We start from the raw sequence: 72,089 nt of genomic DNA, 5'->3' as shown, positions 1-72,089 counted from the left end.
TTAAAGTATGGTAATTATTACCTCAATGATGATTTTATATTGCAGCGTAACATTTCATTGGTTTTTTCAAGTCTTTGACTGCAATCTCTAACCTAAACCTTGGCATGATAAAGTGCTTCAGTCATCAAACAACTCCACTGACTTTGCACTTTAGGGGGAAATCTGTTACACGTGATTTTGTCACATTATGCAAATGACCATTGGTTTCCCAAGGATGGTCACAATCAGGCTCCCAAGGATTCATACTCATTCTTTCAGTTCAATGTGTATGGCTGGAAACATGGCATGATCCTTTACTAGATATCATGAATTCTTTGGGAAAGGGAATGAAGATGTCGAACAACATTGGTACATGTGCGAGGCCATATGGAGAGCTCACTAGACCCCAAATTCCATGAAACTTATTGTATTCCATACCATCCTTCGAGACAGATCCTTGATATGGTCCATCAAGTGGTTTGTACTGCAAAATAATCTGACGATAGATGAGTTCCAATAGGAGTTCTTCCAAGAGTTTAAACTCCCTTAGACTAACCAATAAGGGTTATCAAAACTATGGGAAATTAAGCAGAGGGAGGGTGAAACCACCTGGGAGATGATGCAAATATTTAAGGATTCCATTGGTAAGATAAGCTACCCTATTGACCCCAACCATCTACGGGATTGGTTTATCAAAGTGCTATTACCCCTCACCCGCACGTCGTTGAATCAATAGAAGATTGATACTCTGCAGGATGTCCTAGAATAGGAAACATGAATCGAGACCATGGCAAGATACCCACATGAAAATTGAGGGGGAATGGTCTCCCACGACCCCACCCTCATAGGACTGCAACATCAAATTTCTAATCTCACGTAGAAACTAAGCGACATGCAACCAATGGGACTGTCACAACTGCGCATATGGTATACCAACTGCCATGTTGATGGGAATCACACCATGGAGTTCCCAAGACCGATAGCCCTAAGCACTCCCTCTATATCGATGTGTCCCTCCACATATTTACTCACCACTTGAGTTATGTAGGTTGGTATGCAAGGGTTATATGCAGGCGGCATGCAACTCAACAATTTTCCTAACTAGTAGGGTGAAACTCCAACTAAATATTGTGAAATATAAAAGACCTATGGGAATCTCCCTCGCCTTTCTCCAATTTTACATAAGTATTAAAATGTCCCAAATAATGTTTTTTGTGAGTATTGTGGTTCACCTACTCACTACACTAATCCGTGTAGGCAATTAGATGCCCTAGCTGACTGAATGAATCATTTTGCTTATAGGATCAATGAATCTCCTCATGGAAGAGGAGGTGGAAGAATAAGGGGGGGAAGAAAAGGAGGCAGAGGTTTGATCCATTACTAAAATTGTGTTCAAGAGGGGCATGTTGCAAGAGATTGTCTGCTACCTAGAAGAAACTGTTGCTCTCAGTGCAACGTCAACACGCATGCAACTAAAGAATGTCCAAAGCTAATTTCCACATGGAAAGAGTGCAACCACCAAAGGGGATCAAATATAATTAATTCTGAACCAAGGGAACCTAAGAGAAATATCCTTTCAAACATTAATATAGTCACCCGGGAGGGAAGAAGAATAGAGCTGACTTGGGAGTAGTTGAATAGCCAAAAATTATAAATTCAGCCTCACTAAAGTGCTCATATGATTCCTACTAGCGGAAGCAATATTAAAAAGAGGCCACATTTTTTTTTAACAAATTGAATCCAACTATTGAGCTCTAAGGAGAGCAACGAGAACCTTCAAAAGAAAAAATCCCGAACCTCTAACAACATAGTTCCCAACCAATAGTAGAATGGTTCAAGTTGTTTATGTAGATTGTGAATGATGAAAAAATGCTCGGACAATTGTGTGAAAATCTTAAAGTTGTTGCTATGGATGGGGCGGCTGGGGAAGGACTCATTTACACCAATTTACCCAAAATAAACTATAAATGGGTGTGAAATAACATGAAAATAATAGGGAGGGAATTCCATATTGATGCCTAAAATATAGGCTTTCAGATAAAGGATACAATGCTAGACTTGGGTTCAAATGCGAATATTTTGCTAAGGAAAACCTGGGAAGCTGTGGGAAGGCCTAAGCTAGAATTCTCTCCGATTCAGTTATGCATGGCGAACCAATATTGTATCCTACTTGTTGGATGTCTGAAGGATGTATAGGTCGACATATCAGGGGTAAAGACTTACGCTGACTTTGAGGTGATATATATTATGGGAGATAAAGACCCCTATCCAACATTGCTAGGAATAGACTAGGCCTTTGAAAATTTAGTAAATGATTTGAAGAGGGAGATGATGACCTTTGAAGTGGAGGGAGTTAGGATGATCCAACCCCTAGACCCCTATCAATGGTTGAGGTTCACCAAGCCAGTAGATGACAAAGAAGAACTTGAGTTGTTGGACCAGTTATACCGACTAGCGGTGGGAAAAAGGGAAGACTATATTAATCCTTCAACAAGAGGATCAATCAACTGGAGAAGTGTTTAGAGCTCAAAATTTGGATCCAAGGCTGCATGAGATGACTAGTAGTAGAGTGGACATGAGATCAATGGTAGGCATTGTGCCACGATCCATCGTATCAACTAGGTTGGTACTAAGGTACAAGAATTTCCTATTTTTAATGGCATGGGTTTTGTTACTTATTTTGTTAATGAAGTTGATTCAACCATCTCAAAAATACAGAAATTACCCTTACTAGACGTCGCCCTACAAGCGGCAGCGACAAGGTTGTGGGGCTCTCACTGCAACCATATCAGAGAGTGGAAAGAAGTTAAGACATCATTAGTGGCCAGATTTTGGTATTCAAAGGAATACCCAACCAATTTTTCTAAGTATCAAGGGAGCACTGATCCTTAACAAAACCTGTAAGACTAAAAGGCTAGATGGAACAGAGAAGGACTTCCAGAAAATTTATGGGTGCAAAACTTTGTCCACACTCTAGGGACATTTATGAAGGTGTAGTACATGAAGGAAGAGATAAGAAGACAAACCAGTGAGTGGGACCGTATGGAAACTCAGTTTGTCAATGATTTTTCTTTCACCGATAATGGAGAGAGGATATCAACTACTTTGCAAGATCTCAAAAGCATCTTGATCTTTGTAGAACAATTGACTAAGGGATACCTAGACTAGAACATGTTTGATCACATATATGAATCCAGATTCCAGGATGCCATGGATTGCAGAAAGATAGACCTGAAGCATGATGGAGATGATTTAGAGGAATTAAGGCATTTTCCATTTAAGGAATTTGAAGGGGAGCATAGCATTGAAGATGGGCCTATAACCACTAGTCCACAACTACTACCTCTGAAGTTTCGGAAATGCAATATCAACACTAACGACAAGCTGAAATTAACTTTAACTGGGGACTATTAGGATGAACATAGTACCAAGGAAATCTTTAATATCCTAAGAGAATACGAAGACCAGTTCCCTTCATCCGTTGTGGAGCTTAAGGGGATTAAGGGGGATCTAGGGGAGATGAATATTGTGTTTAAACCTGATGCAAATCTAGTGAAACATCTACCATATAGATTGAACCTAAGGGTCAAAGAGAAGGTGAAGAGGGAAATAAACAAAATGTTGGCAATAAGGCTCATCTTCCTAGTTGACGAGGCTGAGTGGGCGAGACTAATTTTTATACATAAAAAAAATACTAAATAAATATGGGTTTGTGTGGACTATAAGATTCTAAACAATGCCTGTGTCCATGACCCTTTCCCCACCCCTTTCAGTGAAAAAGTCCTAGACAATGTGGTAGGAAATGAAGCTTACTCTTTCATAGATAGATTCTCCGGTTACCACCAAGTTCGTATTGCAGAGGAGGATAAGCATAAAACCACATTCACGACTGAATGGGAATCCTATGCCTACCATGTCATGCCTTTTGGGCTCAAGAATGCGCTGATGGTGTTATCGAGGATTGTAATTGATGCCTTTTGGGACTTGTTGAGGCCTCGAAAATCATTGCAACAACATTGGGGATAACCACCCATTCTAGACCTTAAAACAACTCCTTTTCCATTTGGGATAGTGGCTCCAACTCATACAATTAGGTCCACTTACCTTCTCCCAACCACTATGAGCTTTAAAAATGTCTTTAATTGCTAATAACTAGGGACATCAGATTAATTCTTCAAGCTAATCAGGCAAGAAGAATGAACCTGAAGTTGTTTTTTGTGGAACAACCAAAACAATATAAAGTTTTTCCTCAAAAGAGGACTTCTAGGAATATAGAATTAATCTAAATGAACCCTATAAGTTTGTACGAACCCTGGGTTGATAACTAAAGTTGGTAGCCTTGGGAGTTGCAACATTATTGTTGCAATACTGAGGCTTATCACATGGTAGAGCATGTGGTTCTTTGTTGTCGTGGCATGGGTTTTTCCAGGTGTGAAATTGTTTTTAGCCTAGCCTTTCCATTTCCAAATAGCCATGGTGTGATGGGGTTCTCATGTTTTGGTTGAGTTGGATTGTCGGATGGATTCGAATCTTAGTGAGGTGGATCTTTGAATGATATAAAATATGGTCTAGTGGTCCCTGAACTAGACTTTGGATCATGGTAAAGCCACTGACCTAGTGACCCCTGAGCCAAACTGTGAGTTACAGTAAAGCCAGAATTATGTTGCCTCAGTGGGCCTATGAATCCTTGTCGGTGAATGACAGGATTTACCGTAAAGCCAAGAGGTGGTTTGATCTCCTTTGGGCCTATCAATCCCGAGTTTGGGATATGTGGTAAATCCTAGAGAGCGAGTCTCGATTTAGGGCCTAGTGATCCAGTGTGGATTGTGGTGAAGACTAAGAGACTAGAAGCAAGAAAATTCCTCACGGTGTAGGTGGAGAAATCTGATGGCATCCATACTTTTTGGCCTAGTGATCGAGTGGAGATCATGGAAACTCCTATTGTGACATGTTTATTGTGTTGGCCTAGTGATCTGGGATAGATTACGGTAAAGCCTATTTTCTATTGATGAGAGTGAGGTGGTTTAGCCTTAGAATGCTTTGGTTGGTTCTTTTGGTTTGAGTCTCACATTAATGCTTGGAATATGGAACGGGGGTGAATGGCTGAAGTGAGATTTGGCTCAACCATTCTATGATCAGCTGGAACGTGGTAGTCCCGTCCCTGGTTTGGATTTTGCATCATTAATGAAAGGTTATTTCTCATTGTATTTCTATGAGTATTATACTGATTTATATGTGGATCATATGGCTACGATTTCATTGGTATTTCTACTACTAATATGTTGATTATGTATGTGTTTTATGATAGTGGCTATTTATGTCCCTCATCATGTTTTTACTTGTAAATGAATGGACAATGTATCTATCACCTTATAGATGATAATGTAGCAAAGATATGAGGGAACAATGGTTCATAGCGATTCTCAGATAAGTATGATATCCCTACGCTTAAATATGTTATTTACACATGTATATTACATATTTGTGATATGTTTGATGAAATGTCTGTCTTGGCCAGTAAGGGTCTAGTTAAGGTCTTGTTCAACTATTTTCTTTTGCATCATTGTTTCCCTGTTATTTTATTATTCTAGAGACGTCATTCAATTCTAGGTAGTGACTTGGGCTCTGAGCTTGAAAAGGTAGATCAAAACACGGGGATGTTGGCACGACATTGGAAAAACAGTTCCTGGACATTGGCATGCCTATAGCATGAGAGAGTCCAAAGCCTCCTAGACATTGGCAAGCCTATAACATGAGAGCGTCCTGAGGTTAAGTGGTAAAAAACATCAGTGGGACCCAAGGGCTAGCCACTTGAGGAGTTGGGATGATTCTCAAGGGTCCTATAGCCGATGTGGAAGGTCTGTATATTTTGTTTCCATTGATTCCATTTCCTTAAGGTCACATAGGAGGTTAAATCTAATCATAGTAGCCTCTCGTCACATGTTTACCCTAATTGGTCAGTTACCTGGGTAGATGTGGGAGGAGGGTGTTACAACTCAAAACCCTGACTATCTATATTGCATTAACCAAAATATATGAGAAGAAAATACAATGCTTGTTCAACCCAAACAATCTCTGCACAAGTACAATCTATCTCACTGCTTCACAAACCAGCTCAAGTCAACACTTAGCCAAATATGTTGGCTTCCAAGCCCTACTTCTTTGCACAGTTTACAAGGGAATTAGACCATATTTAATTGGGAAAATCCCTCACCACAATTCTGCAATCCATCCATAGGCCTTCTACTGATTGCATGCACCATCTCTACAACTCAGAAAATTATACAATTGATAGTACACTGTCCCCGAACTCTAACCTCAACTGGGTCTTTCTCAGAACTAACATGCATGAGCTACTTATGAGTGAATTATCACTTAACTGGTTGAGGACTGAAGTTGATCCCCATTGCTAGACCTCCTACTAGTTCCTCCAATAGTTAGAACTAGTTCAACTCGAATTTACTAAGCCAACTAAGTAAACTTAGTTAACTGCTACAAGTTGATATGAGAATAGAATTACAATTTAATTCCCAATTTAATTCAAAGATGAATTAAATTAAAATTTTCTTGTTGCTATTTTTAACATTTTTTGTTGCAAATTTAAACAACTTATTCTTAAAAAAAATACAAATCTCACTATCCCAATACTTTACCATCTTTCAAATAGCCATTAAAAGTTTGATCAATATAAGATTAAAAAATAAAAATAAAATACAACATAAAAATTAAATATGCTACCCCATCAAATTTAAACCTTACTCAAATAAACTAAATTAACCTAACTATTTAATTTCATAGTTATATTTCCATTAACTCATTTTAAGAAAAATACAAATAAAATAATTGTTTAAGTCATATCATCTTGGCTATCCTTTCTTTCCACTTACTATATATCTTTAATAACCCTAAAACCATGCAATTTCATATAATTTTACTAAATAGACCAACAATGAGTACAAATGAAGCATCAACCATGATACTCTAAAGCTATATGTGTGTGAGAGAGAGAACAACTTGTTCAATATTATTTTTAAATTAAAATATATATTTTCTAAGAGATTTAAGTGTTATAAGTTAAGATGAGGATAAATAATTATATTTTATGTTTTTAACTTAGATGCTCATTTTATAACCTGGGATAAGGGTGATGTGCAAGTATGTTCATCTTCAATGTGGAGTTGACATGTGTCCCTTTTAAAATAAAAATAAAATATTCTCTAAATAAAAAAACAATATATACTATAATAAAATAAAATAAAATAACAAAAATGGATATGCTATATATTTAGTTAATTTTCCATATGATGTTCATGTAAAGTAATTAGAAATAAAAATATTTTAATGTTGCATATAATAAAACATTTAAATGTTTGAATTTAGGCTTCTGTGAATCCATAAATATAAATGTAAGAACATTTTTTGGTATTAATCACATAAGAGCTTTGTGAGCTTTGTTTTTATCGAGGTGTTTCAATGTCTGTGATTAATAAAATATTTTAATACGAATTAATATTGATGTATACTGAAAAATATACTAATAACAAAAATTTTAATTTGTATGAATAAAATGTGTAGATGATACTATGTAAAATATTTGAAAATCAATTATGTATTGAATTTTTTTATGTAGAGAGAAAGACTTAGCGGCTAAAAGAAAATTAAGTTATTATAAGAAGGTCATCAACCCCACCCTAGAAGATCAAAAGTATCTCTCTATTTTAATTAGCTCAAAGAAGAAAATTAATATAGCAAAGATTAGAACGAATTCTCATGAGCTCCATAGTGAAACAGGTCGTTGGGCAGTTCCTAAAACGCCATGGACGGAAAGGATCTGCCATATATGTGAGAATAGGAACATCGAGGATGAAAACCACTTCCTCTTAGAGTGACGGGCGTATAACCACATTCGATCTCAGTTTCACAACCTTGGTTACAATACTGACCTTCCTAGCCTTTTACAATGTCAAAATTATAGTGAGCTCGGGAGGCTTCTCTCCAAGCTTTTTGAGCATAGGAATAAAATCTTAAATCAAAATAGATAATTTGTTTCTTTAGGTCCGACCAGCTTTTTGAGGGTAGGAATAAAATCTTAAATCAAAATAGATAATTTGTTTCTTTAGGTCTAATAGACCATTATTTGGTCTCAGTAGACGTTAACCACCATCATCATCATCATAAAACTATTAAAAATTCGATGGTTAAAATGTTTGCAGTGGTATCATTATTTTATAGTTTAGTTTTTTATAAATTTACAAATTTATTTTATATATTCTATATACCATTCAAAAATATAACTTAAATAATAAAAAATTACACATTATATTTTACACTCTTAAAAAATTTAAACATAAAAATAAAAATATGTAATACTATAAACTCAGATTTATACTGATTAATAACTATCATTTAAACCAAGATTATTAACAAAGTTTCCCACTTTACCCAAAACTCAAGGGAATTGGCGTGCGCGCCGATATATTCCATAGCTGTGTTTCTATATGCAATGGAAAACACAGCGGAAACACGATCTCCTCTGCAAAGAAGCCACGTGGCAAAATCAATACATGAGACGGGGAAAGAAGCGACTTCATATTATATTGACGGAGTACAGCCATCCCTGTTTTTTTCCTCTCTGACAAACTACCGTCTTTTTTCAAACGTGTCTCGCACCTTCACGAAAACCCACGTATTTTGCGCTGCGCGACAATTTCTTCGTTGGCTCTGTTTCTATGGCAGGCTGGTTAGCCCGTGTCGTCTCATCAAAGAGGCGGTAGTTTGTCGCTGTTGAAAAAAGAAAACGGTATTTTGTCAAAAAGAAAAAAATTCTGTTGGGTTATTTAGTAATATATGTATATGGTATATTGAACTTTATTTAATAATAATACATTATTGATGAATTTTAGTTGCGATGATTTTTTTTTTGCAGGAATTCAATTGTGATATCAAATTTATATGAAGTTTATGAGAAAAATTTTCCGTGTAAATCACATGATATTAAGGCGAAAATTTTTCTTATAAATAATGCATTATATATTGTTTTTTTGTTATAGGTTATTTAGTAAGATGTATTGTATATTGAACTTTATTTAACAATAATGCATTATATATATATATATATATATATATATATATATATATATATATATATATTGTTATGTTTAAGGTCGGGTATAGAAACAGGGCAAGGGCTAACCAGCGTGCCATAGGGCATTAAATGCCCAGATATATGCATGCTCTATAACAAATAACACACCGTCTTTGTGGCTACATAAATTAAAAGTAAGGGCTATGTATTATTTTGTTATAGAGCATGCATATACCCAGGCATTTAATGCCCTATAGCAGGCTGGTTAGCCGTTGCCTGATGAAACCGGCAAAGAAGCCAATGACTTCATAATATATCCATTGAAGTACTACGATCTTCAACCAACCGTGCTTTTTCTTCTGAGAAAGTCGCATCTTTATTCAAGCATGGCCCCTTTATTAACAAAGCTAGCACCTTCACTACGAAAATTCAGGGAATTGAATTGAGGCCGACAGCACTGAGTAAAAGTGAAATATTTTTATTTAAATGTGGTTTTGGTTGAGTTGAGAAGTTTATTTCACAGTTTAGTATTATGTAATTTTATTTTTTAGTTATTAAAATCAAAGTTGAAAGTTTGTTTATGTTGGTCAAAATAAAAATTTTAAAATTAAATAACTATATAAAATATTTAAATAATATCTATTCATAAAAATATTTGCAAAAGAAGAAATTAGATTCCTCTCCACTCAGTATTTAAGATGGATCTACCCTGATTGAGCTGAGAGAAAATTAAAATTTTGATTGTAACTCTATCATGAAAATCAAAATTGAAATTTTACATGAACTGAAAATAAAATAAAATAAAAAACTAAAAATTAAACAAAAATTAAATAACTATACAAAACATTTAAATAATATCTACTAATAAAAACTTACAATAAAAATATCAAATCTACTCAACTCATATTAAATCTTTAAACTAAATCTCATAATTATTAACAAAAAAAACTCACAACTTGACAACAAAAACACTCAGAGAATTGAGCTGGACGGCTTTATTAGTAATCCATCTTTTAAATACCACGTGGAAAACGTCTTTATTAAAACGCGGGGCCGATTATTAACAAAGTTCCCAGCTTGACGGCGAAAACTCAGGGAATTGAGCAGCACGCCGAGTTATTCGTCACCTTTGTTTTAGATGCCACGTGTAAAACATAGAAAAATTCACGCATAATAAGACATGTCTTTTTCTCTAAAACCACGTGGCAAAGTCTATTCATGAGACGGAGAGAGAAGCAACATCGGAGGGCCAGAACGATTTGAGGAAGACTTAAAATTTGATAACAACAAAATCAAGGTTTAACCCTGCTGTGTTTACAGTTTCGATGCTTCTAGCTTTTTTCACTTTAAAAAGCATTTTGCAGTATCGAATGGTTTTCAAGGTATAAATTTTTTTAGTTTTACATTAAAAATATGTTTATATTTTGAGAAATTTAATCTCTACATTTGATAAATAAAAAATTTAAATAAATTTAAATTGATATTATAGATTTGATAAATAAAAAAAATAAAAAATAAAATAAATGGATTATATATATATTTCTTCTCACTAAATTATTTTATTTATAAAATATTTTAATTTATTATATTAATAAATTAATTTTATTTTTATAATATTTATATATTGATATTTGTAAAATTAAAATATTTTATTTTTTTTAAATATAATATAAAAATTATTAATTTAATTTATCTTATATAAATATATTTAACCATTTTTCTTAAGAAATTTATGCCTTATAAATCATATCAGAAAAATATATTGCTAAAAAAATCATAAAATATTAAAATCTAAAAACCCAAAATTATTATTAATTTACTAAATATTTTATATTACTTCTCTTTCATATTAACCTCTCAACACAATAGTATACCACCAGAGTTAATCATACCACCAATGTTATTCACATTTGGCTGGTTTTAAAAGGTTTAAAATTATACAATTAGAATGAATGGATTAATATATATAAAATAAAATATTTTATACGAACCAAGTTTACAAAGGAAATATAATTATCCGCCCAAAATTTAAACTAAGCAAATTTAAAAAATAATCCGCACCTTTGTAAATTTGGTCTTTTATTCCATTTTTGGCGAACTACAAAGAGAGTTGGAATCAAGGAGGCCAAACTATTAAGACATCTGCGTATTCAATGTGTTAATATTGCACCTACAATTTGTCAGGGATAATTATGCTTTCGACATTTATTTCAATATTATTTTTGTTATTGTGGGTGGTTTATATGATTTAATATTGAGTGAAATTTTAGTATTTAAAATGTAGGTTATTAATTATGGTTAACATAGTAGTTTAGTAATTAATTCGTTTATTAATTACTATTAATTTAATTTAGTATTGTTCAATATTATTTATAATATTTAATTAAAAAAATAAAATAATTTTTCATTATTTGAAAAAAAAAAAATATTTTTCAAACATTTGATTGTAACATAATTTTAAGATATTAGTGCAGCTTTTGCTCAATATAATGTCATGTTGATAATTGGCTCACATATTTTATGCCATAATTAATGGATATTGTTGAAATATTCATGCATGATTTTTAGATGTTTGTGTAGTGATTTTTTATTCTTAACTTTTGTAGGAAAACAATCCAAAAATAACATCCTTAAAAATAGCTTATACTCAGGGAAATAGCATATATTAGTCTGAAGTATGCTTTAAAGCTAAGAGTTATCTACCTTCGACATAATAAAACATGTTAATAGCCCAAGACCCAAGGGCATCTAGTAGGGTGAACGCTTACCCCTATATGGACCACAATCAATCACTGGTTGTCCCCACTATCAGTTTGACAAGTGAGTTATGATACATTTTCCCACTATCTAAAAAGATAAATAACATATTTATCTTGGGTTACTTCCCACCATATTGTAATCAAGTTTTTGCATAAAAATGGATAGGGGTAAAATGTAAATAAATATACCAAAAGTTACTTCCCACCATTATTTATGTTTTCCTCATCACTTATGTAGTAGTAAAATTGTAAATGTGTAGATTTACTAGTGGTTACTACCCACAAAAATTTATGTAAGTCCTTATGCTTGAGCAAGCAATTAATTTATCCATTTCACATTTCAATTTATTAGTTCCTACTAAAAAAGACTCTAAAATTTGATTTTCCTATTAACCAATATAAATTATAATTTTTCCATAATATAATGTCTAATTTAAATGGAAAAAACTAAATTATTTTACAACTATAAAAATTATAATTTTTCCCATAATATAAGTTCTAACTTTAAAAAAAACAAAAAAAAATTATTTACAACCATAATTTTATTTTTATTTTTTTTAATTATACAATTATAATAAAAAAAATTAACCTATTTAATTTTATTATAAATTAAAAATAAATATATAATCCATTTATATAAATAAAAAATTACCAATAAAAACTATCTTTTCACATTAAAAAATACTCACCACCTTTATCATATTGGATCTTGTAGTCAATTTTTGGTGAAGAACAAAGAGAGTTTCCAGAATCAATGTGTACATATCTGGCCTAGTTTGTTTTCATTCTCTTTATTTCCCGCCAGTGACCGAAAGGCTTTACAATTATGTTCCCACAACTATGTCTCTATGCTTATCTTTTTCAATCTTTCCCTTGTTATTATGGGTGGTTCATAAGGTTCAAGGTTGAAAATTTAATATTTAAAATTATATTATTTATTCTAAATATTTAATATTAAATTATGAATAATTATTATTTTAAAATAAAAGCTAAAATGTTTTTTTTTAAATAGTAATTCAAATTAATAAATATATGTAAATTTTAATTTCTTAAAGGTTTTATAATTTTGGTATGTACAATTATATCTTTATGCCCATGTTTTTTCATTTTGCTTTTGTTTTTGTGGGTCGTTTATTGGTTCAATAACCTAAATTTTTTAATTATGTTTCTTAATATGATATTTTGGCTTTTTTCTTTCTCTCTTTTCTAACCCGATCACTTGCCTTTTTCTCATATCATGGAGTATAAATATGGACTAAAAACCAATTGACATGACTAGGAATCGAGAACAAGAAAGAGGAGATATTGTCAATGTATTAGAAGGCCATCTCAAGTAATCATTAAACCTCATCTCTTGGGACCATACCTATGTATGATTAGATTATAAAGATATCGATTACCACTTCAAGCGTGCCTTCTTGAAAGGGCCACCACCTCAAGCTCAAGTGCAATCTCCTCTCCATGCCAAATTGGCAATGAGGCTTGAAAGTGAAGTAACAATATAACTAATGCTTCTACTAATGAAAGTGTGTCCAAGATGGAACATTTAAATTCCAAGTAATTCCACCCAGTGATGCATTCATTGTACTACCTAAAAACATAGGAATCGAGGATTTCATGAGAAAATATAATCATCACTAACAATTTTGACCATTAGTGTAATAAGTAGTGAATGGATATACATTGAATTTTTTTTCATGCCATCCGAGTTACATTAATGCAATACAAATGTCATGTTAGAACTATTAATTAAGTGGGAGCATGAGAATAATAATAAAAATTGGTAATGTTGTTTTTTTATATATATTTTTGCAAATTTGATAAATATTTCAAAAATGTCACCCTCCACTACAAGATATTTAGTCTCATTTATGGGTCAATAAAATTGTTTATAAACTTTGACATTGTATAATAGAAAAATATTAATAAATATTTTTCACCCAATAATGGAAAAGTACACAAAATTAACAAACTAATATAAATTCAACATAATTTAATTTCAAAATGAAAACTATACTCCCTAACATGGAAAGGACTAATAATATATCCATGGAGTGCAACCTAAGAGTAAGAATATATTTTAGTAATACAATCTTACATCCAAATAATGCCATATTCCTTTTGATAAGATTTTATAGTGTTCCTCTTCCTTTAATCTAAGGATTTGATACTAGTGCTTTTCTTTTTCATGGTCTAATAGGAAGCCCATATATATATATATATATATGAAAAATATGCATATTACTCTCCTTTTGAGGGGCACTAGATATTTATAATTTTTTTCTAATGTTTTTTGAACTAGTTAGATTTCAATCACTCACAAAAAATATCAATGACTCTCCACTGAACCTACTAATACATACTAAAAAAACATCACAAGTAATACCAAAAGTGAAAATTCCCTACACAAGTGGGATTTCTACATTGCATCTTTAGACACTTCTACACATCATCATAAAATTTGAAAGGAGAAAGAAAAATCTTGAACTATCTTGTCTTGTAAGAATTCATGAATGATAGGGGACCCATCATGAAGTGGAAATGTTCACTTGGAAAGTTCATTCGATTTGACATTTATCTCTTTAAAGATATGAAAAGTAGAATCCCACTCCAAAATATGTAGAGATTCCCTAATTTGACAGAGCAAAGGTTGTAACCTCACATTTTTCATTTCAACTTTTCTACTTTCCCAATTAATCACCAAATTTGAATCACCAGAATTTGTAACTTAGAGAGACCAATCATTAGTGCATGAAAAAAATGTCCATAGTGCTACAAATTCTACTTTACAATTTGAACAAGGACCAAGAGAATATATAATAAGAAACAAGTGAAAATGAGATAAATCGAGAACCACTCCAATCCCACATCAAGGAGGGACCCATTGTATCCCATATTTTAATATAGTTACAAGTTTTATTTTATTTATTTATTCCAAAGAAAGAAAATTTTACAATATTCAGGGTCATTGGATTATATTTTGTTGATACAATCTCAAGACCCTAACATGTAGCCAACATCATTATCTGCTAACAAAAATGGACCATTAGAAATTGGTGGTGTTGAGGGAGATGGATTCCTAATTCTCAAAAGTAGGGATTAAACTCAAGAAAGAGGCTCAAACATACTCTTCCATGTTTGTTGTGATATAACTCTATGGGTTATTGTTTGGAAACCTTTCAAGGGGCTTTAAAGTGTAGAAAATCTGTGATAGGTTAACCCGATAATGCAATATAAATCAAAGCATAATACTATAACCTACTTCTACTATCAATTTGCAGAAGCTTAAAGATCGATCTGAACAATATAACTAGAAGAAGAAGAATCAATGGCATAATACAGATGAAAATACTTTGGGGAAAGTCTCAGATAAAAACCCCACACTATTGTATTATCATACATGGTGGAAATACATAGGAATTATACAAAGCCTTAGCTCTCATAGGTAGCCAGCTCTTAGTACAATCCTCACAGATGCTCACAGGCAATCTTGGCTTCTCTCCAGCCTTCCTCTCTGCCCTCCAAGTTCCTATTTCTTTGCGTTGTTCCTTATGGATGATTAACCTATTACCAAGTGGAAAAAGAAGCCTTAAAAACTGTGAAATCCTCAAGGATGAACCCTTGACTACATGCATGAGTTTTCTCCATAAGGAAACACATGCAACTGATAGTACACTATCCTTGAACATTAATATCAACTGGGTCTTTCTCAGAATAGACATGCATGAGTTTCTGATGAGGGAATCTTCAATTAACTGGAGTAGCACTAGTTGAGTGCATTAATGCATCAACTAACTGTTAACTCACTATTAGTTCCTCAAATAGTTTGGAACTAATTTAACTGGACTTAACTCACTAAATTGAGTCAGCTAATTACAACTCAAATATAACTCAATCTTATCTCCTTAATTTAAGGGATAACTCTTGCATGACTTCAGAAAGACTTCTAAATTGAATTTCTCCAACTAATTAATTTAAAATTAATTAATTAATTATTTCCAAGTAGCTATTAAGACTAAATTCGATTTTAATTCACAATTTAATTCAAGGACAAATTAAATTGGAATGTTCTTGTTGCCATATTTCAACACTCCCTCTCAACAAGAAATGGATTATTTTCCACCTCGATCCTGTCTCTATGGAACTCAAATTTACACTTTGATAATGCCTTTGTCAAAATATCAACATCTTGCTCCTCTATCGAAATATACTGTAGCAACATGATCCTCCTCGCTACATAGTCTCTGAGATGATGATATCGGATGTCGATGTGTTTGGACCTATCATGAAATATTGGATTCTCAGTGAGTTTGATACAAATCTAATTATCATAATAATGAGTTGGATCCATCCTCTGATCAAACAAACCAACTAGGATTTTCCGCATCCAGATGGCCTCACATGTTGCCTGACTTGCAGCCATGTATTTTGCCTCTGCCGAGCTGAGTGCAACTGACCCCTGTTTCCTGCTATACCAAGAAACTATCGCTGACCCAGGGTTGAAAATACCTCCTAATGTGCTCTTTCGATCTGATGGACTCCCTACCTAATCTGCATCAGTGAAGCCCTGTAGCTTCACTCCCTCTATCCGTCTGTACCATAATCCATACTGAGATGTGCCTCTGAGGTATCTCAATACATGCTTTGTTTCCTTCCAAAACATCTTGGTAGGTTGAACCGTTGCTTGACTTAGCCGGTTCACCACATAGCACAAATCTGGTCGTCTGTTCATTAAGTATAGCAGTGAACCCACAAGCTGCCTGTACACAGTAGCCTCTACCACTTCTCTTGAAGTAACAACATCCTTCCTCTAGTTACCTGCTAGAGGAGTCTGCATGGGCTTGCACTTCTCCATGTGGAATCTCCTAAGTATCTTGTGGCATACTTGCCTTGAGACATAAACAACTCCCAATCCTTCTACCACACTTCCATGCCAAGGAAGAAATGCATGAGACCCATGTCTTTCATCTCGAGTTCTCTTGCAAGGTCCTCCTTGCAAGACATGATCAACTGATCATCACTAATCAATATGAGATCATAAACATAAAGTATGATGATCAACAACTTACCTTTCAGCACGATGTGGTACAGGTTCACATCCGCTTCACTCTTTGTGAAGCCCATCCTAATGAAGTAGTTGTCTATCCTGGTGTACCAAGTAGGAGGTGCTTTCTTCAACCTGTAAAACGCTCTCTTGATTCGGCACACATGCGACTCACAATCGAAGGTCTCAAAACCTTTCGGCTTCTCTATGTACACCTCTTCCTCAATCTGGCCATTGATGAATGAAGTCTTCACATCCATCTGGTGGATCTTCCAACCCATTTGTGATGATAGTGCCAACATAGATATGATAGATGAGTACCTTGTGACAAGAGCAAAATTCTCATCATAGTCGATCCTTTCGACCTGTGAAAAGCCACGGAAAACAAATCTTGCCTTATGCTTCTCCACACTACCATCAATAGCTTTCTTTATGTTGTAAAGCCAATGAGAACTCACTACTGACTTGTTCTCCGGTCTCGGAACCACGTCCCAAACACTGTTGCGAACTATGGAGTCATACTCCTCCATCATAGCATCAACCCAAATCAGCTGCTGCACTGCTTCCTCAAAGGAAGATGGCTCGTTCTCAACACATTCCCCATCAAGGGCCATGTATCCAATGTACCTCTCAGGTGACCTCCTCTATCTACACTGAGAAGATGGTGCTCCCACATTCTCTCTTGCATCCTCCAACAATCTGTCAGCTTCTCTTGTGTGCTTCCATCCATCTCTGGAAGACTTTGCTTGAGTGTATGTCTCCACTCCTGGAACCTTTGCATGCGGCTGCTCCGCATCAGTCTGAGGCTCCTCCTCCTTAGGAACCAATTCCTCCACATCCTATAATTGGAGCTCCCTCTCAAGGGAAACTTGCATGGCCTTCTGCTCATCAAACTTGAGATCTATGCGAACCACTGTCCTCTGACTGGTAGGCAGGTACACCCGATAGTTGTGAGGTGTATCACTGTACCCCACAAATATCCCCAACTCTGCTGTCAGCTCAAGCTTCTTCCGTGGATCCTTTGTCACATGGCAATATACTGATGAGCCAAAGATCTTGAAGTGACCCACATCTAATCTCTTACCGGAGAAAGCTTCCTCTGGTGTCTTCATCCCAAGTATGCGATGCGGGCTTCTATTCTACAAATAGATCGTTGTGTTGCATGCCTCAAGCCAGAAGTGAAGTGGTAAGCCTTGGTCATGCAACATTTCTCGTGCTGACCCTACAACAGTTTTTTTCTTCCTCTCAGCCACCCCATTCTGCTGTGGGTTATGAGGTTCCATCAACTCTTGTTTAATTCGTTTCGCTACACAGAAGTCCTTTAACTCTTGGGATACATATTCGCCATCGTTGTCACTTCTCAAGGCCTTGATCTTCTTCCCTGACTCTTTCTTGACCAAAGCTTTGAACTCACAAAACTTTATGAAGGTTTGGTCCTCCTTTTGGATGAAATAAATCCAACATTTATGAGAATAGTCATCAATGAAAATCACATAATACCTTTGCTTCGCTATGGATGCCGTCAAGAATGGTCCACACAAATTAGTATGAACTCGCTCTAAGATAGCCTCTGCTCGACTGTCTCAATCATGAAAGGAAGACTTTGTGTACTTTCCAAAGGTACAACATTTGCATGTGTCAACATGATCAAGTTTACCTTTCGGAAGTCTTGTAGATATCTGCTGCATTATCTTCAAAGCCCCATAATGCAAATGGCCCAACTGCCTGTGCCACAACTCGCCAATGTCTTGGCTTTGCACCAATTCTGCTTTCGTACTCAATGCTACACAATCATCTACCTCTAGTTTATAGAGATTCTTCACTCGAATCCCTATCCTCTTGCTCTGACCCATGGCTATGTGTCTTAGGAATGCCTTTCCTTTACTAAAGACGACATCGTAGCCTTTATCCTCCAACATCACGACCGATACCAAGTTCTTCTTCAGTCCAAGAAAATACATCACATTTGTCAAGGTGAGAAGAGCTCCATGCTCCCTCTGAAAAGCAACTGTGCCCACTCCTGAAACATTATACCTTCCTTTGTCACCCATCTCTATGCGCATCTTAAGGTCTTTCTCCTCCAAGACACTGAATAAATTTTTATCACCGATCATGTGGAATGAGGCTCCATTGTCAAGATACCAGACACAACCCATCATTGATGATACCATACATGCGATGAGGGTAAAGTCCATTTCGAGCTAAGAGGCTAATGCCTCACCTTCCGATCCTTCCGAGGATCCCTTATTGGACTTCTTTGATGGGTAATTAGTCGCATAATGTCCCATCTTGTGACAATTAAAGCATCTTACTTTAGACATGTCACCCTTCTTCCCTCAATGAGAAGAATTCGATTTGAAATGGGAAGCCTTCCCCTTCCCTTTCCTTGCCTTCCTTGCTATGGCCATATTTTCTTCATCTTCATTCTTGGATGAAGAACCATCTCGTGTGCTCCTCCTTATCTCCTCCTGCATAAGATCTGACCACAGTCATTCCCAATCCAGCAGTTTCTCCCTTCCATTCATAGAGTCCTGGTAGCTATTCCAACTCTTTGGAAGGCCAAGGAGAGCGAGGCTCACCATATCATCATCGACAATAGTTATTCCCACACTACCAAGCTCATCTATGCAGGTGGTGAGCTTGTTCAGATATGTGGAGATAGTATTGCCCTTCTCCATCTTGATTCTTCGAAGCTTATCCTTGAGTGCCAATTTCCTCTGGTCGCTATTGTTCTGGTAGAGGTCCTTCAATGTCTTCCACATTGAAAATGGAGTATCCTTCCCATGGAGACTCGAGACAATATGGTCTCAAACTCCCTCAAGGATGATCTGTCTCACCTTCACCACACACTTCTTCCACTCAGCCAACTCTTGTGCATTAGTTGAAGCTGGCTTTGGAATTTCTTGATCAATGAATTCCTTCAAGCCATTGTCTTCTAATACAACATCCATTCTATCTTTCCATGCTATGTAATTTGAGCTACCTTCTAGGGCATACTCGAGTCTCAAGCCATAGAATGCCATTGGCCAACCTTGAAGTATGATATGAATTCGATTTGCACCTGCAACCCCGAACTTCAAACTTTGAATTCTCTTCTCAATATACTGTTCACAGCTCTGATACCATGTAGAAAATCTGTGATAGGTTAACCCGATAATGCAATATAAATCAAAGTAGAATACTATAACCTACTTCTACTATCAATTTGCGAAAGCTTAAAGATCGAGTTGAACAATATAACTAGAAGAAGAAGAATCAATGGCACAATACACATGAAAATACTTTGGGGAAAGTCTCAGATAAAAACCCCACACAATTATATTATCATACATGGTGGAAATACATAGGAATTATACAAAGCCTTAGCTCTCACAGCTAGCCAACTCTCAGTACAATCCTCACAGATGCTTACATGCAATCTTGGTTTCTCTCCAGCCTTCCTCTTTGCCCTCCAAGCTCCTATTTCTTTGCATTGTTCCTTGTGCATTATTAGCCTATTACCAAGTGTAAAAACAAGCCTTCAAAACTATGCAATCCTCAAGGATGAATCCTTGACTGCATGCATGATTTTTCTCCATGAGAAAACACATACAACTGATAGTACACTTTCCTTGAACGTTAATCTCAATTGGGTCTTCCTCATAATAGACATGCATGAATTTTTGATAAGGGAATCTTTAGTTAACTGGAGTAGCACTAGTTGAGTGCATTAATGCATCAACTGACTGTTAACTCACTATTAGTTCCTCAAATAGTTTGGAACTAATTTAATTGGACTTAACTCAGTAAATTGAGTTAACTAATTACAACTCAAATATAACTCAATCTTATCTCCTTAATTTAAGGGATAACTCTTGCATGACTTCAAAAAGACTTCTAACTTGAATTTCTCCAACTAATTAATTTAAAATAAATTAATTAATTATTTCCAAGTAGCGACTAAATTCGATTTTAATTCACAATTTAATTCAAGGACAAACTAAATTGGAATATTCTTGTTGCCATATTTCAACATAAAGGTGTTTTAATTATATTCTTTCCACTCCTTCTATGAGTTTGCAGTTCTATAATTATCTACTTTATAAAAGAATTAAACTAAAGAGTTTTAAAGAATTTTTTGCCAAGGGTAACCTATGGTAGTAGTAAATAAAATTATCTAAATCTTTTAGATTCTTGAATAAGTAATTCCATTAAGAACATATTGTTTATCATATGATATCCAAGAAACTAACTTAATTAAGAGATAAACCTTAACCATGATACATTCAGAAATAATCCTAGAATATATTTATTCTTTAAGAAAATCTCTATTTAATAAATACATTTAGCAATTCATTCAATATTAAAGATAGTTTTAATCATATTGCAATTTTTACTAGAAAATTATAACAGTAACGTGATTGAAGAATAATTTATGATGAAGTTTTGATGCACATAATTCAGTAATCCAAAACGTGTAGACTCCAAGAGGAGTTTTTGAACTAAGACTTGAATTAATCCTCCACTACAATCCTTAAGAAATCACTCTAGAAACCAAACACCTTTTCTAAGAGGTTGAATCCTCTATTTATTATCAAAATTTGACTAAACATAACATAAAAAACTAACATAAAGCTCACAAGGCTTAAATAAATATTGCATGTTTTCATGACCCATGTGAACTAGATGACTCAGTGTTTGCATGCTTAGCATCATAGGCATCCCATTATGTAAACAATTCCTCACATAAGCAAGCACATGGAAATGTGTGTTGATACATAGAAAAACTCAAGGTTTCCATTATCTCCATTGAAGAGATACCTTTGATGTTAGCTTCATATTTCTGGGAAATTTATGGAAATTATCAATTTACTTCTTACAATTGTTTAAATCCTTTAGGTGGACCAAACCTAGTGCTATAGTCGCTACAATACCACCAAAATTTTTTCCTTTCACCAATTTTTTGTAGGTTTTAACCATGTAGAGAAATTACCTGCAAACAAATTCTTAAAATAGAAAAATATACAATGGCGAGAACATAAAATAAATATACACATATATTTTCCCCTGGATCCCAAAACCGGGAATACCATATTGATGTTCTCCTCACATATTTGATGTTCCTCCCATTTTTTCAGTTTCTACACTTGATCTACATTGATTCATTCATACTTAGTCAAATTTTCACTCAAGCTCACATCATCACTTAGATATGCTCATTTTCCACACTTCCAATGGGTATATATACACTTTACTTGGCCATTTTTCACTTTGCCTAGTTGGGCACTATGCAACCCTAAGGCTCAAGTCGAGAGCTTGGCCTCTGAGACTACACAGTGCACACTACAGGCTCGCCCAACTATGCATTGTGCAATTCCAGGGCTCAATCTGCTTCCTTGGCCACTGATACTGCACAATGCATAGTCTCTGCCAATCAACTACCCAAGATGAATTGCGTATTACGCAGTCTCAAGCCTCAAGTTGCACCCTTGGATATTGGGACTGTGTAGTGCGTAGTTCCCATGACTAGTCTCCCTTGATTGTTGATCAAAACTGCACAATCCCTCTCACTAGTTTCCTGGTTTGCTGCTTGATCATGCTTTCAAGTTAGATTTTCATAAGCCTAATGTTTGATTTCCATGAGTGTCTTTTCTATCCCACAGGTACCACAATTGTTGAGCGCTTATCTCCAGCAGTCAATGTTACCATGGCACCAAAGAGAGCTTCTTCAAAAGAGACCACTGAAAGAAGTATTGGGGAAGCAGTTGAGAAAACAACAATAGACTTGCCAGTAAATGATGACATGGTTGTTTATAGAGAAGGATTCAACACTAAAATGGCAGCAAGTTAATGAAACTCTTTCAACAAAGAACCTCGAGGAAAATCTAGAGAACCGATAAGTTTATCTCAACATCTAGTAGTCAGGACTACATAAGGTTGCATGTTGATATCCAGTCTTCCCATGTGCAGATATCATTAACTAGATTGTTTCACACATTGATGAGAAGACAATGAAATTGAGCAGTGCCAGCAGACAGAAGCTTGCTACCTTTCTAGCAGAAGATTCTCAGCGTATGTATCATCTTCCCGAACCAGTAAAGCTCATGGACTCTTACTTCTATTCCACCAACAACTATGTCAGCACAAGAGATATTGTGAAAAGTTGGGTGAAATATCCATCGAAGTTTTGATAGACACCCACCCATTCATACAAGGCAAAGTCTCTCAAGAAGGCCTACCAGCTCTTAGCTATCTTATCTTGATGAATCTACGGTTAGTAGAGCACGAACTCTGGGGTTGAGATGTAGAGTGTTCACAGTTTCGTGACATTATCTTTTGAGGCAGCTGTCACACAAGAACCAGCTGCCAACACCCAAGGTAATATTGGCCAAGTGACTGCAACACAAGAAACAACCACTACCCCACCAGGTGACACACAAGAACCACCTGTTGGGGGTATAAATGTTCAAATGAATGCTGAAACACAACCTCTGCCTCCACTGGAACCTGCAGTTCCGCAAACTCAGCCTACCATATCTACCCTGCAGGAAGAAATTGAATTTCTGAAATCCCAAATTCAGGATTATCAGGAGGAAATAATAAGGGTCAAAGAAGCTTATCAAAATGAGAGAAACATGCACATTTTAGCATGGGTAGCATCTGCAGCGGAGAGGAGTAAAGAGAGTGAGTATATGTGCGCCGAGTGTGGTGAGCTCTACACTTAAGCAGGATACAAGATAGTTGCAGTACCAGTGACTGGAGTCATTCCAGAACCTTCTGCTGTTGTAGTTGAAATGAAAGAACCTGCTGTTACACAAATGGTAGAAGCAAAAACAAAACCACCACAACCCTCTGCTGATATAGAACAACCTGCTGCAACACAAGAACCAGCAGGCTCTCCAAAAACTGTGCAGGGGAAACAGAGCAACCTGCTGCAACACAAGAACCAGCAGGCTCTCCAAAAACAGTGCAGGTGGAAACAGAGCAACCTGTTGTAACACAAGAACCAGCAGGATCTCCAAAAAGTGTAAAGAAAGAAGAAGAAGAACTTGCTGTAACACAAGAACCAGCAGGATCTCCAAAAAGTGTAAAGAAAGAAGAAGAAGAACTTGCTGTAACACAAGAACTAGCAGGCTCCCCAAAAATTACAGAACAAGAAAAAGAAGAAGCATTGGCTGTTACACAGGAATCAGCAGGAAATGGAGAAGAAGACATAAAATCACCCCGCCATGCCCTAACTGTTATGGATCAAGAAGAAGAAGCATTGGCTGTTACACAGGAATCAATAGGAAATGGAGAAGAAGACATAAAATCACCCTAGCATACCCTAACTATTATGGATCAAGAATAAGAAGCATTGGCTGTTACACAGTAATCAGCTAAAAATGGAGAAGAAGACATCGAACCACCCCGGCCTACTCCAATTATCACAGAACAGAAAATTCTTGTTGATGCCTTTACACAAACTAAATCTCCCTCTGTCAGTGATGCATGCATAGAGACCGCTAGTTTTCAGGAATTAAAGGGAATATGGTGGAAAGAATATGAGCTGTCACAAGGGAAAGCATTCCAACAGCAAAAGGGAATCTGGTTCAATTATGCATATAAGAATTGGGAAGCACTTGAGCAGTCTAGAGCTCAGTACAAAGAAATTAAGGAACTAAAAGCCAGACTGTCCCAGATCTTTGATTTGGTTCAAAGAATACTTGCTACAAGAAAACCTTCCTTCAACTATGCAGCATTTTTGAGGGAACGACTAACATTCTTATAGATAAAGGCAGTTAGAGATGGCAGACCTCATTAGGTGATGACATCAGAACAATTTATTGAAACCTTTGCAGAAGCACCCAAGAATGATCAGAATTTGTTGTGTGAGCTTTATCTCCACATCGAAGCTATGTCTGAAGACAGAAAAATGAATATACTCCCTCTTGTTGGCGACATACAACTCAGAGCTTTCATTTCCTTTCTAGCCAACCAACTCACTTGGCAAAACGCTTTCATCTCAGCACAACACAATGAACAGAACTGCCTCCTTTGGATTAGGGCTTAACCCCAAAATGTAGCTACTTTCATTGCATAGCACCAAAGAGTGTTAAGTGAACCTGGAATGACTGATCACATTAGGCAACTACAAGCAGTGGTCTTGCGAGATTGCCAACACTATGTGAAAACAAAGGCACCTTTGGCTATTAAAGCCCACAACCTATTCTGGGAAAAATGTCCCAAGGAAAGACAGGAGTATCATCCCTACAATCCTCCTAATCTACAGGCAACAATTTCAAGGGTACCTTACTATGTTAGATGTATGGAACAATGTGCTGAGAAATGGATTAGCTACAGATTTAAATTTCCCCTCTTATGGTTTTCTGGTCAGCAATACAAGGGTCAGTTTGGATCATCCAAAAAGGAAGAGGTGGCAGCATGGAGGCAACTAGAGAGTGTCTGTGGGTTCAGAGACAGGTTTGATAACACTTTCCATAGCTACTGTATCAGTAATTTACACTGTTCATCCCAGTACTCCGACTCAGATTCAGAGTAAGCATTGCATGAGGACATGCAACCCTTTCAGTTGGGGGGGATGTTAGGACTCCGAATTGACCAGTTTTGACCTTGTATTTTTGCTATAATATTACCCTCTTCAGTCCATAAGTTGAAAGCTTTTGATTATATAATGACCTAATCATTCCAAGGTATGAAGCAACTCTCCTCATTACTATATGTTTAATCATTCATTACATATTCATGTTATCTTTATAATTAATCTTTGGAAAAGTTAACCAAGTTGCTAAGTAACCGTCGAACTGTCTAAAGTCTGCAGAAATTATAGTTCGTAGTTGCTGCAACACCAGAAACAGCAACTACGCAGTTGCTGCAACACCGACAACAACAACTATCTAAAGCAGGGAAAACATTATTTTGCAACAACTGGAATACCGGAAATGACAAACAACAACTATCAGAAGATCGACAGAGTTCCATGCTGATACAACACGATCAACAACTGTCCAGAAAGGGTAAAACACAGTCACAGTTGCCGAAACACCAGGAACAGCATGAGTTTACTAAATCAGCAACAATGGTGAAGCGGCAAAGGTGGCTGGCAGATAGTACGAGGATTCCAAGAAGACGGTTGAGGATTGTTTACCAGCTGTGTAACAGTAAGAGACCCAGGAAAGAATACACCGTCACATTGTTGTAACGACATCCTATAACAAGGATGGATTTCTTATTTTTGACAAAAAGGTTAAACTAAATGAACCATGACAGTCTATTGTAATAGATGTCTCCTCTATAAAGAGGAGACATCTACATTAGAAGGGGGGCAAAAAAACCAGTTGTAAGGGAAATTTTGAAAAACAAAAGCAAGTTTGAATCTTCATTGTAACTGGACATTTTGGCAGATGAATAAAAAGTTGTTCTGAACATCTAATCCAGCATTTGCGTTCTGGGGAATCTTGTGAGAGGGACAGGGCCCACCTTCTTCACAAGATTCACCCATTTATTTTCTGTTAGTGTGTGAGTGTGTTTGAATTCTGTAGCATTATCTCTTTTGTTGATACTCTGTTTGGATTCTGTAGCACTACCTCTGATAATTTCCTTTTGCTGATACTCTGTTTTGTTAATACTTCACCGGTGATTAGAAATTGCAGTATGTGTTGGAAATTTGGTTACAGGGGCAGGTGTTGAACATCCTTACCCTGAGGATAGGGTCCTGATCCTCTGCTAACAGAGCAGCCATTATTTTTCTTTGCAGATTTGTATTCTTAGTTAACTGCTTTCATTTCATCTCTGCAATATATTTTAATTACTATAACATAGAGTAAGGAGTTGACAGAAGATAGGATTGTGTATGCTACAACTTTTAATGCTTTTAGAATTAAGTACATACAGTACGACGTCACCTTTGAAATAAAAGGACTTTCCCGGGTTGACAAATTAATGTGGTACTCTGACTGTTTAATCAATAAACAGTTCAAGTAGCCAACAATCTATATGCCTGTCAATAGACATAGATCATCAAGCGCTACATTTCAAAGTACAATAGTTCCCGAGATTAGTAGTAATTCTTTTATTTTGCTGATAGATTAAGTTATTCGCCTATCATTAGATTAAAAAATCAATCATTCATACACCCCCTTTTTTTTCATTACTGGGAAACTGGTCCCATTATCCCCAGTCGGAGCCACCATTCCAAACAGAAAAGGAGCTGTATTAAGGTCCGGACCGGGTGGTTATCCCCCAATGTTGATACAACGATTTTCGAGGCATCAACACTTTCCAATAAACCACCCCTCCGTTGTGACCGTTCACCAATCTCGCCACTCCGCGATGCCACTCTGTCCCATCTGCCTATCACCTCCATTCCTGTGCTATACCATTGCACATTGAATTCATTGGACCGTTAGCCAACAGACCCGTGCAACTTCAGGCCACTCCAACGAGGATTCTCCGAAACTACAAATGTGTCATCTCACTCATTTACTGAGTTTTCCATATGTTATATTTTTCTTACAGGAGAAGGTGAAGGCTTGCTCGGGTATACACAATGAAACAATAACAGTTGTAGAAAGTTGCACTTCTCTACATTTAGTAGAGATCCACCTTCTTCCATCCCATTTTCTATTCATCCCCTTTCTATTTTCCCTCTCTGAGTTCCCTATTCTTCTCATTCCTTTTTTATTACAGTTCACTTGCAAATTCAAAAAATAGTCCAGGTTTAAAACTTTGCAGAAGACAGCCATGCCACCGAAGAGGAAAGAACAGGAGTTGTTCAATCCAATGGTGCATCCACCAGTGGACTTGGACCATATCCCACTTGCAGACAAAGATTTTAAGATACATGAAACCATATCCGAATTTGATCTCTTTGACATCTACTGCTGGTGGGAGGACAAATTTGTTGATGAAATGGATGATATAGGACTTTGGGATACAAATTTCCCTTTGTATATTTTTCCTAAAACCCATAGCTACCTAGAATTGATCATAAAATGTTAGTCATGTTATAACCCACATCAAAGGGCAGTAATAGCCCCAGCAGGAGACATACTATTTACCATTGATGCTAAATCTATAGCAGATGATGCAAGATCCTATCATTGAAGGAGCACTTCCTTTTTCCCACGAAATCCTAAGTGAAATGTACCAAATACTAGACTTTGCCAAAAGAGATAAAACCCTAGAACTCTTTATGACTGAACATACTCCACTGCCTAACAAAAATCCTCCATATTCCTCCTCTGCTTTCCCTGATAGAACCAGGCATATAGTCATTGTACTTTCATATTTGCTAGGATATTATTCATATCAGTGGCTTGATGAGGCCATAATAGGTTTCCTGTCCATATTGTCATCTGATGCAAAGCCCTCTATCATGTTTAATTTCAATCAGTTCCTGGCAGATGCCATCCATGAGAAATTCATAAATTTCACCACAGAGGAAGTGTTTCAGTATTCTTCAGTATTAGTGTACATGTTTGTTTATTTTCAGGCAGATAGATTTCAGTTTGCAATGACCAAGTTGAATGAAGAAGGAGAACCCCAATCTGTCATCTTCTGGACAACCTTAGTAATGAAGGATCAAAGGAACTTCACATACAAAAAATTCATAGAGATGTTTGTCCATCCAGCTATGATCCATCAGATGTGAAAGCAACAGAAGAAATTATTAAGAAGAAGGAGATGGATATAGCAGCCTTGAAGAAACAACTCAAAATTCCTGCCACACATGATCCCCTAACCAAAGAAATAGAGGAGACAGAGAGTCAGAAGGAAAAAATGATGAAATTGATTATGGAAAAGTCACTCTAAATAAGAAAATTGGAAACAGAGATGGAGAAGATGGTACAAGAGAAGGAAAAAGAAGCACAATCGACCATCCCTACTATGGAGGCTCCTCCTCTTACAACTGTTCCTAAAGCTACTCCACCAACTACTACTATAGAGATAGGAAGCAGTACAAAACATCTAGCTAGATCCATGGAAAGCATGAATCTTCAAACATAGGAAATCAAGAGATTTGAAACTCAAGTAAACTTTTTGCAAGATCAGATTAAAATAACTGAAAGCGCACATTCAATAGAAATGCATAGGGCAAGAACATTAATTGAAAAATTGCAGAAATCTGAAAAGGAATCATCAATTAGCAACACTCTAGGAAGGGTGAAGGAAATTATCTGGAACAATATCATTAATGGCATGAATGAGATCTAGCCCAGCATCCAAATTATATTTGAACAGAAGGAGCTAGTTGAAAAAGCTAAGGAAGCTATTTCAACTACTAACCTAGAGCTGGGAGACATGCCAACAAAAGCCAACAGAATCATCAAATTTATAAATTCAAAGAACAGGTATGAGCTTGAAGAGCTGGGAGTAGTAGACAGGACAGAGACCATCCTACAAGTGAAAAAGGTATTAACGAAAAATAACTTGACTATACAGCTTGAGGAGAAATGTCAAAATTTGGAGCTGACAGTAATTGGATTTTTTAACAGAATTGAGATTTTAACACAAAAGGGTCTCCCTTCTCTGTTTTTCATTAATGACAAACTCATGACTAGTGTAGATTATGTCAAGTGGCTAAAAGACAAATCAAAGTATGTTGTCAATCTCTCTAATATCAGAGGCAACATAACATGAAAATAAATGTTGGAGGCTATCAAAAATCCAATCTATATTGAACATGAATTGAAACACGTTTTTACAGTAAAGCCCACTTTTTCAAAGTACACTGAAGCAGATGAGGTATATTGCAGGTTGATCAAATTCAAAATCCCAGATGAAGACCAATGGAGCGACTTGTGTAACTACCAAAAGGAATAGTACAATCCGGATTTATGGAACAACGCAGAGCTGAGTCAGAACCCAGACGAGTCATCAAAGCCAACACACCATATTAAAGAGTAGCAAAATCAGCCACTACAGCAGAATTAATTACCCAACAACGACATTCAGAAAAAAGGGACCAGATGTCCAAGTTACCTCATCGTGGCCACTTCGTGGTTACATTAGTCAAATTTTATTTTTGTTGTAATTAATAACAAATTGAAAAGTGTATAGGACAGTCATTGTAGATTTTAGTTAAATACTTCATGCATTGGAAGTATTAGGGGAGGACCCTAGTAATTGAAAGACATTTTCTCAGGAAGCACTGTAATTTTGAGCTGGAGCATGGATAATAAAGACCATTTGCAATACACTTGAGCTATTTTTATTTGGTGATGTTCTTCTTTCTGTGTTAAATGTTTCATTTTTTTATAGTATGGATCATTTAAATCTTGTCGTAAAACAAAAAGTTTAGAGTAAGATATGCTGTTAAAGCACCTTATTTCTATCTGTGTTTACCATATACATGTTTTCCTCTGAAGTCTGGTTAAAAAATACTTAATTTCTTTTTAACCACTACTGATTTCACCATTCTATCATTTCATTCCTTATTGTGCTTTAAAGATCCATTAGAAATAGTTAGCTAACCTTGTGAATGATCTGAAAAATTTGATGCCGCAATCCAGCTGTTGACTCCATAGCCCAATGGAAAAGGTTTAAACAAGATCTACCAGAACCATCCAATCAATCAATTAATCACTCTTTTATTTATATTACTAGCCTAAAATATTAAAATACTAAGAAGAAAAATCAAAATCTCAATTATACAGAGAGATCCCTCTCTGAGTCTAAGATGGCTAGATCCTAGACTCCAAAGTGGTTTGATGTGTCATTTATGATCCTTTTTCTTTCCAACCTTAAAAATCATAAAGCGATAACAGCTACCATAGTCTTGCCTGCTGGCGACTGTGCACCTTTCCAATCAGTTCTATGCCAGGGACCCGAATTATGAGCCACTTTTTGAGGGCTAGGACTCAAGTTTCTGCTTATAACTAGGTGAAATTTCAAAAAATGATGAATGAAATAGAGACAAATATCATAAATGAAAAATTGAACCAAGACTTGAGCTGACTTCTTCCAACCGAGACTGACATTCTATCGAACACTTGGTAAACATGCAACCTATAGGTCATGAATGCATATCTAAACACAAGGATTTGGAAACTTATATGAGGTTTAACAAGAAGGACCAATGGCTTCTCACAATAGTTTTTATAACACCAATTAGGTCATGCATTCATTATTCATTTAGACACAAGTAAAAACATGAAGAGAGCCATGACTAAGATCTGTCAAATAACCATGCTTATAGCCAACATATAACGAGATAAATAAAAATGATAGGAAATCCATTTATGCCACATAATAGAAAGTACATTTACTCATCAAATCCAATAGAAACTTAGTTTTTATTAAACATATGCAAAATCCAACCAGGTGTGGGACTTCCACGTACCACCCAACAATAGATTGGGTTGAATCAAATCTTTATTTCAACGAATCACCCCAGTGCCATATTCCAAGAATGAATGTGGGATCTCATGGGATAAACCAATCAATAAACAACCAAAGGAATCCAAAGGTTAAACCACCTCCACCCTCACCATACCTTGATATCACTTAAACCGGTTCCGAGATCACAAAGCCAAATCAAGCTTGGATGCCTTAGAATTCCTTCACCATCCGTTGAGAAATTTTCCTTTCTCCACCCACCTATTGAGGGTGTCCCAGAGAAAACCATCTCCACCCCCAACCCTTGGGATTTTCCTAAGACCACCTCACCAAGATCCAAAAACTTCCAGCAATCCAAGTCTCAACCATGAATGAATCCCATCACACCATGGCTATCCAGAAATGGCAAAGCAAGGCCAAAACCATTGTCAAATCTTGGCAAAATCCATGCCACCGAAAAAAAATAAACCAAATATACACATGCGTATACCATGCATGCCAAAACAATTTAGGAAATAATACATGTAGCATTTTACCTGCAAGTATTCTCATTGAAGCTACTTGATCCATCTTTTCCTTTCTTGTTTTCTTCCTGTGTCCTTCCTTTTCTTTCCCTGTCCTTCCTTTGCTTTCTTGCTTTCCTTCTCCTCTTAGTGATCTTCTCCTCTCTGACACTAAATAGAAAATGAAACTGACAAAAGGCTACCAATTGTTGCTCTGATATCTTTTTATGCTTAGTGCCTCAAGTTTCTTTATTTTCCTTAATTTTCCTTCAATTTCCTCCTCACATGTAACCCGTTACCTTTCACCTTCCTTTTCTCCTATTTTTCCTTTATCTTCATAAATTAAATGCAAATAATGCCTTTTTTCCTTTCCAAATCCTTTTTCATTGCCTTTTCCAATTTCCCCTTAGCCATAAACACAACAAGTGATGCCCACTAGGATAGTTTTCCCAACATTCAACTTGGAATAACTGTCCCTTGACCTATATCTTATTTTTTCTTTATTATCTTTCTTACATGAACTTTTAGCCTGGGGTTGTTACATAAACCATCATAATTAGTTCAATAGAACGCAAGAACTTGTAGACAACATTCATCAATGTTGTAAATTTATAAACAATCTACCAACAATAAGGTAAACTGAGTAAGCTATATTTACTTTTACCAAGTGTTGACAGACATTAGGACTGGATGCTTCATATGGATGACATGTGGTGTGGTGTAATACCCTATAGATCAAGGTCACATGGAAATGTTCCATAGGGAATTGAAAAATGATGAAAATGTGGAGAGGAATTGCCACTTTAGAAATTAATAAGTCTAAACATTCTACTTTATAAACATTTTCTGGTAATCATCACCAAAATCGGATATAGTTGTTGGTTAAATTGAAATTTTCATTGCTTAAATTACATTTGTTAATGTAGTAAGGGGATTAATAGCCTGAAAAGCCCTTATCATGCCCAAATTGTGCAATCTTGATAACTCATATTTGAAAACCAACAAGCTTCTAAATTTCTAGCTAGATTTTGGGTAAAAGTGATAAGAAAATATTACCTAGGAAAAACTCAAAAAGTAGAATGTTTATTACTACTTTACAAATGCCAAGTTGGAATAAGTAGCATATCCTCAACATGAAAAATGGAGTGCTAAAGTGAATCCAAATGGTTACATTTATCAAACATATAAGCATGTTTTTTGGATAGTCCATGAATAATTGATAAAGGCTTCACTCAATTTTAAAATTGGGAATGAATTGAGGGTCATTCATACATTTTAAGGTTATTTTTGTGGGTTAGAAATAAAACTAAATGAGAAACAAAAATTAATAGATTAGATGAGATCAATATGCCACATGCAATAAAATCAAAGAAGAAACTATCCTTGAGTCCATGCATGGTGATTAATGCTCATTGTTATATATCTTCACCCTTGGGCTTACTTTCCTCTTCCTCGCTAGTGAAACCATAGTCATGCTTAGGTTATCTCCATAGCCATCTTGGACCATTATATTAAATTTTGAAATAATATTTACATATCTTGAGTACACCAGTGGAAGGTGGAAGGTATTACCACATGGTACATATAAAACATGTTTAGCACAATTTGATGCCTAACCACTCACTAGTTAGGCCTTGGCCTTGCACTATACACTAGAAGTTGGCATGAGACATTTACTTGACCTACACATGGGTTCATTTATTTAAGATCATATGGTTTGGCTTCCATCATCATAAAGAATTATTTACAATTTATACATAAATTAATTGAAAAGATGCAACGTCTCAAAAATGGACTACAAAAACTGGCATACTCATGTAGCATTATCAATAAGGTAAAATAAAAACTCCTAAATATGATCATCCAAGGAATAATAAACAATGGAAAATCATAATTTATGAGTTTTATTACTTGCTCAAGCACTCAATGGATGTATACCAATGCTGCTCCTTGCCTTGATAGGAGTTATAGATTTCAACATAGAAGCAACTCTATCTATACTTCCCTTGATATTCATATCATTTACATGGATAACCATTGGAAGTATTCCAAGAAGAAACAAAACATATTCACAATATTTCATTAATGGGATTAACAATGGGAATTTTGTCCAAATTGAGAGCCACTTATGTAAGCCTTTCTCATAAAACATCAATTTCATATTTAGCTGTCACTCTACAAATTTTTCCCTAGACATATGCCAACTACCACCAATTATAGACATACCATAATAATTAGATAAAAGAATGTGAGAATTTGTAGACAATGTTCATCAGTGTTGTAAAATTGCAAACAACCTACCAAAACTAAGGTAAACTAAGCATGCTATCTTTACTCATTCCAAGTGTTAACAAATATTAAGAACACAAATCCAATTAGACAAGATTGAAATTTCCTTAAGTCTAGAGCAAGCACATTCTTGTTAAGAATAAACCAAAAATTATTTATTGAATCAAGATACAAATTTACAATGAATACACAATATTATATTGTTTAATGAATCAAATGCCAATCCAAGAAAGTACTATTGAGTATTTCACATGTGGAGATCTTAAGTATGATGATGACTACCAATTGTAATAATAAATATGTAAGACTATGTGTAATGTTTTCATACAAGTTATGGGCCACTACAAAATTGGTAATTAAATTTTGAGAAAAATCCTCTAAATCATCATCACACATAAATTAGGCCCTTCGAACTTATCACCTCATATGATTACAAACTTTCATGATTATATTAAATCTCCATATAACGAAAAAATATAACATACAATTTCTATCTATAAAATAAGCTAATAAACAAAAATCTTGAATAATTAACTATAAATCAATCCCAAAACTAATACATGGTCTTCATTTTACAATAAATTTTATTTAATAATAATTATTCTTAACAAAAAAAATTAATAAAATAGTGTGATATAAAAATTGAAGGGGTCTTATTCAAACTATTCATAATTTTGTTTTCAACAAAGTCTCTTTCCCCTTAATATTATAGTATTCAAAACTATTAAAAAAATATCTCATTCAATAATCATTATTCTAAATGATTGAGAAACATCTTATTCAATAATCATTATTCTTAATGACTAAGAAAGTATCATAGCTTATAAAGAGATTTTTCAAATGAAACTATGTATATTTCCTTTTTCCTATACTGAAGGGGAATGACATGCAAGAAAAAGTTATTTGAATATAATGATTAACTAAATTATCATATTTTAATTAGAAATTTAGAAAATATATTTACATTATTAAATACTGAAACACACAAATACATATATATTATTTTAAGATAAATAAATTATTTAGATTGCATAATCAACTAATTGAGTAAACTTCTCAATCCCATATCAATATAGAGAATTAATTAACTAAAAAATATCTTTGAACCTAAGTAAGTCTAATCAACACCTAAAAACTAAAAGCATACTCCTCTAACATATAATCACATCTAAAATAAAAATTATATGATATAACCATTCAAATTAATTGGAATAATCTAATAAAATCATTTTCCTCCACAAATATGTGCTAACCATTAAATGGAGTAATGTATTGTAATCATTTTCTTCCACAAACACGTTCTAATCAGAATATGGAATGATTTGGTCAGTCCCCTATCCAAGGCAATTCAATCTGTTTTTGAACTCTTATGGATTTTGGCAACCAATTGCTCTAGCGATGCCTCAACCTCTTGAAGGGTCGATCATTAATGAGGATCCACTTTGGTACACATCATTATTATATTCGCCAACCACACAACAATTCCATGCCCCATAATTTCACTTACATCATGTGATTCTTTTTCTTCATCTTCTTCTTCCTTCCTAATCTCCTCCACCAATTTCTTGTCAATCACCACCAAGAATCTGTTGGGGAATGCATCGGCCACCCAACTTTGAAATGTCAAACATGATTTCCCTTCTTTTGAGAATAATGGATCTATGGGCTTCTTTCCTATCTTAGTTTCCAACATCAATATGTCATAGCTATATATGTTCCCTTTCATGGATGGGTGCCCTCCTATACCATATTTTGCAATCAACATATATAGAACTTTTATCAATGACTCATATATATTCTATATACAATATTTCTCAACCAATCAAGTGTATTTGTGTTTACCTAGTGAAATGTAACCAACAAATCCTCTCACAAGACTAGAGGTGTCCCTTGAGATTACTATTGTTGAATTGGCATGCGCTTATGATGACATCATCAAGCATGAAATATTGAAATCGACAACATGGGCTATCATCGACTCATCCAATAAAACATTGGAAAGTTTTAGATTGCAATGAATAATGGTCAGAGAGAAGTGATTGTGAAGATATGTCATTCCGTGAGCCACATCATTGAGAATGCTCAGTTGTCCTTTTTAGACCCCACCTGCAATTATTTTGACTACAATGCAAATTATTATCTAGGCTCCCCTCTGAGATGAACTCTATAACCAACGATTTTACTTGCAAACTTCAACATATGCCCGACGTTCTCACCATATTCCAATGTTAGACTCTTCCCAACATCTTGCATTCTTTTATAAGCCTTCCCTAATCTCACTGAAATAGTTTCCAACCATGTATATTTTATACTACAAAAATATATCAAAATCATTAAGACTAGACAAGATACCTTTAAAAAAGCTAACCTAATCGAAGTGGCCAAGGTAACTACCTCTAGGCCATTGTTACGACATCTTGGTAGAAATTGGCTGGTTCCAATTTAACTGCCACATCAAATGGAAAATCCACCAAATATGAGCCCATAATATTCTAAGAGAATAAACCATTCTAAACCAAAACTTCCCTTAATGGAGCATCACCCATATACTACCACCTAGAATACCAAAGAGGTAGACTCATAACAGTGTTAATATCAAAAAACCTAGAATAATGATTTTCCAACCCCCCACGACTTCACTAGAAGAGTAAATCCAATTCCTTGGAGACCTGGGCTTTGACCCAACTAGATAACCCAGAGGCCTAATATAAATTATGCACACATAGGGCTCCAATCTAGTCCCTCGTCAACCTAGAAGAAAAAACCACTACATTTACTTGAATATAAAAGACAATAACATAATAAGAATTACATTCCCTCATCATGGGATTGAGAGATTTCCCCTTATTGATACGAGGAAATAAGGATAAAAGTACTAACCCAAATGGACTGACTCCCCCCTTCAATCACAAACAAAAACAACCAATTTTTTTTTTATAGCAAACAACTTCAAACCCAACATGAAGGAATTAAATGGGATGGGAGGATAAGGAACATAATGACTATATTAATGAAAACTATTAATACCAGACACAAACAACTCCACCCAATTCATAATAGTAGACACAAAAATCAAAACCATCCTCCCCTCGACATCCTAATCAAGCCAAATCCCCCCACAATCGTCCCAGAGCACCTAAGCCTTTCCAACGAGCACCAAAAATAACCTTCTTCCCCTAAGAAGAAACAATAATATAGATAAAGATGAAGTGAAATAATGTACCCAGTAATCCTGAAGAAAAATACCCATTTTCCATGCAACAGTCATGCACCCATCATTTTTTCATTCCACTGTGTTGTCACGATACCACGAGCCTACCTGTCACTGAGTTGGACCCAACATTTTTGTTGAAGGGGGGGTGTGTTTCTATAAAACAAGAGTATAGATTCCAAATAATCCCCATTAGCTAGTAAGTTTCCTGAACTCTGAGACAAAAAGTTGCTCTAGAGCTCAAAGAGACCAAGGAAATTATAAATCAACAATTCCCCAATCTCTTCATACAGTTTCCACAAACACTCCCCATTCCAGGTCGAAGATAACAAAATGCCTATGTCTCAAAGACATCCACCCCTGTCCACTCACCCTTCTAAATACTCGATCTTTCTCTCTTGGTCAAATAAACCTACCATACAACCTGTTCTCCACCGCTTGTCATAATTTCAAATGAAAACCTTCCATAATTTCCCCCTATTGCTCCACACTAGTGCATTGGTTTTGAACACCATACACAACTCACACAAATAGCTCCATACCTGATGCTAGTAATCAACACATCACTTATGTCGCAGGCCTGAGATTAGTCTTCATTACACTCTTGCAGGGTTGATGCCATGTTTCCACACATGTTTTCCCGGTGGGGTGGCTAAGTTCTACTCCTCCCATTTGTGAAGCTTGTCACCCCATCCGAGGGGGATCATTTACTATTATTGATATTAATACTATTGATTGTAATAATAATTTACACTTATTGTTTGTAAATTATCGATGGTATTATAATATTTATAAATCAAAATAATTTTGATATTAAATGTCATTCAAATATATATATATATATATATATAGATATAGATATAGATATAGATATAGATATAGATATAGATATAGATATAGATATATATATATCTATATATATATATATATATATATATATATATATATATATATATATATATATATATATATATATATATATATATATATATAGATATAGATATAGATATAGATATAGATATAGATATAGATATAGATATATATATATATATATATAGAGAGAGAGAGAGAGAGAGAGAGAGAGAGAGAGAGAACTAACCTTCAAGTCTAAAGTCATGTGGGAAGTACTAACTTTGATAGGTTGAGTTGACATTGCATCATCAATAGTTGTGACTTGTCTCTTGAGAATATTACAAAACTCTAATTACAAAACTTTATCTTGTGTATGTTTTTTCTTTTGCAATATCAAAATTGAATAAATAAAACTTCCATGGAGGAAAATTTATGCAAATAGAAAATACATAATTATTTATGACAAGTATGAAGCCCACCTATATCTTTCACTTTTGGAATTTTTGATAATGCCAAAATTACCATTATTCACCAACAATGGGTGCAAACCCTATATGATCTAACAGAAAAACCATTAAACATATTGCACTAAGTAGAAGGAGAGTGTAGCAGGTCGAAAGTGGAAAATAATGATGCAATAGTTCATAAAGAACCCACCAACCAAATCCATGTGGATGCTTCATATGGATGACATGTGGTGTGGTGTAATACCCTATAGAGCAAGGTCAGATGGAAATTTTCCATAGAGAATTGAAAAATGATGAAAACTTGGAGAGGAATTGCCCCTTTAGAAATGAAGAAGTCTAAAAATTTACTTTATAAACATTTTCTACTATTCAGCACCAAAATCTGATTAAGCTATGTTGGTTAAATTGCAATCTAATTTGCTTAAATTTCATATTTTAATGTAATAAGGGATTTAATACCTAGAAAACCCTTATCACACGCAACTTGTGTAATCAAAATAATGCATATTTGCAGAACCAAAAATCTTCTAAATTTCTAGCTAGAATTTGGGTAAAAGTGATTAGAAAAATGTACAGAGGAAAAATTCAAAAGGTAGAATGTTTAGTACTACTGTCCAAATGGAAAGATAACATAAGTAGCATACCTTCAACATGGAAAAGGGAGTGCTAAAGTGAATCCAATTGGTTACATTTATCAAAGATGAGAGGTTATTTTTTTGGATGGTCCATGAATAATCGATAGATCCTTTTCTCAATGTCAAATTTAGGAATGAATTGAGGGTCATCAATTATTTTAAGGCTTTTTTTTTGGGTGAACAATACAACTCAATGAGAATAAAAAATTATTAGAATATATGAGATCAATATGCCACAGTGCAATAAAATCAAAGACGACACTATCCTTGAGTTCTTGCATGGTGATTAATGCTCATTTTTATTTACCCTCTCACTCGGGCTTATTTTCCTCTCCTTGTTAGTGAAACCACAACCCTTCCTCTCCATAGCCACTTTGGACATTTCTATTAAATTTTGAAATAATATTTACATACCTTGAGTAAATCATGGAAGATATTACCATATGTTAAATATAAAACATGCTTAGCACAATTAGTTGCATAATCATTCACTAGTTGGTGCTCTGGCAAGTCTATGCACTAGGAATGTCTTACACATATGTTAGTTTATTTAAGCTTATATAGTTTTGTTTCCATCACCGTAAAGAATTATTTACAATTTATACATAATTTAATTCAATAGATCCAATTGGTCAAAAATGGGTACAAAAATTAGCATACTCATATAGCATTATCAACAAGGAGAAAAGAATAACTCCTAAAGATGATCATCCAAGGAATAATAAACATTGAAAAATCCTAACTTCTGAGTTTTATTACTTGCTTAACCACTCAATGGATGTATGCCAATGCTACTCCTTGCCTTGATAGGATTTGTGGGTTTCAATGTAGAAGAAACTACTATATGTACATCCCTTAAGATTCATATAAAGGAAACATTGCATCCTTTAAAAGGAGAATCATTGGAACTATTCCAAGAAGATACGAAACATATTCACAATATTTTCATTAATGAGATTAGCAATATAGGGAATTTCGTGCAAATTGAGAGTCACTTGTGTGAGCCTTTCTCATAAAATATCAATTTCATATTTAGTTGTCACTCTATACATTTTTTTCCAGACATAGGCCAACTACCCCCAATTATAGAAAAACCATCATATTTAGATCAATAAAAGGTGAGAAATACAATGTAAGAATTTGTAGACATCGTGTTGTAAACTTGCAACCAGCCTACCAACAATAAGATAAATGAAGCATGTTATCTCTACTTGTGCCATGCGTTAACAAATATTAGGGATGCAAATCCAAGTAGACAGGATTGAAAGTTCCTTAAGTCTAAAGGAAGCACATTCTTGTTAAGAATAAAACAAAAAATATTTATTGAATCAATATATATATTTACAATAAATGTACACGATATTCTAATGTTTAATGAATCAAATATTAATCTATGAAAGTACTATTGAGTATTTCATTTGTACATATCTATAATATGAGGATGACCAACAATTATAATATTAAATATGTAAGAATATGAGTAATGTCTTTACACAAGTTTTGGACCACTATAAAATTTGTGACAAAATTTTGAGAAAAATAATCCCACTTATTATCACATATAAATTAAGCTCTTCCAACTTCATCTTATATAATTATAAAATTTCATAATTAAATTAATATTCCACGTAACCAAAAAAATAAAACACTAATTCTATTTATAAATAAATTAATAAAAAACCAATCTTAAATCATTAACATACATTAATCCCAAAACTAATATATAACTTTTTAAAATAGAGAAATTATTTAAAATATATAATAAACAAGTTGAGCGAGTGTCTCAATAAGATACCAAAATCAAAAACTAATTAACTAAAACCTAAATAAATCTAACCAATTCGTAAAAACATACTCTAACATATAATCACATCTAAAATAAAACTTACATAATCAAAAGTCAAAACCATTTTACGTCGTCCACATTAATTGGAATATTCTAACTATAATATGGAGTCCGAATCGGAATCTGAAATGGTTTGGTCCGTCACCTGGCGGTTTAACCCAATTTCTGAAATCTTATGGGTTTTGGCGACCAGCTGCTCTAGAGATGCCTCAACCTCCCGAAGAGTCGGTCGTTCACCGGGAGCTCTTTTGGTACACATCACACCTATATTCACCAACCACACAGCAATTCCATGTCCCGTAATTTCACGTACATCACATGATTCCTGTTCTTCATCTTCTTCTTCCTTTCTAATCTCCTCCACCAAGTTCCCGTCAATCACCTCCAACAATCTGTCGGGGAATGCATCGCCAACCCAACTCTGCAATGATTGGCCTTCTTCCGAGAAAACTGCATCTGTGGGCTTCTTTCCCGTCATTGTTTCCAACACCAAGATGCCGTAGCTGTATACGTCCCCTTTCATTGACGGACGCCCTCCTGTACCATATTCTGTAATCAATTTATACATAAAACCTTTATCAGTGAATCATCAATATATATATCTGACATACAATATGGTGTCTCAGTATTTACCTGGTGCGATGTAACCAACAGATCCTATCACAAGACTTGAGGTGTCCACTGAGGTTGCTGCTGTTGAATCGTCCTGCCCTTCTGCAGATATCATGAGGCGTGAAATACCGAAGTCTCCAACATGGGCCGTCATCGTCTCATCCAATAAAACGTTGGAAGGTTTTAGATCGCTATGAACAATGGCGGGAGAGCAGTTATGGTGAAGATATGCCATTCCATGAACCACGTCCTTGAGAATGCTCAGCCGTCTTTCTAGACTTAACCTGCAATTATTTTCCCTACAATACAAATGCTTATCCAGGCTTCCCTGCGACATGAACTCCATAATCAAAGCTTTGACCCGCAAACTTGAGCATACGCCCACCATTCTCACCAGATTCCGATGCCGGACTCTGCCCAACGTCTTGCATTCTTTTACAAGTCTCTTGTATGCACCTCCTGATGTGGCCGACTGTATAACTTTAACAGCAACGATTGTGCCATTGTCTAATACACCCTTATACACTGACCCATGGCCGCCACGTCCCAGCAGGTTATCCGCGCTGAAACCACTAGTTGCTCTGTTAACCTCTTCCTCACTGACAATCTTCGTCTCCCGGAGTTGGCTCCTGAGCATCCTCTCTAATCTCGCTGAAATAGTTTCCAACAATCGAGACTTTTTACTACGAAAATATATCAAAGCTATTAAGAGTAGACAAGATACGAATAGCAAAGTTAAGCCAACTGAAGTGGCCACGATAACTATCCTTTTCTTGGAATCCTGATGGAATTTACAAGGGGGCATCTCTATCCATCTGCCACAGAGTGCAGCATTCCCTAAGAATGATGTAAAATTCAGTTTTCTGAAAGCTCCAGAGGATGGTATTTCTCCTGTCAAGTTATTGTATGACAAGTTTAAATGCATAAGATATTTTATTTTCTCTATAGAGAGGGGCAGTGGACCGGAAAGTTTATTGAAAGAGAAATCCATAGCTTGAAGGCCTGCAAGTTGACCGATTGATGTCGGAATGGTGCCTTCCAATGAATTGTAAGAAAGATTAAGATATTCAAGCTCAGCACAATTCACTAATTGGACAGGTATGCTCCCGGAAAAATTATTGGCAGAGAGATCAATTGCTAGAACCATTTGCATTCCTGCCAGTTCGGCAGGGAGCCTTCCTGCGAGTGCATTATGTGAGACATTAATGTACAACTGCAGGTTATGAAGGCTAGCCACTTTCGATGGCATGATGCCGCTTAGCTGGTTGTAACTGAGGTCCAGAAGCTCGAGCCTGGAACAATCCCCGATACCGTCCGGTATATTACCACTGAATTTGTTGTAGCTGAGATCTAATATTCTTAGCTGCTGCAAACTTGAAAAAACCTGATGAATTTCTCCAGAAAATCCGTTTCGGGAAAGGTCCAGTTCATACACAGCTTTTAATTGACTGAATTGGTAGGGAATATTACCTTCCAACTTGTTTCCAGAGAGTTGAAGCTTTTGAAGAGTAGACATCCCTCCCAGAGCAGAAGGAACTTCTCCAGAGAACAAATTGTCCCCTAGATCCAACAGAATCAATCCGGTGAGGTTGCTAATCTCCTGGGGTATCTTACCAGTGAAACGATTCCCATTCAAATGGAGATAACGCAAATTTTGAGAAAGACGGCCTATGATTCCAGGCAAGTCTCCCTTAAGATCATTATTCGAAAGCCCGAGTCTTAGCAGATTGGTGCAGTTAGAAAGTGCTCCAAATACGGGAATGGGTTCCACATTAACCAAGGGATTATCATCAAGTTGAAATACCTGTAGAAACCGGAGCTTGCCAAATTCCAGAGGTATGCCTCCCGTTAAGAAATTCAATGAGAGTGCGAGCGATAAAAGCTGAGAGCAATTTCCTAAAGATTTCGGAATAGTACCTTTTAATTCGTTTCTCCAGAGAAGTAGGACCTCTAATTTGGAGAGCTTGGTACCTATCTCTGACGGGATTTCTCCAGTAAGCCTGTTGCCACCCAAATATAACTCGAGTAACTCCGTGCAATTAAGCAGAGAAGGCGGGATTCCTCCAGTGAGCTCGTTTTGTGCTAGGGATAGGTTTCGTATTCTAGTCAGCAAGCCAAGCTGAGAAGGGACAGTGCCACTGAGGAAGTTAATTCCGAGATACAGAAACTCCATAGCAGAACAATTTCCCAAGGATTCTGGCACTTTCCCTGACAATCTGTTCCCGTCCAGTGAAAGGAACTCTAATTTGGAGAGCTTGATTCCTATCTCCGACGGGATTTCACCAGCAAGCCTGTTCTCCTTCAAGGCTAAGGTGCGTAACTCCGTGCAATTCAGCAAAGAACGCGGAATTCCTCCACTGAGCTGGTTTTGTTCAAGAGACAGATTTTTAATTCTAGTCAGCAAGCCAATCTGAAAGGGGATAATGCCACTTAGGGAGTTATTTGCGAGATAAAGAAATTCCATAGCAGAACAATTTCCCAATGATTCGGGCACTTTCCCAGTCAATCTGTTGCCGTACAGTGAAAGGAACTCTAAATTGGAGAGCTTGATTCCGATCTCCGAAGGGATTTCACCAGCAAGCGTGTTATAATCCAAATTTAAGGTGCGTAACTCCGTGCAATTAAGCAGAGAAGGCGGGATTCCTCCACTGAGCTCGTTTTCTCCGAGATACAGAAACGCCATAGCAGAACAATTTCCCAAGGATTCTGGCACTTTCCCTGACAATCTGTTCCCGTACAGTGAAAGGACCTCTAATTTGGAGAGCTTGATTCCTATCTCCGATGGGATTCCTCCACTGAGCTCGTTTTGTCCTAGAGATAGATTTCTTATTCTAGTCAGCAAGCCAAGCTGAGAAGGTACTGTGCCACTGAGGAAGTTATTAGACAGATACAGAGACTCCATAGCAGAACAATTTCCCAAGGATTCTGGCACTTTCCCTGACAATATGTTCCCGTCCAGTGAAAGGACCTCTAATTTGGAGAGCTGGATTCCTATCTCCGACGGGATTTCACCAACAAGCCTGTTCTCCTTCAAGGCTAAGGTGCGTAACTCCGTGCAATTCAGCAAAGAACGCGGAATTCCTCCACTGAGCTGGTTTTGTTCAAGAGACAGATTTTTAATTCTAGTCAGCAAGCCAATCTGAAAGGGGATAATGCCACTTAGGGAGTTATTTGCGAGATAAAGAAATTCCATAGCAGAACAATTTCCCAATGATTCGGGCACTTTCCCAGTCAATCTGTTGCCGTATAGTGAAAGGAACTCTAAATTGGAGAGCTTGATTCCGATCTCCGACGGGATTTCACCAGCAAGCCTGTTATAATCCAAATTTAAGGTGCGTAACTCCGTGCAATTAAGCAGAGAAGGCGGGATTCCTCCACTGAGCTCGTTATGTCCTAGATCCAGAAACTCCATAGCAGAACAATCTCCCAAGGATTCTGGCACTTTCCCAGTCAATCTGTTGCCGTATAGTGCAAGGAACTCTAAATTGGAGAGCTTGATTCCAATCTCCGACGGGATTTCACTAGTAATCCTGTTGTCATACAAGTATAAGGTGCGTAACTCCGTGCAATTAAGCAGAGAAGGCGGGATTGTGCCAGACAAATAGTTATACGCAAGATTAAGCACGCCTAGGAACGACATATTACCAACTTGTGGAGGAATAGTCCCTTGCAGGCTCATGTTGTATAGATTTAGCCCAGCTACGCGCAGTTTCTGAGGGTGGCAGGTGACACCAGTCCAATTGCAGACATGAAGACCAACATTCCAGTTGGCCAAGGCGTGAGAAGGATCATATATGACGGAGCTTTTGAACGCTTGCAGGGCTTCTATATCGACCTGTATTCGTTCACGACTTTTGTGGCACTGTGCACAAACAAAGATGAGCATTACTGTGGTGCTGATGAGGATGAAATCGCTGGAACTCGCCATCTCCTCTTCTGATCGACTACTGCGTCCAAGGTGGAACGATTGACAATAAAGCAATTAGGCAAATTTCTCCCGGTTTAGGCTTTCGCCAGGCAATAGTGGCATTGTGGACACTGGATAACTAGTGGTATCTGTGGGGCGCAGAATTTTCGTTGATTTTCCTTTATGAGTGAAGCAAGTCGCCCAGTCCATCTAGTCTGCCCAGACGGTGCTATTTTTGGTTGTGATCAAATGACGATGGTGGTGGTCGGTTGCTTTAGTACGCCCCAAATGGTAATCGATACGAATAAAGAAAACCTACTACACAAATGGTAATTGATATAAACAAAGAAAACCTATCTACTAATGTTAGAAATCATTTTACTAAAGATATGCCACATGAGGTAACGAACGTGTGCTATTTTTATTGTAAAGCCATAATTAAAGTAAGATCTTAACAAATAGTTAATGGAAATTATTTTAAGTATAAATTTTGTGTTGAAAATGTTTACCTGAATAAAAAATATTATGAAAACGTATGATACCTTGATTATGTTGTTGAATAAATAAAAATTCAATATTAAATTAATTATAATGGTTTATTAATTTTATTATTAAGTAATATTGATTTAGAATTGTTTATTAATTTTATTATTAAGTGTTACTATCATATTTAAGTGTTTATATTTGAGTGTGGAAATTTGTTTAGATATTAACATACTCACTTTTTTAAGTGTTTAAATTTGAGGAGTATGGAAATTTGTTTAGATATTAACATACTCATTTTTTCAAAATTGGGAGGAAAATTAAGGAATGGAAATTAAAACCTATTTTAATGAAAAGAATAACATTTTAACCTTCTCAAAGTTGGATGAAAATTGGAAATAGAAATTAAAAGGTGTTTTAATGAGAGTAGTTAAGAGATGAACAAAATTCACACGTAAGAAAATATGTTATTTGTTTTATTTAAAAAAATTTATGAGCTTCTTGTTTGTTATATGCGGATTATTTTTTCATATAACTTTGATCTATTAACATACGAAATTTTTGATTCTTGCTTAAAGAATCAATTTAGATATTGTTTGACATATGATATTTAAAAGAACATGATGATGTATGTTTTAGCTTATTATTTGACTCTATTTTGTTGATTGGACAGTATGCATTAACATTAATATAAAATATAAGGTCAAATAGAGTTTTATTTATGTATCTTGGCACTTATTTCATGTATCTTCACACTAGGAAGAGGCTTGATCTTTATTTATGTACTCAACTTCTAACCCTATAATGCATTCTAATTAAGAATTAATAGAGAGAGAATTATTGAATCATGTCACCTCAACTGAGAGTAAATAAGATCCTTTATCTAACTCAAAAAGACAAACATTAGATACATGTGGAATTTGAATCGCAAATCCCTATTGTATTTTAAAGTAAATCTAGATAGAGGAGACAACCATTAATCCCCTAAGTGAAATTATGTTTATGTTAGAGAAAAATATAAAACTTTTTAAGAATTAGGGAACTTATTGATAGAGTTTCTTAGAACTCTTATAGCAAGGAATCCATGGTTCTTCATTATTTATATGGCTCATGATGAAAGAACTATTGTTGAAAATGCAACAAGAAAATCTTGATTTAATTTTGTCATTGAATTAAATTAGGAATAAAATTGTAATTCCATATCACAAGATAACTTATACGAGTTAACTAAGTTAATTTGACTTAGTTGGATCAGTTAATTCAAGTTGAGGGTCTAACTTGAGTCATGTAGAGTGTCGCCTACTTTATAGGAGCCCTGGTTGAGTTTATTTTGAGTTGAAATTTGATCTGGACTTATGCAGGAATGAAACACAATACAAATATACACATAAACACAAAGATGCACTAGAAATAAAACTTAATTTCATTAATATCAAAGAACTAAAATATGCTTACATACAGAAATGGACTTATGCAGGAATGCAACACAATACAACTATACACATAAACACAAAGATGCACTAGAAATAAAACTTCATTTCATTAATATCAAAGAACTGAAATATGCTTACATACATAAATGGAAATAAACTAGCTCAGACTAATCCAAAATGGATCTAGAATAGACTTCTAAGTCTATGAATTTTCCTCACAGAGGAAAAATTAAAGTCATTGGATCATTTTGAAAATAGTCTCATGTCGTAGATTTTTTCATTCTTAATCCAACGCAATTTGAAGGGGCAAAAATGGACTCCAGATGAGGGAGTTATTGTAAAAGGAAGATTGCCCATTGTTCTTTGAAAATGAGGCATTCCTTATTAAATTTGGCCTAAGGGTTAATGTTGGCCTTATGCACTAAAAACATTTGTAAATATGAGTTAGATAAAGAAAAGGGTAAAGGTGGAGTTTTATATGGAAAATCGCATCGCAATAATATAAAGGGCGGACTTAGACCAAAGGCCTTAAGAACCCCTGATTGGCGATCTCCGATCATATCGCATTGGGAAAGGCTTAGATATGATATCGGAACCCCGGGGTAGGGAGATTGGTGATATTCCAATGTTGCGATGGGCGACAAGGCGATCGGCGATGGAGCGATGTGGAGGCGGACCTGAAATGTTATATTCCACAACCTAAACCCTTATCAGATCTATAAGATGTATCGGATTGGAGCGTTGAAGGGATAAAGGCCTGGCGAGAGGACAAAGTGACTTACAATTGTGATGAGTCGGATCGGTGGATCGACATTGTCGAAGTATAGACCCCCGGGCCATGGCGATTGCGATATGCGATGTGCCGATATCGGCAATCGGTGATTGGCGAATCACATCACAACAATACAAGGGCCATTGACATGAGATATTGCGATGAGCGGTGATGCGATCTCATCTTGACCATTGGATCGCAGAGTTGATCAAATGGTGGAGATTTAAAGGGGAATATCACATCCCTGATTGTGTTAAGTCCATAGACCGGGGCTCCTGCCTGTTGCGATTGCGATATACAATCTGAGCGCAGACCCAATGGAATTATAAGCACGATTTCATAAATTTTGAAATCTGAATTTACGAGATTTCTTTGTAACCCATGTATTGACTTTTTTTGGCTATTCACAAAGTGATTGCAATATTGCAATGAACACGGACCCAAGAGGGAGATAAGTGTGATCCTATAAAATTTGAGTTCCGGCTGTATTGGCTAATGATGTGTTTTTAACGTGTTTCTTGTGTATTTCCGTTATGCTGCTATTTTCTGGATTATGACAGAAGGAAGGCTAAACGACCAGGTTTCCCACGTCGATGGTTCATTCCAATTGTAAACTAGTTCTCTCGATTGAAACATGTGGGTTTCAATGATGAAGGACTGTAACTAATGTGTTACAGAAAGCCAGAGAGCATAATTAGCTGAGAGTAGCTAAATGTTGCTGGGATTCGCTTGGAGGTCGAGCGAACCACTGATAACACAGAGAAGCAGATTTATGCTCAGGAGAAGTGTAGAGAAGTCCAAGAGGCTCAGAGATGCATGAATGTTGAGTGTAAGCTAGAGCTAGAGCCAGAGCCAGAGCTAGAGCCAGAGCCAGAACAAGAGCCAAAGCCAGAGCCAGAGCTTGAAGGCCAGAGAGCCAGAGAGCAAGATAGCTACAGAGCTAGAGAGCCAAGAAGAAGTAGAAGCCACCAGAGGTTGGAGGTAGAACAGTAGAGAGATCAATTGATCAAGTTGTTGCTGGTGTTTGAGGTGTGTTGAAGACAGGAGAAGGAGTTCTAGAGAAAAATGCAGAATTCTGAGGGAGTCAGAGAAGCCAGAAGCTCAAGAAGCTCAGAGCACTGACTGAAGGAGTCAAGTCCAAAGAAGCCTAAACCTATCTGCAGAGTATGGATAGCCAGCGGGATAAGATGTTATTCTAAACCCATAGGTTCAGTTAGAAACCAATGGAGTTGAGTGTGGAACTTGTAAAAGAAGTTTACTATAATCCCAAAGAGTCTAGTTGAGTTGACTAGAGATCAAGGAGATGTAGCCCAAGATATCAGGGTGAACTCCATATTATATTGTTGCCTTATGTGGTTTGCTTATTTGCTGCACTATTTTACTCTTATGTGTTTTATTTCAGTTTAAGAAAATGAATATAAGCACTCAAACATATTAAAGGCAAACAAAGACATATACCTACTTCAAGTTCTTTTAATTCCGCAAATTATCAATCCTAAGCATAGATCTTGGAGATTGTTTAAGCTTTGGAGTGGGAGAGGTTCTTGTAAGCTGACAAGAAGCCTTTAGGTCCCCATTTCAGATAAGGTGGTATCAAAGCTTGGAAAGCTCACTACCTTAGGTCAGGTGGTTATATCAAAGCAAAGTTATACCAGAGCAGGTTGTATCATGAAGCAGGTTGTATCATGATGCAGGTGGTATCGGATCAGAATGCTTGATTGACAGAGCAATCTATATGCTTGTTGACTTGAAAGGTGTTTAAATAGTCAAGGGTTTGATTGTTTGTAAACTAACTATTGTTGAGTTTGCAGAGGTGAAGGAAAAGTTGTTGATAGCTAAGTCCAGGAGAGGACAAGAAGGAAGAAAGGCTGAAGGAATTCTTCCAACCCAAAGGACCTCAAAGAAATCCTTGAAGCACAAGAGGTTTGTTGCAAAAGGTTGCTTGAATAAGCTCTTTTTTAATCTTGTTTGAAATTCTTTTGCTCATTTTGATAATGAAAACTTCTAAAAGTGAGTCCTCAAATTCCTCCTTCATCACAAGATTATGTGATAAAGACATGAAGCAATAATTGTTCACCATGATGGATATGGTGAGAGAAATGTATGAGGATGGAATGAAGAGCTTCACACTTAGAGAGCAGTTGAATTCCATGAAGGAAGAGAATCAGTTGCTTTCTAACAAATTGCAGGAAATGAAGAGACAACTTCATATTGAAAATATGAACTTGGAAAGGATTCATGAGTTGGAGAAACAGCTCCTTGTTGCCGAAGAAGCCTTAGTCAAGTATCAGATTTAAGAAGAGGTAAAAAATTCTAGTTTGTTTTCAAATTCCTCTAAGAATGTTTATATTGGTTCTTTTGAAAAACATACCAGAGGCATAGGGTCCAAGTTAATGTCCAAGATGGGCTATGAAGGAAAAGGCTTGGGCAAACATGCATAGGGTATTGTTGAGCCAATAATGGTTGATGAAAGGCCTAAATATTTGGGTCTTGGCTATGGACAATCTTATGGAGAAAGTTCCAAAGCTGCCATGAAGACAATTGAAACAATTCCAAGAAGGAGTTCCATTTCAAGTCTTTTACCTCAAGAGTGTAAAGATTGTATTCATGGGGAATGCAATAGTTTGAAACATCAGTTGCAGGATGCAAGTGTTCATAAGCATACACTTGAACCAGATAGGTGTGGAAACTCCCAAACCATTGAAGAGGTTGATGTTGTTCCAAAGGGAGCTACTTCTTCATTTGATTCGCCTCCTCATGAAGGTAATAAAGGTGAAAAAGAAAGGTATAAATCTAGTTCTAATCATCCTCCTTTTGATTATGTTAAGCACGATAAATTTCCATATAAGCATGGGAAAAGAATTGCATGTTCCTTTTGTGGTTTGGATAACCATAATGTTTCTAGATGTTGGAATAGAATGGCCACATACAGGAAACTTTTGAAGGAACAGAAGCAAGAAGCCAAAGGTCCACTAGACAAGGAAAATCATGCTGTCAAGAAGATGCACATTTGTTGCACTTATTTCCATAAGAAGGGACATATTGCTGCAAAGTGTTGGACTCTGAATCCAACAATGCTTCCAAAAAAATTGAAGAAGGTGGAAAGAGAAAATGGCGAGGATGGAAAGAAAGATTCCATGATTGATGTGTCTCAGGATGATTCACATGTTGATGCTAATGTGCAGACAAAGGGAGGACCTTTGAAATGAGTTGGTAAGAAATGGTTAGACTTCTTATCCAATTAAAGGTTGTATGCCTTTTGATGTGAAAATAAATGTATCACATCTATTTGCATTTCTTTGTTAATGGAATGCAAGTTTTAGGATTTTTCCAAGAAGGTGAATGGAAAAGTTGAGTAGGAGACTCACTTTGTTGCTGCAACATTATATTCATTTCAGCTTCAAAAGTACAACATACTTAAGCAAAAGTTGAAGGATGAAATGCATGCATAATCTTGATATGCATGAACACATGGATGTTGATGATTTCCTTATATTTGAACATGTATGTGTGATTAACTTGGAGGGTTGATTACTTTGTTGTAAACATGCATGTAATGTAATATTGACTTGGGAAAAGTTGATTTGGTCTCCAAGATGGAGATAATGATGAAGTGTTTCACCTTTGAAAAATAATCCTAAAGTTCTTTTTCTACATGCTTGACTTGAAGGGTCAATTGTTTTAAAGGCATGTTTTGTTGGCTTGTTATCTAGTAAATAATTTGTATGCAGATGTAAAGACATGGAGGTGTTCACAAGATATGAAAATTTGTTTCTTTTGTTGAAGCATGAGTTTAGGCCATCCAGTTGTTGTCTGTATTTCTATTGTTGTTGACAATATGTCAAACAGGTACAAATGAAAAATTTTGTGAAGAATATGTAACTTCACATTTGTTTGAGCCACCTTGGATCAATGATCAAGGAAGATAAGTTAAAACTACCTTGTGTAAACCTTCTCAGCAGGAGTTCTGCATGAAGTCAAGAAGGAAGACAGTTCTTCCCAGGAGAACAAGCACATCCAGGAAGGAAAGTGTTGATTATCTTCGAGATTTAGATCAGAAGCACTATGTAAGGCAAGTGTATGGAGACTAAAATAAGAGGGTGAGGTACTCTCATGTACTATTCAGATCATTATATCAGTATTTTGGGGTCCAAAATATTTTTTTAGTGGGAAGGTGTGATCCAAAATGGATCTAGAATAGACTTCTAAGTCTATCAATTTTCCTCATAGAGGAAAAATTAAAGTCATTGTATGATTTTGAAAATAGTCTCATGTCGTATATTGTTTCATTCTGAATCCAAGACAATTTGAATGGGCCAAAAGAGATTCCAGATGAGGGAGTTATTGTAAAAAGAAGATTGCCCATTATCCTTTGAAAATGATGCATTTCTTATTGAATTTGGCCTAAGGGTTAATGCTAGCCTTATGCACTAAAAACCTTTGTAAATCACATTCGGATAAAGAAAAGGGTAAGACGAAGTTTTATATGGAAAATCGCATCGCAATAATATAAAGGGCGAACTTAGACCAAAGGCCTTAAGGACCCCCGATTGGCAATCTCCGATCATATCGCATCAGGAAAGGCTTACATAGGATATCGGAACCCCTGGGTAGGTCAATTGGTGATATGTCGATGTTGCAACGTGTGACAAGTCGATCAACGATGGAGCAATGTGGAGGCAGAACTGAAATATTATATTCCATAGCCTAAACCCTTATCAGATCCATAAGATGAATCAGATCGGAGCATTGAAGGGATAAAGGCCTTGCGAGAGGACAAAGCGACTTGCGATTGCGATGAGTCGGATCAGTGGATCGGCTTAGGCAAAGTATAGACCCTTCAAGCCATTGCAATTGCAATATGTGATGTGATGATGTCAGCAAATCACATCGCAATAACACAAGGGCCGTTGACATGCAATATTGTGATGAGCGGTGATGCGATCGCATCCTGACAGTTGGATCGCAAAGCTGATCGGATGGTGGAGATTTAAAGGGGAATATCGCATCGCTGATTGTATTGAGTCCATGGACCGGGGTTCTTTCCTATTGCAATTGTGATATGCGATCAGAGTGTGGACTCGATGGAATTATAAGCGTGATTTCATAAATTTTGAAATCCGGATTTACGGAATTTCTTTGTATTTTCCTGTGTATTGATTTTTTTTGGCCATTCACAAAGCGTTTGGGATAATGTGATGAACACAGACCTGAGAGGGAGATAAGCACGATTCTATAAAATTTGAGTTCCAGCTGTATTGGCTTGTTACACAGTAATTTGTCACTGTCTCCCTGTCAGTCACCCTACTGTGTCAAGAATTCACAATAATCAAGTTCATGCCTTCTGAACTAGCCAAAAACCCACTTTTTCCAAAGTTTTCCTCATCAGCGCGTCTGTTTCTAAAATACCCGCGCTGACTGGCGCTCCATAACAAACCACGTGCGCTGCCAGCGCGGAAGCACACGGCTTTTCCGCGCTGATCGAATTTCATGACCAGCGCAACCTATGTTTGTATCAACCCGCGCTGACCACAACTTGACCGTTATTGCCTTGCGATGTCAGCGCGCCAGACCAGTTATGCACCCGCGCTGATCCAGTTTGGGCGAATTTGTTCCAACAGCCAGCCTTCCAGATAACTACAGGCTTGGTTGTTAGCCTTGTGAATGTCGCCTCCCTTCTATGGCATGTCTGTTCGACCCTTTGCAACTACTTCCCTTGAAGATAAGCTCATCCTTCCACCATTCAAGGAGAATCCTTCTCTTATATAAACCTCTACCATTACCATGAGCAGCTAGTTTGGAATAGCTTAGATTGTGTGGAGCTCATAGTGCTCAGATTGCTGCTACTATAGGTAGTTGGTGTGATAAGTGTGGAAGTGTTTGATAGCTTAGGGAAGGTTGTGTTGAGTTGCTTGTGAGAGAGAGAGAGTTTCTTGTCTTGGGAGTATCATTTCCAAAGGTGAATGCTTAAGAGACTTGCTGACTGGCCCCTCCTGAGAAGGATATCGATGTCAGAACATTTGGCTGTACTCTTCTCTGTTCTTGATTAATAATAGATGACTACTATTATTGTTCCATTCTCATTTTTCTATGCAATGATTAATGTGAATTACATCCTTTCTGACTGATGTATAGTTGCTTTTATTAGATTTCACGCTTGTGTTTGTCTTCTCTTCGTGTGTGCAGGTATCTATTCGCGGAGATCGCGGAGGATCGTGACCAGCCAGAGCGAAGGAGCGAAGGTGGCATCTCTTCATCAAACAACAGCGTTGGAATCCAAGTAGGTGTTCTTTGCCTACCTTTTAATTGCAATTAGGAACTTGCATAGTAGCATTGACTGATTGTTGCTAGACCCATTCTGGGCTAGTAGGGATCGCCTCTATCCGTAGAGGGGATTTGCCTCTCCAACAATTTGGCGACTCCGCTGGGGAGTTCAGCCTTTTGTCTCTTGTGTCCATTTTTGTGTTTGAATTTGATTGTTCTCTCTTTTCGAGATTGGAGTTTGGTTCTCTGCTTTTTAGACTTCCTGGTTCAGTCTGGGAGGTGTATGAATTGTTTAAAGAGTTCTGGCCTTGGTTTGGGAGTCTTTGGCTTGTTTTTGCCTCTTTTTTACCCTCAGCGCGGTTTATATCAAAACAGTTGCGCTGACAGCGCATACTTGTTTCTTTAAACCTGTTGTCATCGCGCTTGTACGTATAACAGTCGCGACGGTTCTGAAATCGAACCAGCGCGCTTTATCCGTGTCCTTCCGCGCTGACAGCGCCAAGTTGCTACGCGTGACCTAGTTTCAGCGCACAGTTGCTGAGCGCTACCCGCGCTGATCCTGTAAAATTGAAATTGTCTCAGTTTTACCTCCTGAGCCTGTTGGTTTGACTTTCTCCAGCTCTTTCTACTTGGTTTGTGGCTTGATATTCATTGTTTGAACTGTTGCACACTTGCTTGCAAAGCCTTGTCGAACGAATTTCATTTTTGTGACCCGTGACCTAGTGCCATCGCCCAGTTTCCACTGGACCGACCTTGTTTTGTTCACTTGTTCACTTGTTCGCAAAAGTTCGTTGCTGCTTGCCTTTGCTATTACGCGAAACCTTCCTTTTTGCTTTCTTTGCTCGGTTGTTTAGGTGGTTGTCCTCGAACCAGTCCTTCGGTTGTTTCGGTCACTCCTCACCACCCAGACATAGATTACAATTGCTTGGGTTCAACCAGCTCTTTTCACGCTTGTTGTGTGTTCCATTGAGTGATTTTTTGTGTTCTTTACTCGGTGTTATCGTCTCTCAAAATTCATTGTAAGTGCATTATGTCATTGAAAAGAAAATCGAACTAAAATCTTTTGCATTCAATAGTTAATCAAAGGAAGAGCATTTTGTTAATTTGCATTCTCAAAAGAAAAGTCTCATTTCTTTGTCATTAGCTGCATTAGATTGTTTGATTGTTTGAGCTCGTTTTGTTTGATTGAAAGCTCTTAACCCTCTCATAGTACAACATTCGGGAAGATTGACTGCAGTACGGAAAGTCCTTGGCTCTCATACGATTGCTGAGGTGTATAAGCAGTTTTACGGGTCGCTTGGTAAACCCTTTACCTAGAGTCTCCAGAGCAGTCACTTTTGATCCTTTTCGGACTCCCTAAAAGAAAAGGTGCCTGTGAGCGTCTTGTCACTTCATGCTCATTAAACATTCGAAGGAGACTGGAGTCATCTTTTCGTCCTTTTCTCGACTCTTGAAACATGAAAAGGTCAAGTTTGGTTCCTGTGTCTTAAAATTTATTCGGCCACGATAACATTTCCTGGTTAGATCTTGTGTGCGTTAGCTTGAGTAGGGTCTTTATCGTTAGTTTTCCTTAGGTTTTCTAAAGGGTCTTGTCATCCTGGCTGACCCGTCAACTCCCGGTCCGAGTGATCAAGGTTCTCCATCTTCTGTTGCTCCTGAGACACCAGTTGTAAGCGGTACTCTTCCTGTTGTCCCGAGTATCCAGCCTATCAACGTACGTGCCCCGGGCGACGAAGATTACATAGAAGATTGGAATCCTATCTGGGAGCCTGACAGCGATCATACCCCTCGTACTCCTCGCGGTATGTCGTCTCCGATGTCCACTTCCCACATGGATGAGACATCTCCCAGCACAGGTGAGACACCCGTGGTGTCGGACATTGAAACTCCGATCCCAGCTACTTCTCCACTCCCTCCACGATATCAGTCGGTGAGGGATAGGATAGCTGCTAGAACTACTTCTACGACTATATGGGATCCTAGTCTTATTGCCACCACGGGGCCCTTCATTTCACGACCTCTTAATACGCCTATTTCCTCAGTTCGTAATACGCCCGTTACCTCAGTTCCTACCAATCCAACCGTTTGTATAGCGCACTCGACTCCGGTCGTTAGTGCCGTGTCAGCGTCTTCGTCTGTAAACGTCAGTGCTGGTCCTTCTCACAGTCAGGGCCAGCCACAGGTTTCATCCGGAGTCGTCGATCCTGCACAAAGTGCTCAACCCTCTTCTGGTGGTGTTCCAGGAGCAGGGCCGTATGATGCCCATGGGCAGCCCATTACGGACCCCGATTACCAAGGTCCACTCTTTTATTATGATGCTAACGGTGAGTATCTCGAGCTCGTTCAAGCCCTGCCTCGTCAACCTTACGTCGAAGTCTGTACACCTTTCGACGTTACTTATGACCCCGTTACTCGTATCATTAGTGGACGCCAGGTCTTCCCTGGGCAGCCTCAAGGACCGCCAAATCAAGGCCAGCCGCCTTATGTGCAAACCCCTCAAGGGCAACCACTTTATGGCCCGCCTTACCCAGGACAATCTGGGGGCCCACAGGGACAACCCTACCCGGGACAACCCTCGGCCGTTGGTGGTCCGTCATTTTCCTATCAGAGTCAACCTTCTGGTTACCCAGGGCAACCTGGTACCCAGCAAGGTTACCCATCTGGGCAACCAGGGCAGCCTTACATCCAACAAGGCCAACCTGGTTTCCAGCAAGGGTACCCATCTGGACAAACTGGGCAAGTTTACACTCCACAAGGTCAACCAGCAGTCCAGCAGGGGTATCCTCTTGGGCAGGGGGGGCAACCCTACTTACAGCAGGGCCAACCTACTGCCCAGTCTGGTCATCTTTCTGGGCAAGGAGGGCAACCCTACGTTCAGCAGGGTCAACCCACTGCTCAATCCATGCATCCTTCTGGGCAAGGGGGGCAGCCTGCTATACAGCAAGGCCAACCCACTGCTCAGCCCGTGCACCCAGGGGGCAGCCTGCTATACAGCAAGGCCAACCCTCTGCTCAGCCTGTGCACCATGGGGGGCAGACGGGCCAACCTTCTATACAGCAAGGCCAACCCGCTGTCCGCCCTAGTCATCCATCTGGACAAGCTGGCCAACCTCAGGGTCAACCAGCCATCCAGCCGGCTCAGTCATCTGTTCCGCAAGGACAACCCTTGGTGGTTCACGGACAACCTGGCGCCCAGCAAGTCCGTCCTTCTGGGCAGGCAGGTCCATCCCAAGCCCAACCAAGTCAACCTTCGGGCCAGATGATCCAAGCCCAACCGGTTCAAGGACATTATGCTGGGCCTCAAACTCAAATGAGTTATCAAATGCAAGGTGGGCCTCAGCCCCAACCTTCTTACCAGATGCAGCCTCCTTATCAGGCTCAGTATGGGGCCCAGCAAACATATGGCTACCAGCAACCCCAGGGGCAAACTCAGTTTGCTCCTTATCAAAATTATCAACAACCGCAGGTCACTCCTTACCAAAATTATCAGTATGCTGCACCTGTAGGGCAAGTTGCTAATACGTGGGGAGCTGGGGGGCAGACACAGGGACAACTGTCCGCATATGGCCAAAATCCGTATGGACAGAACTCTTATGGGCAAGGTCCCTATGCACCAGGTCCTTTTGGGCCGGGTCCATCTGGACAGAGCCCATGGGGGCAACCACCACCTGGTTGGAACCCTAATACTGCCTCGAATCCACAGCCACAAATGTCCTTTAACCCTCAGTTACCGTTCTTAGCGACGTTGGAACTTCCTGATGTGTCCAAGTTAACAAATGATCCTATTTTGCATAATCCATATTGGCCACCAGTTCCAACCAAAATACCAGGTGATTGTCCAAAGTTTGATGGCAAAGCTGGTGAAGATCCTCAGGCCCATGTAATGACCTATCACCTTTGGTGTTCATCGAACTCATGGCTTGATGACTCTATCCGGCTCCGCCTCTTTCAGAGAACTCTCACTGGTTCAGCCGCTAAGTGGTACATCGAACTGAATCGCGGCATGTTTCAAGATTTCAACTCGTTGGCTATGGCCTTCTTGACTCATTTTCAGTTACCCATTCGGTATGAGACTGGGACACATCTCCTCACGTCTCTCAAACAGGATATGGCTACGCACATCTCTGATCATATACATGAATGGAGAAGGCGTCGTCGCCTGATCAAATTTTGGATTCCTGATCAACTCCTGACTGATTGGTTCACGACTTCCTTTGTCCCTAAGATTGCAAAAGACATCGCAATGGGAGCGTGTGTAACTGAAGAGCAAGCAATCGCGCGAGCTCAGTACCTTGACTTAGTGTATTCTCAGTCAGGTACTTTATATGAGTATCTGCCAGATGCCCCGAGGCCTGGACAGTCCAAGGCTCCGCCGAAACCCTCTGTTGATGGAGTCATTGGTTCTGTGAATTCATCATCAAAGAAATCGGCCGCAAACCCTGGGAAGTAGAAACAGAACGCTTCTAACGAAAATGCTTCTCAAGGCCAAGCAATTTCTGGGAGTACCTCCGAGGTAAACGCCGTCCAGTCCACCGTGGCGGATAAATCCTCAAAAGGGAAAAAGAAAGGGAAAGCTAAGGATAAATCTGGACAGCCCAAGCAGGATCCCCTAAGCCTCCCTCCGAGGAAGGAGCTAAACGAAAGCCTAAGTATCCTTATCTCATCTGCGATGAGGATCACTACACTAAGGACTGCCCGAGGCGGTCCGAAGTTAGTCGACTTTTGAAAGGTGCTCCTGGGCCTCCTGCTGTGCTTAAAGAGCCTTTCCCTTCCCAGCAGACTCAAATGGTGGCAGATCCGTCTCAATCTTCTTCCTCGTTCGGTTCTCAAGTGTTCATGGCTGGAACAATTCCCATCCATGTGACAACTCGAGCGAAAGATTATCCATCTCAAGCCGGGAAAGAGCCGGAGGTTCCCTCCAGCGCTCCTCCGTCCAGTTCTGGTCCCCTTCACATCGAACGACCCAGCACTGAGACGATCCCCCGACCCCCTCCCAAAGGTGTACTCAGGAAGTCATCTTATAACCCCAATGCTCGTGCCGCCCAGCACTATAGCATTGTCGAGGACTTAGCTCAGGCTCCGTCTGCTATGTCCGCGTTAGAAGTCCTCCAGAGCTGCCCCTCCCAGAGGAAGTCCTTGCTATCAGCTATTGGTGGCATCGACCCGACAGATTCGGATTTAATTTCTTTTGATCTCGAGGGTTTCACTCAGAGACTGCCTCACCAAGTGGCTTTCCTTATACAGGTCATCATCAATGGCAAAACGATCCATCGTACAGTTATTGATGAGGGTGCCTCAACCTGCATCATGTCTGTTGCGTGCTGGAAGGCTATTGGTTCTCCTGCTTTGAGCCAGTCTCCTACGACCCTGGAAGCCTTCGATGGAAGAGAATCTCGTCCATATGGTATCCTCCAACGATTGCCTATCTCTTTAGAAGGGAAGACCGTAGAGGTGGAGGTCGAAGTTGTTGACGCTAATCTCACTTACAACCTCCTCCTTGGACGAAGCTGGACTTACGCCATGCAAGCCGTGGCTTCCTCCTTGTTCCGCGTCGTTCGTTTCCCTCATCAGGGGAAGATCGTCACGGTGGACCAGCTGTCCTTTTTTGCTTCTTCTTCTGAAGGTAATGTGCCATTCGTGGAGCATACCTCCAAGTCATTAGTGAGTGTGGGTGCCGGACTGTTCAAAGATCCCGCCTTAATGGGAGTCTTTCCCCTCCCACCTCCCAATCTCGCCCCTGTTAACATGATTTCAGTACGTTCTGATCCATGGGTTCTTCCTCCCTTGAATCAGGAAGACTCTTGGGGTGATATGATGCCGTTGAGTCCTGCCGAGCTCAACTACATCGAGATTGTCGCTGCATCGGCTCCCCCTCCTGAACCTGCTTTTCTAAGCAGTGTTCCCGATTCATATGATCATTTCCCTTGGTTGGGTGATGAGGCCACTTCGGATCCACTGAAGGAAACATTTCCCTCCGACGAGGCCATCATAGAGACTATGTCTCTCGAAGAGCTCCCTTGGTCAGATCACCACCATCGCTCTTCGTTTCTCCCTCCACCTTCGGAAATGGTCGCATGTCTCGAGCGGTTTGCTTCATGTGTCCCATCCCCGCCCCTCCAAACACCTGTTCAGCTATATCAAGTGTCTTCAGAGGGAAATATGGGCAACATCACGCAAACCCAGCCTATCGACATCTCTGTCAAACCAGGGATTGTCGAGAATATTTTCATTGGAGTCACGTGCACTCCTGAGGAAGTTCATCTCTATACTGCCTTATTTCGCGAATTCTGCGATGTCTTTGCATGGTCCTACGAGGAAATGCCCGGCATCGACCCTAGTATCGTGGTGCACGAAATACCTACTTATCCAGATGCTAAGCCTGTTCGTCAGCGCTTACGCCCAGTGCACCCTCGAAAGGCTGCAGCCATCAAGGCCGAAGTCGAAAAGCTTCTTAGAGCTGGTTTCATCTATGCCATCCCCCTCACGGAGTGGGTGTCCAATATAGTCCCTGTGAATAAAAAGCAGGGTACTATCCGGGTCTGTGTTGATTACCGCGATATCAATCGTGCCTGTCCAAAAGATAACTTTCCCACGCCTTTCATTGATCAGCTTATTGATGACTGTGCAGGAAGTGAGATTTATTCGTTTATGGACGGCTTCTCTGGCTATAACCAGATCAACATAGCCCCTGCAGACCAGCATAAGACAGCTTTCATTTGTCCTTGGGGTACCTTCGCCTATAAGAAGCTCCCTTTCGGTCTCAAAAATGCCGGTGCCACTTTCCAGCGTGCGATGTCGTATGCTTTTCATGATATTCGACACATCGTGCAGCCTTATCTGGATGACCTTCCGGCTCATTCAGCTAAACGTCAAGACCATCCATCTCATCTACGCGAAATTTTTCTCCGCTGTCGACACTACCGTATTCGACTCAATCCGCATAAGTGTGTCTTCTGCGTAGAATCTGGCCGACTACTCGGGTTCATCGTCTCCCGAGAAGGCATCCGTCTGGATCCCCTCAAAGTCGAGGCCATCCTGAATCTTCCTCCCCCTGCCTCTTTGCAGCAATTGCAGAGCTTGCAGGGCAAAGCTAATTTTCTCAGACGATTCATTCCGAATTATGCCGAGGTGGCTAAGGGTTTCACACGGTTATTAAAGCGAGACACACCCTTTCGTTGGGATGCTATCGCCCAGGAGTCTTTCGAGCGCCTTAAAGACCTTCTTGTCTCAGCTCCGCTCTTAAGACCTCCGAACTATCACCGTGATTACACTCTCTATTTAGCTGCCGCTGACACCACCATCGGCATGGTTCTAGTGCAGGATGATGATGCCGGCACCGAGCACGTTATCTACTATCTTAGTTGCAACCTTTTGGATACGGAAACTCGCTACGCATATGTCGAGAAGTTGGCATTGGCTGCTGTCTGCGCCGTTCAACGATTCCGGCACTATATCCTGTTGCGCACAACGACCGTGATGTCTGACTGCAACCCAATGACCTACATCTTGTCGCGTCAACTGATGGAGGGCAAATACTCAAAGTGGATTGTTATCCTCCAAGAGTTCGACTTGGAATTTACTGCGGCCAAGTCCAAGAAATCTCTGGTCTTTGCTGAACTGCTCTGTTCCTTGCCATCTCATTCTGCACCATCTCGTTCGGAGGAGCATATCCCGGATGAAACATTGTTTCTCATTAGTACCCTCGACCCGTGGTACGGGGACATTATAGTATATTTGCAGACGTCTTCCTTCCGTCCTAATGTGTCGAAAGATGCTCGACGGCGAATTCGTCACCAATATCAACCCTATCGCATTTTGGGCGATACCCTGTACCGCCTCGGCGTTGACTCTGTTCTCCGCCGATATTTGACTCTCGAGGAAGCTGAGCGAGTGTTGAATGACTGCTACTCTGGTGCTTGTGGCGGCCACATGTCCGGATATGCTACCGCCCAGAAAACTCTCCGTGCTGGTTACTTCTGGCCTTCTATCTTTAAAGATTGCATTCTCGCTGTTCGTGCATGCCATGAATGCCAGGTGTACCACCGGAAAATGCGTGCACCTCCTGCACCACTGCACCCTGTTGTTACCGTAGGTCCATTTTCCAAATGGGGCATCGATTATACGTCCTGTAACCCTCGTTCGGCCGGGGGGCATGGGTATATCATCGTTGCCGTGGATTATTTCACCAAGTGGGCCGAAGCGATGCCTACATTAAATGAAGACGGTTACACAGCGGCGCAGTTTTTGTTTAATCATGTCATTACTCGTTTCGGAGTCCCTCAGGCTATCGTCACGGATCACGGAAAACATTTCTGTAATCACATGATGACGGAACTAACGACCCAACTAGGCTTGCGTCAAGATAGTTCGACACCGTACTATCCACAATCCAACGGTCAAGTCGAAGCCGTGAACAAAGTTTTGATCACTATGCTTCAACGCACCGTCAATACGCACAAGTCTAATTGGCATCTGATGCTGTTCCCTGCCTTGTGGGCCTACCGGACTTCTGTGAAGGATGCCACCGGTTTCACTCCGTTTCAGTTGGTTTATGGACTGGAGGCCACCCTTCCCGTTGAGTGTGAGATTCCTTCGTTGAAATTAGCTGTCGAGTTGCTTCCCAACACCACTCCGGTGGAGGAACGGCTTCTTTACCTAGAACGGTTAGACGAGACCCGTCGTTTAGCTTCTCTGGCTATCGAAGCGCAAAAGAAGAGAGTCAAGGCTCACTTCGATCAGAATATTCAGCCTCGTTCCTTCGTTGAGGGAGATCTAGTACTGCTCTATGATCAAGCTAAAGATAAGCTGGGGGCAGGAAAACTCGAATCCATGTGGCTAGGTCCCTATATAGTGAAAAGAGTTTTACAGAAGGGCGCATATGAGTTGATTGATTACGAAGGAAATCCTCTTGACAAGCCCCGCAATGGGCTTTATTTGAAGAAATATTATGCATGATTTCGTGCACTCAGTTTGTACATACGCGTGTTTAGTGTGTTTTGTGTGCATGATTTCACGTTTTGCTTTGGTGTGAAGGCGTGTTTGCCTCTTATTGTGTTTTCTCCTTCTTGTGCAGATGTCTAGTGCACCTTATGTTGGTTTCGCTGATGGCGCCTGCCGTAGTACTTGCAATTTGTCCTCTGCGGCATGGGCAATCTATGATCCTCACGGTGAATTGCTGGACCTCCAAGGAGTCTGCCTCGGTCACACCACTAATAATGTCGCCGAATACAGTGCCGTAATTGAGTTACTAGCCGAAGCAGTTGATCTCGGCATTCGTGCAATGATGGTGAACCTGGACTCCCAGCTTGTCGTCCATCAACTCAACGGGCGATATTCCGTCAGAGACCAACGCATCCTAAGGTTGTACCTACGTGTCAGATTGTTAGAAAGGAATTTTGACTATATCACATATCAACATATTCCGAGACGATTAAACGCGTTGACTGATGCATTGGCAAATCATGTGTTAGATAGGCATTTGCGGAATAGATAAACATCATACAAGAAAACGTAGAAAGCATAATAAGACCATAGAGTAAAGCATATGTAAATAAAATATTTTTCCAAGCATAGTTTGCATGCGTGTCATGTGTGCTTTTAAGCTTGCATTCAAAAATTAAAATACATGGGTCGTGTGTTGTGCAATTCATACATAAGATTACATTTGTACTGAACATTTGCATAGCATACAAAAACATCATCACATGTAACAAGATCCATCCAAAAAATCGGTATGTATATATATATATATATATATATATATATATCGTGTGGCGCACTGAGGCGCTCAAAAATAAGTGTATATGTCAAAAATAAGAGTCACTGTCCTCAATACATCCGAGACATATGTCTCTCAAAACATCAGTGGAAGTAAACCTAGGCGACTACTGTGCTGGGTTATGCTCTCTGTAGCATACAGCTGCTCGTGCCACCCGCCTCAATAGGCGGTGCATCCTGGGTGCCACCCCCACTGTGTGGATCTGATGCTCTATAGGGACCTCCTCGACCCCCTGGTAGTCCGGTACCCCCTCCAGCAAACCCTCAAGGTTGCGAGCTATAGTCTCCGTTGTGTCAACTCCTGGAGGAACTAAGGCCAGGGCTCCAGCTCCTTGCCCCTCCCTCCGTGCTGACGGGGCTAGGCCAATGGGTCTCGTGGGTCCCACATCTGCACACCGTGACATCTATCAAGACATGTACATGAAAAACCAAAAACATCAAAAAATATTAAAATGAGATCAAGTGACATACCTCCATCATCCCAATGCTCTCCTGCGGGCAGTGGCATGTCAGGATCGTTGCGGAAGTCCATGCCCGCATATGGCCAATCCTCGACGAAGATGACCTGCCGCTCCAACCACTCTCTGAAATACACCCCCCAAGCCACTGGGCGACCACCACCTCCACGTGGCATGACGCGGGCCCATCGACTGGCCCTCGTCTCCCGAGGACCTCTAGGTGGATCCACAGCCATGGTCTGTAGCTGTAGAGCCGGCACCCGCTCCAGCATGAGCGGCAGAAGAAGCGACCCATATGCGAACTGCTTCGTCTCTCCACGACGGCAGTTGCTCAGTTGCCTCTTCATGCTCGTCGTCACAGCAGTCGCCCAGTTGAAAATGGTGGGCTGTAGGCACTCCAGAGCTAGCAATAGTTGGTTCTTCGAGGCCTCATGGTTGGCCAAGGAACCCGCTGCCCGTGTCACTAGGAAGAGTATAGTGCGGAGAGGCATGTCTCGCACTGTCGGGATACCAACCTTCCCGCTCCGTGTCTTTGCAGCTCCTGGGCATACTCTAGCCATCAGCTGGTCCAGAGTCTCACCGCTGGGTCGCTGCCCCTCCAGGATGGGCATCTGGCCCCGGCGCGACAAACCAGTCAAAAAGTAGATATCCGAAGCGTCAAACTCGATATCTTGGCCGCGGATGGTGAATTTCCCATCTACTGGGTTCCAAGCTCTGATCAGGAACTCCAGCAAGTCAGGTTGCGCCCTCAGGCGCGGAGTCAGGAAGAACTTCAAGAAACCGCATGCCCGCATTGCATTCCGGCATTCGGCAAGTCCATAGGCGGCTATATCCTCATCATCATGGGCTCTCTCTTGCCAAACAAAAGCCATTTTGCCCTGCAAGACCATGAAGAAACATTAGAATGCTGATTGTGGAAATTTGTACGTTCATTTTGTTAAAAATAAAATTTTTCCGCGCCAGCGCGACTGTTTTAAAAACAGTCGCGCTGAAAATGGCGCCTCTGTGTTTTTTCATTGGGTCAGCGCGGAAGCACACGTGTTTTCCGCGCTGACCCAAAAGGTGGTACGTGTAAATTTAAATCGATCAGCGCGGTCCCGAGCGGGAAATCCGCGCTGACCGAGAGCGCACCAACGCTCAAAGAATTTGCCCAAATGGCCAAATTCCACCGTGAAATTGCTACCAAAAGGAATCAAAATGCAAGGCAGGGAGAGGAGAACCTACCTGGAAGAAGCTGCCGGATGAATGGTGTCCGCACGGGCTAGAAATCGCTCCGTCAACCTTGCAGCTCCTCAACGTTCTTCACGACCCAAAATGGTAACAATGGTAAAAAATGACTTTTACCCCCCTATTTATAGTAAAAAATTCATAATTGACTATATTTTCTTATCTATATGGGTTTTTGTCACCTTTTTACCATGGATTTAGCACTAGTGTCACTGAATTATGCCTGTATGCATGTTTTAATATGTTTTTTACACATATCGAACGGATTTATGCGGGTGGTGTTCTTGTGCAGGTTCAGGTAACCGGCGTGGTCATAACAGTTCTTCGTGCACTTGGTCCCAAAAAATGTCGTCTTTGAGCTCTTTTCCGACATGAATCAAGAAAAGATGGCCGAGCCTCCTTTCAGCTCGTTAAAAGGAACGAGAGGCGGTCGTTTTAAGCTCTTTTTCGACCGTTGAACTTAAAAAGATTGTCGGGTGTTTGTCGTTTCGCGCTCGTTATTGGCTCTAAAACGACGTGCTTCCGACCGCTTTTTTACTTTTTCGGGTCGAAGGCACTATTTACGAAAAGTACTCCTCGATCGTAATGGTCGGGCGGTTCTTTCGAGCATTGTTTTATACTTTTTCGGGCTCGAGAGACACAACTCTACGAAAAAGGACCCCCTGGAGTCTCCTTTTCCGCTGTCTTTTCAGACTCTCTAAACAAGAAAAGACGCCGAGTTTTTCCTTTGTCAAGCTCGTTAAACACTTGATGACATCGGGCATTGTCGAAATGACACTCTCCAAGCATATGCTATCCCCGTCAAGCTTGTCATCCAAAAATAATCGGGGTACCTGCCAGAGATGGTGGGGAAAATGGAACTGTAATAATTGTCGTGTCGGCAGTATGTCGCTCTTGAACATGGCACTGGTCTGCATTCGTGTCGGGTGGGAATCTCTCATTTTGTTTCACAATTGACCTCCGTGGGTATGGGTTATCCTATTTGACCTCTCATTTGCTCATTGCCTCGTCATCATACCCTCTGCTCATTTGATGTCAAATACTGCCACATCCACTGTCGTGCCGCCGATATGTTCAAGAGAAGTTGACCTCTACACCGGTACAACCTCATCTGCTATCTCACACAAATCATTTTACCTTTGTCTCGTGTCGATGATGTGGGAAACATCATGGCCCACCTTCGATCAAGGTCACTTCCTGTCGACTTCAACTCATTATCCAGGAAGGCGACTTAGAGACTCCCTTCAGGTGCCTTGGAGCCTGCATGCCTCAATGGCAGGTTCTTCGTGTTCGACGAGAGGTTTGCATCATTGGCCTCCGATCAAACGATTCTGCAGGTGTTCGACACCAGCTCATTGATTCACACGCCGCGGATTGTACCTATAGTACCTTGAGGACCATTGTCATTATTGGTGGTACCTCTCGCATCTGTTAACAGTTTGCATCATTGACTGGTAATCAGGCGATGTTCACGCATGTTCGACTTCAGCTCATGTATTCACATGCTTGGACTTGTACTTTGTTCAGGTCGGGACGGAGCGCAAGACCCTGGATCTCTGTCTGTTATGGTCCAGGTTGCGATTTTGTGGATGATCATTACATGACTCATTGATGGATGGCTGCGCCCATACCTGAGTCTTCATGGATGGCTGCGACCATACCTTATCATTACTATGGTCTCTTTAGCTGGGTGGCTGCGTCCATTCCACAGACCTTTCACATGTCTTTCGGATGGCTGCGCCCATGCCTAGACTGCATGTACTTGATTATTAGAGATATTCGGTCCTTCCTGGTGGTGTTCCAGTTCGGCAAGTTTTGTAAATCATTTCACCCCTCCCACTCTCTCGGTCTTCATGCTTTAGGGGGCATCTGTTACACAGTAATTTGTCACTGTCTCCCTGTCAGTCACCCTACTGTGTCAAGAATTCACTCTCCTTTTGAAGTGCCATCTTCCCCTCATGAAGAAGATCTAGCCACTTCACCAAAATAGGGAGTTCAACTGGATGATATGATTAAGATAATTAAAAGGCTAAACCTTAATGGGAAAGAAACACCATATCAAGCAGTAGAGAAAGCTATACCACCATGTAATGGTCCAAAGTCACACATAAAGACACTTGAAAGTGTTCATATTGATGAAGTTGGAAAGATAGGAACCGAAAATTATACAAGGCAAGATGGAGGTGATGAAGATAATTCAAATTTAGGCAATGTAAATTATATCAATGTTTCACATGGCTGTGAATTGAATTGATCTTCTAAATTTGAACCAACTTCCTTTGAAGAAGTTTCTTCGCATGATGAGTGGAAAGAATCCATGAAAAGGAGTATGTTTCCCCTATCCATTTGGAATTAAATTAATTGATTGTAGGTGGGTTTTCAAGAACAAGTACAACCTTGATGACTCACTTCACAAACATAAGGTGAGGCTTGTTGTGAAAGGGTATGGATCAAAACAAGGCATAGAGTGTGAGGAGAGTTTTTCCCCGACAAAAGAATGGGATACCATATGTGCATTGTTGGCTTTGGGTATGTAAAATAAGTAGATGATTGATTAAATGGATGTGAAAATAACCTTCTTGAATGGAGACTTGAAAGAGAATGCTACGTCTTAACTACAAGGATCTATTGTAAAGGGTCAAGAACATAAGGTATGCAAACTCATTAAATTTTTGCATGTCCTAAAGCAAAGACCTTTCACATGGTATGAAAAGTTAAGTGACCATTTTTTGAAGACCAATTTCAAGCATTTCAGTCTTGATGATGCAACTTTGGTTTTCAAGAATGTTGGAAAAACCATTATATACCTTGTGGTGTCTATAGATGATATTTTGATAACATGGAACAATGAAGCATATATTGGACCCATAAAGAAAAAAATGAACATGGGACAACTTCATTCTTGCTTGTGTATTAAAGTAACTCAAAATCTAAAGTATGTATTTATCTTCAAAAAATATATTAGAAAATTGTTGAACAAATTTGACATAGCTAATTATATTATCTTTATCCTAAATGTAATAAAATTTAATGATTACATCAAAAAAAAAAAAAAAAAATTGAAATATAATTAAATATAAATATAAATTTGAATGCAATTAAGTATCAATAAAATAACTTGTAAAGAAACTAAATATTTCATTTACACTTAGGATCCTTTTTAACTTTATGAAAACTACTTATGAAAAGCACAACATTGAAGTAGTACATGGATAATTTTAACTTACTTTTAAAAAAATCAAAATTTTAGGGCCAATTACTTTAAGGTGGAAAAATTCAGACAAGTTAAACTTACAACTCAAACTTTGCCAAACATAAAAAGATACTTTGCCACACAATATTAATGTCAAATTTTTAAATTAAAATATAATATTAATATTTATTACATATATTTTTAATAGCAAAGATGATATAGACCTAAGTTGCGCATCCTAAATTCTTCGGATATTTTTTAAGCCATCATCCCAACTGCATCATTAATGTTGACAAATTAATGGAAATATAAATTTCGTTGACATAAGTTAATGGAAATATAATTGTGAGGTTAAGTGGTTACGCTAATTCAAACTACCCAGGTATGTTCAAACGATGACATGGTGCCCAGTTAGTAGAACTATAACTAGAAATTTCACCACATGTTGCAAAGGAAATGTCATAAGACGATAATATAGGAAATACTAAGATAAAAGAAGAAATTTGAGAGAAACTTTGAAATTTAATCTTTGCACAAATGAGCTATAATAATTAGGAAGGATAGTTGCAGCATCGTGCAATCAATGCAATCAAAATCACTTGTGACATTAGAATCCCTTGTGACAGAGATTATAGTTTAGAAACACCTTATCAACAAAGTGAAATGTCAAGTTTAATGTTAAAAACATCGTCCAAGTATGTAGATTTTCACAGTTCAACATAGTTCAAGTAGTATTTCTAGATTTTAACTATCACAAAGTTTATAAACATATTAGAGACATGTTAGTTGGCAGTATGAGCCTCCAATCAGATTGTTTATGTTAAACAACTCTACATAATAGTTATCTTATCCATAGTACTAATTATTCTATCCATAGTACTAATTATTTTGTTGATTAGTGCACTCTATTAATGACATAACATCTTATCACAATGACAAGTTGTACTTAGTAAGAGATTATTAAGAAGCTTAAGTATGGTATATAATTCTAATATATACGCTAGTGGTTTAGGTTGGTTTAGGCATTTGATGAGAATCATTCTTTTTTAGATTTCAAAGTTTCAATGATTGTTGACAATGGGTTGCATTTTGTGATATGGAAAATGTGTCAATTTAAAGAATGTGAATTTGTGCTTAGATTTTACTTATATTTTTCATATGTGAAGCCTCTTCTAAGAGAAGGGATCTTCTATGCTCTTCATGTAGCTTCATCCTATGCAATCCAAAATTGTTCAATGACAACGTTGCTCTAGAAAATTGTATGGTGTGAAATGTGACATCTACTACTAAGGGGAAAATTGAGAGGCCATAGGATGTTGAGATCTTGTTGCATTGAGACTCTCTTTATTAAGTATGTCTTGCATAAAGTTATACATAACTTTGATTTGATAGCTAGCCCAACCTTATTATATATTACTTGATAATCTCTTATTCTCGCAAATCATTGCATGTGTTCAAATCAATTGATGCCCTCATATCCATTTATACCATATCACGGGCAACACTCCTCAAGAAACAGCAAACACCAGCAGCAAAGTGCTGCCATGCTACATGCCAACAACATCAACAAATTATCAATGACAATAATATGAATAAAATACAACATTTGTGTAATTTAAAGATGGCATGCTCATTACACTACATCATTTAAAATGATCCTTTGCTATAAAAAGCAATTACTAGGCATTTGAAAACTTCAAGAAAGTGTTAAACTACTACTCGAACAACCATGCTTGCAGGACAAGTTTGATTGGAAAAATGATCCCAGGGTCTAATATTTTGTGTTGCCCTTTTCTTGGAGATGCAAGAAATGACCCAGTCAAAAAGTTGTTACACGTTAATGAAGGATATTAACGCTTTAGGAGGAAGGGATGTATACAAATTTTGCCCTAACTGTTAGTACGGTTGTATACCGTTTTTCCTTAACTATTAGTTTTTTTCCTAACTACTATTAGTTTTTCTAAATATTAATTTGACGGCATAGAAATCTCCAATCATCTAACATTTGATCCTACGGTGTAGACCAGTACACAGTGGAAGTTTGGGGAATTGATTTCAAAGGCGAGCACCTTACGACATAATTAACATAATTATTTTTAGTCAATTAACATTTAGATTTTTCTAAGTGGATTGGTTGAAAGAATGAGGTTCAAACTTTGGTTATGTTGATGGTTCAGTGGCCTAGTGACTCAGTTGATGATAGTGTTGAAAACTGTGAAATGTTAATTGAAGTTTCCTACATTAAATGAGGTTGAGTCAATCGCATAAAACTCAAAAATCAAATTAAGGAAGAAGTTTTAACTGATGGTCGATTAACCATAAAAGGAAAGATTTTGAAGACTTTTTAAAGAATATTGTTAAATTAGAATTGTATAGAATTTTTTTAGAATAGGAAATGCAAGATTGTGACATGAGGAGATAGATTATGAAAATCTGAGTTAGAGATAAAAGTTGAGTCGTGTTGTGTTAATTTCTCTTCACACTTATAAATTTGAGATTATCTTTTCACACTTGATAGATTCTTGATTTGAGACAATTTATATATTTCAAATCTATCACGTGAAAACAGATAATCTCAAATTTCTAATTGAACCTATCAAGTGTGAAATAATAATAATTCAATTTTAACATTAGGGTCAAGTTAGAGACCAAATTTGTGTATGAACAATTTTGTGTGCATAGTGATTTGATTGCTAAAATATAAGAAGGCATACATGCTCGACCTCCTATTGGATTTGAACATGTGTCTTTATATTAGGAAACACATACTCTTGACCACTAAGTCTAGCACTCAAGCTATATATTTTCTATGAAAGTTTCTTTATAGATTCTTCCAAGATTAACTTATTATTGTTATTGGAGTTATAGTTCAAATACTGTTAAAATTTATTTAGAGATTATGATTTGTCTTATTGAGTCGTTAGACTCTTTATAGCCCTAGTAAGACATTAGTTGGAGCGTTATATCAAAAAATA

General features: G+C 38.1%; 1 protein-coding gene across 1 annotated transcript; it reads right to left on the bottom strand.

The window, feature by feature from the left end:
• Window positions 1–40,962: 40,962 nt before the first annotated feature.
• On the bottom strand, window positions 40,963–45,782 carry LOC149162482 (uncharacterized). The gene is made up of 2 exons (XM_089437289.1): window positions 41,623–45,782; window positions 40,963–41,538 (listed from the first exon to the last, which is right to left on the bottom strand). The coding sequence occupies exons 1-2, from the start codon at window positions 45,527–45,529 to the stop codon at window positions 41,087–41,089; spliced, it is 4,359 nt and encodes a 1,452-aa protein (XP_089293415.1). The 5' UTR covers window positions 45,530–45,782; the 3' UTR covers window positions 40,963–41,086.
• Window positions 45,783–72,089: the final 26,307 nt, after the last annotated feature.

The sequence above is a fragment of the Pinus tabuliformis genome, chromosome 5_2, assembly GCF_031772625.1.
Source record: "Pinus tabuliformis cultivar Carrire ecotype Pingquan chromosome 5_2, CPIR1, whole genome shotgun sequence".
Taxonomy (NCBI): domain Eukaryota; kingdom Viridiplantae; phylum Streptophyta; class Pinopsida; order Pinales; family Pinaceae; genus Pinus; species Pinus tabuliformis.
This window is presented reverse-complemented; position numbering and strand designations above follow the sequence as displayed.

Excerpts from the sequence above, each read along its gene's own strand:
- LOC149162482 (XM_089437289.1), bottom strand. The coding sequence starts at position 45,529 with ATGGCGAGTTCCAGCGATTTCATCCTCATCAGCACCACAGTAATGCTC. Across the intron at positions 41,539-41,622 it reads TGTTGGTTACATCGCACCAG|AATATGGTACAGGAGGGCGT; the intron begins GTAAATACTGAG and ends AATTGATTACAG.